Below are 72089 nucleotides of genomic sequence, written 5' to 3'. Positions count from 1 at the left end.
GAAAACTTTTTATTGGCGCATGCTTTTGATATATTTTTCATACATTTTATTATTATGTATCATGCTTATTTGTTTTTGTGCATGCTTGTTACCTGGAATATTTATAATATTCATAAATATTTGTTCGTTGAATTCCGTATTTCTAACTTCATGCAATTTCAGTGGTGGATCCTTAATAATGACCTAGTTACGAAATATGTCACATATCAATATTATTTAAACATTTTTATCTCATTTTTCTTTTTTCCGCAATGTTGTGGTAGAGAAATATGGGCCAATTTCTCTCAGCATATAATAAATGCGTTGATGCAAAAATACTTTAATATTCCATTATGACAAATAGTTGCTCTGTATTTAATTGTTCTTTTAATATGAATATATGTATATGACCTAATTAATAGGAATAAAAACCTTCGTGAACATTGCAAATAAAGTTAGTTTTTATTTGTTTCTGTTGGAGTTTTGAATTTACGCTCTTTTAAAACTCTTAAATGAAGAAATTCGAGGTCCTTCGTTTTCTGTTTTTGGTTGCCGTGCAGCGTTTTGTGTTTTGAGAACCGTTGGTGACTTCACGTTTTACAATGCCCGGCATCTTCTTGTAATAATTTATTTTGCGTATTTTAATAAAAATAACTGTGTTTATTATTAAAAATGCATCAGTTTCCTATGAAAATGTTGTGTCTAATATTAGCATATTATTTGAGTACCTATTTCATATTAGTTACACTTGATGCTTTCTTAACATTAAATTCTAATGTCAGAAATGAAAATTGTTCTTATATTGAGTGTAGATATATGAATATTGTAAATATATATAAATATCTTTAATTGTTGCGATTGATATTATATGAATAGTATTTGAAACATGAAATATTGCTCCATTTTTACTTATTTTCCTCTAATGTTCATTATCTATTGTCACATGTACAGGTAATCTATTCAGAACAAGAAAAACAAAATTATAATTTGTCTTCGTTTCGAATGCAGCGTTGTGTAATACGTTGTCGTTTTTATGGAAATATATTTTCATCGGCTTTTTATTTACGAATTAATGATTAATGAAAGTAGTTAGTGCGTTGAAAATACTTCTCAATTTATCCATTTCACGAGAAGCATGCATATATTAAGAAGTTCAAATAAGTTTTTATTAAGAACCACCGGGAGGCAAAGGATAATTGAAGCACAAGAAAAATAATTAAAAACTTATTATGTACATATAATGAGGTGTTTATATGACAAGAAATATATCTCTTTTTTCAATGCAAATACGGCATAAATTTACTATTTACGTGACAAGAACTAGGTGCATTTTCAATAAAGTTATATAGATTAGATAATTTGATTAATAGTTTTATTGTAAAATAGATTTATTAGCTACACATGCACTTATAAGTACCGAAATAAAAATAGTCCTAGTATAATTCTTCAATAGTTATACAATTGTTCGATATACTCTAATACCGATATTCCTATATGATTTCTTTATTTAACCAGTTAACTGTGGCGATCTTTTTGCAAAGCGCGCACCAATGTGTGGTGCGATAATCAAGCGATGACGAGTTAGCTCTCAAGAATTTATGAATCCGTCTCAAATCATTTAAACTTTTTATTTGTTTATTTTATTTCGTGTTGACCTCTAAACATTTTAAACATATTACAATTTACGAATATAATTTAGTTTTCGCCAAAATTACAATTTAAATATCAAATTATAACAAAATTTTAGGCATGACGGATATAGTCGTCATGACACAAAATTCTGCCACATCTCCATAACGGATATAGTCGTCAAACACACTTAACTGGTTAATGAGGATGTTATGATTTGAACTGGGGATTTTGCAGCTTGTAATTTTTACGGTTTGATTGGCTGAGTGGAAGGGCTAAGAAAAATGAAGGAGAGGGGAGAGAGCGTTTCGTCTGGGACTTGCTAGTGGACTTGCTAGTAAGACGTCCTAGCAAACCCTTGCCTTAGACGCAGGGATGTGTGGAAGGGATGGACAGGAAATATTTATATGAACAGGAAGGCTTACTGGATACTGACGAGGATGTCAAGTCTCGGTCTTATGCGCTGACTAGTGGCAATGAGCGTAGGAATGAAACCGCCAGACAATCAACTATTTAATTTCGAAACTAGCCATCAATATGTGTTAGTCATGTACTTTATAATGTAATTATCATGTACTTTAATGTAAGTTAATTAATTTTAATTATTAGTGCTTTCTAAATTATTAACTCATGCTTCCAAAATGAGTTCAGCCAAATGGATTCTACAAAGTGTCAAAATTTTATTAATAAATGATCTGGAAGAGTTATTTTTGGAAGATCGAAACATAGCATTTCTTCGTTTGCACAGGTGAAAAGAATTATAAGTTCAAATCACTTCAACCAATGTAACAGTGAATATCGGTGACATCGGACAAAATTACTTTTGTCAATTAACGATGTGCTTCTAGTTACCCGGTTTAAAAACCAATTGAACCTATGAACTGTTGAACGAATAGTCTACAAATTCAAGCCACTTGTACTTTAAATTTAGCTTCACTTTTAGCCACATTATGTTCTCAAAATATGAATAAATACCTTCTTTCAAAACACCTGAAATTTTACTATTTCTTCCTCAAACTATTATATCTCAAATAATGTGTAGCTTTTTTGTAAAGAATAGATTTTTTAATGGTTAAGGTCTTAAACGTCCCAGTGTATGTTATTCTCATGTAGTGTGATTGTTAAGGGTATGAATATAAGAAAATAAATTTTATGGTGCATTAAAAAATTATACATATAGGACTTAAACTTTGTGTGAAAATTGAACAGAATATGTAAATATATAACAGTGATGCTGAGTTGACACAACTTTAAAGTTACAGTTGAATATTATAAATATAAATATTAAAACAAGTTAAAAACGTTACCTTTCTGTGACTAAAAATTTTTATGCTCCTGAATGTTTTGTGATATTTTATTCTTGCTGTTCCTAATATCATTACAGTCCCTGGTCATCGAGTTAGGACCACGTGAGAAAATATCACTTTTATGGCTATAACATGTCATATATGACATATATGGAAAATTGTCTTAGGTCATGCAGATTACTACTAAATACGTTGATAACGATACACATATGCATAGCAATTTGTTATTGCCCTGATAATAAGTTAAGTTGCGATGAGCGATTAAGAGCCGTGCAAGCATTTATGTTAGGCTCGAGTATCGATAGCGTGTAAGGTGAAATTTGCTGAATGCAACAGAAAATGTCTGAAGTCTACTCAAAAGACTAGTTTATAATTTTCCAACCATATTATCAGAGTTGAAAGGAATTGCAGATATTTGGGAAAATAATGAAGATATAAAGTATATGATGCATACGCACAGAGCACATTGGATACAAGCTATAAATAAAGCAAAAGGTAAATATAAAAGATATTAACATGTGTTAATAATATTATGTACAGTAGTAGTGTGTCATGTTTGTAGCTAATAAATTATATAATTATAATTTGAATAGGCCTTTTAATTTTACGGAAAATGTGAAAAATGTTAAAAATTTGTAGTGGTCCTTATTCGATGGCCAGGGACTATACTTTCGCAGTAGCGGAAATGGCCAATTTTTCTTTAGTATTCATTACGGTACTACCGTCTGATAATGATGGGCTATCTGATATTCACTGTTTCTATGACTAAAATCCATAGAACTGTCTTGGAATAAAACTTGAGTGCGTCTGACCGAAGAAAAATCGTGTCAAATTGAATTATGATTTATAGCCATGAAATAAAATGAACTTCCTCAAGATAAAAATATTAATGATGTATTTATTAACATGAAGATATTATTCTTGTGGTATCATTCATTTCATTTTAACCCAAATTGTATTATTTCCATTATATGAATCAATGAAAATGTAAAACATGCAAAAGAATTGCAAGATAAACTGGACGTGTAAACGCAACAGAAAATTGCATCGCTGATAAGATAAATATTGCAGTGACCATATGATTAAGCAATTAAGATAGTTACAATCTGTTTGTACCTAGATAATCTAAAATTATAATTAAATACGTTTAATCGTAAGGGTAACAGTTCAAATAAAATAATAAGAATAATTTGTGAAAGAAAAAGTTTTAAATTATTTAATATCGGAAAATGATATTATGACTCAGTAATTACACAATATTTATGGCATGAACTAGTCATTAATTATTATTATATCAAATATTAAATTTGTATTGATTTCACTATTTTCATTATGTAATAAAGAATTAACATGGTAATATTTTGAGTAATAAAAATATTTTATATGTCATAAATTCTTTTGTTGTCTATTATTACTATCTTAAACATTAAATAATTCGTTGAATTCTATTCATCGTTCAATAAAAGAAAATTTTGTTTAATTTAAGCATTGAATTATAGGAATTTATAATTATAACAATGCAAGCTAATTGTATATTTTGCTACTGTATTTCATTACTTTAGGCGTTCAAAGTGCACAGAAATGTTTTTATTGAGAAAATTCCCACTCAACTGTTAATTAACAGGACTACATTGAACATTAGGATATGTATCGTAAACTTGATATGTACAAACCGTTCATCTGTACCCAGCCTTAAGATATTTATTTGCAATTATTTTCTACAACGTTTTATAGCAACAAAGTAAAATAGATAATAGAAAGAAATCTAAATGAAACACTTGCAATTATACAATGATACAAAATAAATTAATAGTACAAATATGTTAATAATTGTAAACGGTGGAATAGAAAAACCGCGATTATTAACTAAACCCTCCTCTTCCTTTTGCATACATTACACGTTTTTGCGAACCTAAAATATCGTTTAAATTGTTCTCCATTAAACTCAAATGAGTATTGTCCATCATAAGTATAATGTTTTCGAACGTGTGCTGTAATCTCTTCGTCATTATTATTATTTTCGTTCCTACTTAAATGCAATGAATTATCAAAATCAGTAATATAGTTCACATGAAAATTGTATAATTTACAAAATGTTCATAGACAAATAAAGGTATTAATTATTGTTCATATAAAATTTTATTAATTTAATTTTAAATTAATTGTAGCTTTTCATCCTAAGTCAACAATCAAACTGACTTGATTAAACTCATTTTGTACACAATTCTTTTGTATAATTAAGACCACATTTATTACGTATCAAATTGTTATTTTTATGTTAGAATTTATTGAAAATAAAGTAGGTTTATGAACTGTAAATGACAAAGGAACAGCGATTTCCTAAAAATTTCGTACAATTATTATGGAATTCATTAGAAGTAATAATTTTGCAAAACCATAGAAGAAATTTATGTTTACAATTTATTAAAGATACACCGCAGCCTGATAAAAAAGTGCTAGATTTATTAAATTTGAATTCGAAACTTATGGAATTTATATATTTGTGTATCCCTTTTAATTTCCTTTGCTAACATTAATTATAAAATAAATATTTTCAAGCTTTATCAGAAAAAAATTGAACGGAGGTGTATCTGCTGAAATATTCTATAAAATAAAAGAAAAATACTTACTCTTCTGTTTTATTGTTATTAAGAAAATAAGAAGGAAATGAAAAATTATACTCATTCATTTTTTTTATTTTCTTTAAAGTGCAATTAAGATGTTTTCATTTAATTCCTTGTTATCTTTACTATTCTCGGACAGTTGAATATAAATTGCCAGCATTTTAAGCGTAAATTGCTCTCTTGCTTTGGGGAGTCACGTGCTGTAGTTTTGCAAAATTATTACTTTTGTTGCACTTCATAATTGCACGAAGTCTGAATAAAATTTGGGTTGCAAAGGTCATGAGTTTTACTTGTGTGTAAATCTTTTAAAATCTTCTCATCTAATATTTAGCTCTAAAATGCTTCTCAAAATTATTGCATGAACTATCGAGATGACTTGAGATCTCATATAAGTCGACCTTAAAAATAATGTCTTGGCTTTAAATACCAAAATAAAATTATGGAAGCTTATTTCCAACAAATCTATGTGTTTATTTCGCAACATGGTTTTTTGGAATAATTAATTTTTAAACAAAGTAAACTTTGCAGATTATTAATACGTGTAAAGAAATATTTCTACTTGCAAATTTACGTTCGGTTTTTGATGATTTGTAAATTGAGTTCAGTGCTTTAGTTCAAATACGCGTACGCACATACAGGATGGTATACCATCGACCAGAATTGTGCTTTTAGCTTTTAGCATTGTTTTTTATAAAAAAATACTACGACGAAGGCAGAATATAGTCAGGAAAATTGATTAAAAGCCATGGAGGTAGTTAATGAAAAATAATATCTATTTATAAGGCAGCTAATTGTTTGGAATACTACATTTTACCCTTGGAAAATAAATTAAAAAGGATAGTCCCTATTTACATTACATTCACGATAATAAATATAAAACGATATTTAATAAATGTGGACGATATTTTCTTCTTTTATGAAGAATTTGGAAGGAACGATGGAAGGTGGTTGCATTTCACAATACGTGATCAGCTTATAAAAAATGTTCACCATGAAGTATGCCTGAAGAATACATTTGATTTATGTTGTAGCTAATTTTGAAACACACAGTCACAAAATTTGTTAGTATTTTAACGATTTTTTAAAATAGTTTATAAAGAAAATCATATCTAGAATTATGCTAGTTGTACTTTGAATCAAATAACCTTTTTATTTAAATTTTCTAATTTTGATTTAAATTTAAATTTATGTTTTTTTGGTCATAGTAATACAAAGTAAACGCGTTCTTGTATTAGTTAACATCAAGAAAGTAACTAATGTATAGCTTATTTAAATTTTATTACATTTCTTGCTGAAATGAGTCGTTTATTTTGGAAAAGGGACAAGTGTTCATTATTGCAAAATATTTCAAGAAATTTAAAGGCGTTGGTAAGTACTAATAAATAAATTGTTTGTATTTTGTAATGATAGATAATGTATGTTTAATAGGACTTAAAACGTTGCCTAAAAGAAAAATTTTCATTAAGCACAAATGGGCTCATTTTCAATATTAACGAATTACTGTAATTATTGCTTAAACGGATACTATTTTAATTGTTGCATATTTTCTTTTAATAAACTAGACCATAATTTGTAATTAATTTTTAAATAACAATGAATTTGTTAAAGGGTTTTGTGCACCAATTCTAAAAGAAGTGTGTCGACTTTTTTGTGTATTTATTAGAAATTGAACTGAAACTTATTAGCAACCCGATAATAGAAATCAGCAATGATACATAGCAGATCCACAGTCATATCGAGGTTACCTATACCATCAATATTGTTCGGCCGCGAACCGAAACCTATGCCGCGGCTAAGCAATTTATTGCAGGGTTCAAGTGGTTCGGCGCGCGGACCGCCGTGAACCGTTCATACCTCGAAATACGGGTCACCGAGGACCCTTTTGTCTCTCAAATCCTAGCCGAACTAGTCTTACTGTAAACACGTGCGTGTCATAAATCAGCTAACAGCTGTACCTCTCTTTTTAAACAATTTTAACGAACGAAAGCATAGAGTTCTTCCTAACCGTTACCTTCGGAAACGCGAGGGTATTTAGGCGATCTTTCGTACAACGAAAAAGACAGTCGAACGTTGAAGCTTGCACGGTTCGGATCGAGAGTCGAAAAAGTCAATCGTGAGTTCGAAAGTTCCGCATAACGCAACGTAGCATAACCAATGCAGGGTGGTTCGGAAATCATTCACAACACCATTCGAGCGAGACCCTGCACTCCTCGAATGGGCCACGGTAGGGTGGTTAAATCGTACATTACACACTGTTCGGGTGAGTCCTACACTCCTCGAACAGGCCACGGTAGGGTGGTTAAATCATACATGATTCGAGTGAGTCCTACACTCCTCGAATCGATCATCGTGAATAATCTCACGCAACGTGAATTATCACGCGAATCGAACAACGCTGAGCGAGACCCTGTTCTCCTCAAATCCAACCACATTGAGTGAGATCCTGTTCTCCTCCAATCGAACAACATTGAGCGAGACCTTGTTCTCCTCATTCAATACGCAATCAACACAACGTACACATACTCGTACACATTTTCACTATAGAATCATTAACGAACACATATTTTTGTAAGGGGTTTTTTATGCCGCAAGGCTTTTTCCCCTAATTCGAATCGCTAGAGCCAATAAACGATCACGATTTTTCAGGCTCAATTGTGTCTAAACAATTTTTATTTACCCTCTTCCTCAATCGAATTCATATATTCCTTGAAACACGAAATTTCTCCATGTTGGACAGATTTCGACGATACAAATATTATACAATTTCTAATTTTTAGCAATATTGTCAGTACTACTAAAAGGGTTGATTTTTGCAGTTGTGTTCCACCATTCCAAAAATTTGAAAATATTACAGATGAATAATTATGATAAAGTACGTCTACTGTAAAAATATGTACGTGGTTACTTGATAATTTCTATTAAGCAAAATTATTTTTAAGTTTTTAGAATTTTTTAAAAATCATTTTGCATTTAAAAATTCTGGAAAAATTCATAAATACACTATAGAGCAGAATGTCCCTGATTTTTTCAAATTTTTCCGGACGATACAACAAAAGATATAGAGCTTAAATTATAAATAGCATTTCGTCCAGTATCTACTCTTCAAGTAGGGGTAGCGACTTAATATTTGGCAAAAATGATTTTCTTTGAACGTTTTATTAGCTGATATGAATTTGGTCTAAAAATAATTTCAATCTAATTGTAAGGTTGCACTTCTTTCAAAATAATTTTTACAATACCGCTTATCTGCTAAATTTCTTGGATCCAAATATTAAAGAGTTCCAATTATTTTCACTGTAGGTTACTTGCAGATAAACGTATCATATTAAATTATATCTTTTGTTATTATTGTGTTCAATCAAAGATTCATCAGGAGGTATGTTTTTGTAAAAAAATATAATGCGTCTAAACTTTCGATACGCAATGTATTAATAGTATAAGATGGATCAATTTAAACAGTACTAATATTTGCAATATTGATTATTACGAATGGATAAGCTATCAGTTTCATAGCAATTAAATATATTGTCAAATGCCTATTTATTTTTTTTTTAGTACATTTTAGAATGTTTCTTAAAGTTATTTTTCATCTGTTAATAAAATATAAGTATATTTAAAAAAAAAAATTTGTACTTTAAGAGGTTTGTACAAATAAATACAAACCTGTGATCCAAATTGGAGAATCAGTTTGCTAAATTAGACCAATAACGCTATTTTGAAAATATTTTTTATAGAGTCAGATACTATTTGAGTTCATTTTATTAGATTTATATATTAATTGCAATGTTAAAATTGTTCTGAAATTTTTATGCTCAAATGTAAAAACATGTTTTGATTTATGACGGTATTTTCTTGTATATAACAGTACGGTTAGTTTTATAAATTGGATCACTTAGCAGTTCTTAAGTTGCACCGGCTCAAATGATTACTTTTTTTTTAAAGATAGAAACGTTATAGCATGAAAAGTACGAGAAATGAGACGAAGAAAGTATGAGAACATACATATTTGAGAAGAAAAAATAAGGTAAAAGACTTTAACAAATTATTTTATTCGTTTATTGAAATATTTAATGAAATACTTCTTCGCAAACGTGTAATATATTTAGAAAAACAGTTGTTTCCTTCAATTAATTAATTCATCCTTTTTAAATATTGCTGTTGTTTCATTTACTAAAAACCATCAACATTTTGCTTAGTGAATATTATTAACAGTATTTACTATTTTCATATAATTGAGGCATTTTTATAAAAATGATACAACGTAGTATCGTATTACCGAATTCAATATTAAAATTAAAATTTGTTTTATTATATTTACCCGTTTATGTATGGGTATAGTGAAATAACAAAACGTCACAAACCTTGAGCAATTATATAATGAATGTCATTCATTGTTTGATTGAATAACAAAAATAAAGTAACTAAGTGATAATTAAATGATCAGTATTATTTATTCTGTTAAAAATATTCTTCACCCTTCTCATTTTGTTTTAGTATTTTCTTATTTTCATTAACAATTATCTGTTAGCAAATTGACGATTGAACTTGTATATCACAATTGTTTTATTTTTTTTAATTATATTCCATGTATTTTCCATTGATTAATGTCAAGAATTTTCCTGCTTCCTTATAAATTTTGTTTGTAAGTATTTTTAGAGAAATGATACACCGTAGTATCGGTTTATTGAATGTAAGATTAAATTTACAGCTGATTTCATTATATTTAAGCGTTTCTGTATGGGCATAGTGAAATAACAAAACGTCATAAAACTTGACCATCTACAACAGGGGTCGACAACCTGCGGCCCTTTACAACTTTTTGTACGGCCCGCCAAAGCACCAATATAACTTTAGGAAAAATCAACAAACTTATGTAATTGAATTGAAAAATTCTGTAATATTCTTTTTATAGATTAAAGCTACAAATATTGTTTATTTTACCTTATATTCTCATTACATAAAGTAATCTGCTTGTTTTGAAATAATCTTGTATTCACTGCCTCTTTTGCAAGATACGGATTCATTTCAGTTGTACTCAATCATTGTAATATCGATGATTTACAGATGAATAAAATACCAATTTGACGACTGTTTATTTCATTAAAGGCACATTTAGTTCTGTTCAGCATACTGTACAATGCTTTTCAGAGTTATTTGTTATCTTTTATAGAATGTATATTTTTAAATAAAAGTCCTTACCTGAAGTAATAAAAAACAGACATGATCCAATTTGAATCAAGACCATGAATCAATTTAGGAAACTAATTTTCTGATTTGTAACAATGGTCTTACTTTAAAGATATTTTTTTACAACGACACACATAATAGCGTTTTATCAGGTTTATGCATTAATTGGAATTATAAAATTACCAATTTTTTCGTTCCAATGTATGAATATATTTTCCATTCTTTAAGATATTTTCGGAAGTGGACCAATAGAAGAAATTTTTCTCTAGAAAAATGGATGAACAAAATTGCCAGAGGAAATTGTCATGGCGACGAAAATACATGTATTATCACATTAAGAAAAATGTAAAGGCCTTAAAATCACGAAAAAATTGATTTTAAGAAAAATTTCTTAACCACCGTAATATTTGTCCGTTTGAACAAGACTATGTTTTTCTTTGACACTTTTTTCTATCACAAAAAATAATAACTATTTTTTTTAGTTCAATATTGAACTTATATCAAAATTTTTTTAAATATCTAGTTCATATTTCATGTTTATGTCAAAAATATTTTTTCTATTAAAATGACAATGTTATTTTCTTCTGTAAAGTTTTTCACGACATTAAGGAACATTACAGTATATGCTCGAAATTGTTGCTGTCAATTTCTAGACACTTATTAATTCGTTTAATAAATGACTTATGAACAGATAATAAAATTCTTCTAGTGATTCTATGACACGCAGTTATTATTCGCTCTTTCACGTTTTCTGATGTACAGTAGATCGGAGTATACCCTTTCCTTAAGATAACCCTATAGGAAGTAATCGGGTGATATTACATCAAGTGATCTCGCTAGCTAGGAAATTGGACCACCACAACCTATGGAACGATCAGTAAAATCCTGATGTACATGTAGTACTTGCAATACGGGAATAATGAGATGGGAAATCGTCATGTAGGAACCACACATCTTGCCTGTCTGCTAGGTTTAGATCTTCAAGTAATGCAGGTAATTCGTGATTCGAGAAGTCTCTATATTTGTTTTCACCTAACGTGTCATCAATAATTCTTAAGGTACCAATGATGCTTGAAGATGTACACCTACCAAGTGTAATATTGAACATACAACAAAATGTATCAAATAAAAGTCATGCATTTTTTCATGTATTATAGAATATGATTCTGGAATAAATAAAATAATTTTAAGAAAAAAAATACGCCGACTTCGAAATGCACTAAAAAGTATAAAATAATTTCTATTTCATTCAATCATACAATTACGTAACAGATATGAATGAAACCTATTTACTCGTTAGGTAGTTTATTAAATACATTTCAACCTTTTCAAAGCTTGTATAGCTATTTTTTTTTCTATACATATAACTCGATAGCATGCCGCGAAGTAGGTGTTAGTGCGTATAGAATGTAACTATGGTCTATCTAGATTCATAGAGTATGCGACGGAAAGACTCGATCGCCGCATATATTATAAAGATAGAGCCCATCTGCCGCAAATTTGGTAATTCCCGCGTCGTGGGCTCCATTTATAGGTTTTTAGATCCATGGCTTCCACATGCGAACGAAGTCGATTCAATTTCATTTCTATCAGAAACGTTGCGAAATGAAGATGCAGTCATTACATTTACGTATATTACCAGATATATCTATAATGGTTCGTATTCTTTCTCAGGATTTATTAATTTCCAATATGCCATACCACAATCAACTGGTTATTGGGAGCAACGTTTACTGAGGTATTTTTAATTTTGCGCCGCCTCCGAAAAGGTTGAAATGTATTTAATAAACTACCTAACGAGTAAATAGGTTTCATTCATATCTGTTACGTAATTGTATGATTGAATGAAATAGAAATTACGTCATTAGGAAATAGAAATTATTTTATACTTTTTAGTGCATTTCGAAGTCGGCGTATTTTTTTTCTTAAAATTATTTTATTTCACGCTTTTTAGTGGAATAAGGAGAATTGTATAGGATACTGTGAGATAGTTCTTCCGGTTTTTTTTTGTCTGCGTAAATGCCACGAACATAATTAAGTAAAAGACAACATGGATATTCGTTTTTCAATTTTTTTTTTTCGCTAATATCTAGAAAACTAAAGCTTTCCGTCAGTTATGCATATGGAAAAGGTTGTCCAGAACCATGCCCCTGACAACATATTAAAAGAACCCATATTAAAAGAACATTAAAATCGTTCGAAGTTGATTTCAAAAGATAATAACAATTTTTCGTTAATATCTCGAAAACAAAAGCTTTCCGCGAAATTTGTATATGAACAAAATTATTCAGAATCATGTCCGTGATAAGATAGTAAAAGCGCACCAAAATCGAGAAAAGTTTATTTCAAAAGTTGCCGGTTTTTTTTGCAATAACAACACTTTGCAATTAAAAAATGAAAAATTTTTTGATAATGGTACCAATGGGGAGTCAGAACCTACCAGATGCAAGAAGTTTCGTTCCGATCGGTCCACCCAGCTAGGCGTAATCGGTGAATATACATAGGGGGAAAAAAAAAAATACTGATCGAATTGAGTAACCTCCTCCTTTTTCGAAGTCGGTTAAAAATATGAGTTTATGACAAGAAAAGATAAGATGACTCTGAAATAACCTCGAAGACGCCTATTATAGTAACGCCATTTGACTCTTCACACGAAATACTGAAGGCCACGTGACAGTTTGTTTTTCTTAAACCACACGTCTTCGAGATTTTTTACTATGTCCACTTAAATGGAACATCCTGTATAATTTGTATTATATTTATTTCTACTCCCGTTTACTAGGTTTCTACAAATTCTATATAACAAACAGTTGTGCTGCGACATCGTTATAAACAATTATATTAGATTCTATAGTAATGTTCTTGAGAAATGCTGTGACTTGAATAATATCAGATAAAGAAATGTTAAGTTTGAATTATAAGGAAAAGCGAAATGTACGCAGTTTATGATAATAATATTATTCGAGTTTTCCCTGCTATTTTATTTTGTCGTTTCGTATCTTTACTTAGAACTGACGACTTCAATAAATAGTACTGATGTAAAAGTGCCTGATATACGTACATGCATTTTTTCACTTTCATGTACGTAACAGTATTAAATTCTTTCATAAGTATCACTGCATATAGATTAGATTGAAATGTATTTCAAAGTAAGGACCTTGAGGAAATTAAGTATAAATATTATTTACTTAAACTAGTAGCGTCATGCGTTGCAATATCGAGTTTTCTGCTTATTAATATTTATGATGGCAGTTTTCAGAAGTTTACTTGATCATATACGAATAACCATATTTTGTAAAAAGTATTTACGAATATTATAATATTATGAATTCTTTCGTTCAAATGTATTTAACATATGTTTATTTACTTAATGTATTCTAAAACAAAGAAGTTTGAAAATTTAGTTAATTGAAGAATTTGTAGAATCAGATATTAATAAATATTAAAATTTAGTTTATAAATATAAAAATATACATTGTAATTAAATAAATGTATAAATTTAGGAATCTAGTATTATGGCAATTTAAAAATCAAGAAATGTAGAATTTTAGAATTTTAGAAACTTAGGAACACCTCCATCTCTACATCGTAACGTGTTTGATTATGAGTTCAGATAAAATTTAACTGCGCCCGTGAAATAAAAGAGCCATTTCCACGTAACTGAGCGATTCGTATCTTGTTTTAAATAGGGACTTATGGGTCCCTGCAGTTATAGTAATATAATAGTAATAGTACGTTTAAAGAATAAAATCCGAGGATTAAGAGTTACTATCAACGGGTTTTATTAAATAAATTGAAAACTGATGTCGAATATACATACAGTAATAAAAAATTTATAATGTGATATAATGAGACTGCGTCTAACGTTTACATCGCATAATAGTTTTAATGGAACGAATCGCACTACTTGCGAATCAGCAATAAATCGTGTAAGATCAATACGAAGTTGCTATGATTATTGTGCTGCGCATCAACTTAATGAGAACGCGAGCTAGTGTAGTTGTGGATCAGTAACACTATTCCGATAAAAAGAATGAACAACTGATTTAAGAGGTATAAGGTGAAGTGGGGTAGGTTCGTAAACGGGGCAAATGCATGTGCAGGCTATTTTTATTACAATATGAGCGAAATTTCTCCATTTAGTATGTTTGTTTCCTTCTTTTGTTTCACTATATCCCCTTTTATATTTCAGCTAAGAGTACTTGTTTGCAGTATAGAGTACTTGCATAATGCAGTAAAAAGCATTTTATAGCAGATTTGTTAATAATTCTGCTCTTGCCCCATTGCACATGAAATAAAGTTTCAAAGTATTTAACTTCAAGTTACGCTCTTACTCCATTTTCGGGGAAAGTGCAGAGTAGTTGACATTTTAAACAATTTTCTATTAAAATCAAAATGTACAAGGAAAATTAAGGTCCTAGTCAATATTAATGAAATAGTAGCAATTGTGCAAAGCGTTCGATATGGACAGCGTTAAGTATTTACATAGCAGACTGAAAATATTTACGTTTAAGTACCAACTTTACAAAAACCAGTTTGCACTTACCCGACTTCATCTTATGTTGAACTTTAGTAAAATAACAAATATTTGATTTGTAATACTTCAAAAATTGACACAACGTAGTTACAGACTTTTAAGAGTGTTTACTTGACGAGAGCTGACTAGGAGAATTTCCATCTAAAAAGAATGCTTTCCAGGAAAATTAAAAATGATGGGTGGGGTCGGCATGTTGTTGGGGGTAGATCAGCGACTTGTTAAAATTGACTATTAGATTGGTCGAAAAAATGTTAAGAAAAGGGGACAAGAACCGCTCTTACAAGATGTTTGTGCTGAGGTCAACTTTGACCTGAAGTGACGACTACGCCGTCGCTCGTCACCTGACGGTTGGACCTTAATAAACCATAAAATATGCTGGGTCGTACCAACACGTGCAAAAACATAAAAATTTTGTAATTTGAAGTTAAATACTTTGAAATTTTATTTCATGGGCAATGGGACCAGAGCAGAATTATTAACAAATCTGCTATAAAATACTTTTTGCTGCATTATACAAGTACTCTATACTGCAAACAAGTACTCTTAGCTGAAATATAAAAGGGGATATGGTGAAACAAAACAAGGAAACAAACATATTAAATGGAAGAATTTTGCTCATATTGTAATAAAAATAGTCTGCATACGCATTTGCCCCGTTTACGAACTTACCCCACTTCACCTTATAACACTATGCCATATATGTAAAAATGTCTTAGATCATGCAAATTATTATTAAATACGTTGATAACGATATATACATAGCAACTTGTTACTACCGTGATAACAAATTGTGTGAGTGATGAGCTGTATAGTATCGATAGCACGTCAGGTGAAATGATGAATACCGTAGAAAGTGTCTGGAGTCTACTAAACAGACTAGTTTACAACTCTCCAACCACATTATCTGAGTTGAGAAGAATTACAGATATTTGGGAAAATATCGAGGATAGAAAGCATATGATTAATGTATACGAAGCGTGTCCGATACAAGCTCTGACCAAAGCAAAGGGTGAAAGTACAAAATAGTAACACGTGTTAATAATGTTATGTACAATAATAGTGTATTATGTTAGTAGCTAATAAATTACGTCATTACAATTTGCATAGGCCTTTTATTTTACGAAGAACGTGAAAATTTGTTGTGGGCCTAATTCGATTGCCTGGAACTGAATATGTCAGGAGAACCAGCTGCATAAACATACTAGATACGTTATTCAATTTGATACGGAAATAGAGATTAGTAACAATGACGCGATTAGATTTTTCTTGTAAGCAGATTATGTTTACCAAAGAAACTTAAATACGTCAAACTGACTGACGTAGGGGAAGTATTTTATCTTGGAAAGTTTTCATGTCATAGATATCTATGACATGAATTCTTTTCTTACTACAGTACTGATTCGTAACAAGCAACAGTTTTGTGATTCGTAACAAGCAAATTTCTATCCCCTCTTCTTTGTTTGAAGTCGGCCGCTGAGTGAGAGATCCGAGAAAGAATGAGAGGTCCGCGAAACCGAAGAAGTCGGAAGAAGTCATAAATTTTCACGGTCGACCGAACAGTTTAGTGGAAAGAGGACAGAACATATATATTGTTTTCTCACTCTGATGCATAGCGATTCTGTCGTTCATTCATTTAATCTTACATTGATTCGTAATAAACCACTCGCTCGGATCTGGCGAGTTGCTTATTACGAATCAGTACTGTATTCTGCAAACGTTTTATCATACAATGTTCCAGGATTTAACGAATAAATGTTGCTAGTATATTCCATGTGATGAAATTATAAAGAAACGTTATATAAATATTTTAAAGATGTATAAAAAAGTTATGGCAATAATACGATAAGCCAACCAGTTATTGCGACATAATAGAGAAACAGATAAGCAATATTTATGTTTATTTATGCAAGTTACAATTAATAGTCGGTTTCAAAATGTCCACCGTATTGGCAATACAAGATTGATATCGGTCAAAATTAAAATTTATTACTTTTCAAGTTCGTAAATAATTGTATTATTTCAGTATGAAATGTATGCATTTGCTAATCGTACTAGTATACATCAACTTCAGAAAGCAAACATAACTAATATAAACAGAGTAAACATACACTTACTCTAATTAATATTCGGATACAGAATTATTCATGCGTTTGTTGTTTCGCACAAAGGAGTTCATTTAGATATTATATTACCTATTTTCCAGAGATATTAACTGTTCATTGTAGCTTAAAGCCACACCAATAACTCCTTTTTACTATAATACTTACAAGGGACATTACCCAATCGCCAATCGCCGATTTTGATGCGCTTTGAGTATGATATAGAACGCAAAAAAATATTTGACACGTATTTTTTTTTATCGGCCATCATCCATGCTGAAGGGGTGAAAATGGCCCCTAAAGTTGGGGTTGCAAAACATATTTTCTCGAATATCTCAGGAACTATTAGGCCTAAACAAAAAATTAAAAGTGCAAATTTTTCTGTTTTAGAAGGCCAATAATATGGCCTAAGTGGATTTTTGAAAAATTTATTTGTTTGAAAAATATGTTAAAAATTAACATTATTTTGCAAATTTTTTTAATAAAACTTTGTACTATTTTCACATATGAAATTACACATATGTAAACTATAGGTCAAAAGACAAAATTTGGGGGCTATTTTCACCCCTTCAGCATGGATGATGGCCGATAAAAAAAAAATACGTGTCAAATATTTTTTTGCGTTCTATGTCATACTCAAAGCGCATCAAAACCGGCGATTGGCGATTGGGTAATGTCCCTTGTAGGTATCACCTAACCGTCAAAATCATATACCAAGTTCAAGATTTATGTTGCGTGAACAGCGCGGATTCGGGCACCCGACACTATTCTGACCCAGTCACGATTTAACGAGCTCTGAGCCTGGTTTTAAGTGATAGTTCGTGATGTGATGATTCGTTTGAAATTCGTTGTTCGAGATATTATCGTGTTCTTTTCGTGTTTTAGATACGTGTTGTTCGTTGTATTACTGAGTTCTTTTCGTGATTTCGATATGTGATGTTTGAGATATTATCGTGTTCTGTCGTTTTCCGTAAAAGTGACTGTCGATGTTAACTCGGAATCGGTAATTCGGGAGGGGGTGTGTTTTCTTATTGGTTGTGATTTTTGAAAGGTGACCGCCCTCGTAAGAAATGGTCACCTCCCTCATACAAGAAATGGTCACCCCTGGAAGTAGCCGCGACCAAAGGGTGACGCACGAGGGGTTCAGCGATTTGGGAAAAACCCGTAGCAGGTAATAAGGTGAAAAAGCACTCTGACCCTGACAACGATGATTGAAAATAACGGAATAAAAATTAAACATGCTGGTCCCAAGCAGTAAACTTGGGTACCGACGCGAAGGTATTTTTTGCTAACGAAAAATGGTCAATGGCTTCATAAACTTATTGCCTGTACGGTCAGTTCGAGATCCTCGGTCTATTGCCTTGTAAAATTATGAAAAGATAGCTGCATCGCACTCTAAGGCGATGCAACAATTTATTTAAATTAACTATTATGACAATATCGGTTATTTTGTTCCTTTATTTAGATTTCCACTATTGCTAACTTATAAATAAAGTAGAATGAAATGGCTAAAATATTATTTTTTCTTATTTACTTAAGAAAAATTGTAATCCTCTGGCACAAAGGGACCTTCTCCAGGGAGATAAAATCCAATATTGTAACATTATCGGCAAGAAAAAATAGAATAAGTATTACAATAATCCGAGGTGTAAATCGAGTCATGGTATAAAACCACCTCGGAAAATAGTAGATAGTATAAAACGTTACAAAAGAGAAACAGCAATCGGAAGTTATTGTCATGCCTCTTATTTACATAGAACAGAGTTTTATAAAAAAAACAATTAAAAGGAATTAAAAATTTTCTTTTTCATGTAAGGGTTTATTTTCCGTTTGTATCTTTACAGCTTCTCGTTCATACATGTACATTTATAAATTCAAGTTGAATTTTGAATATAGCATTATTTATGTATGATAAATAAAATAAATAAATTTACTATGTACAATAAATAAAATAACAAAATTTCACATAATAATTCAGTTTATTATTACATAACGTAATAATAAATCTACATCCATCCATCTGCTCCCCAATCTCGCTGCTACCACACTGTTTTGTGAAGACGTTTTTTGCTCAATTCTGACGTGAAATCATCTTGCATATATTTCAAAGCTTATACTTTGCTTTTATATATTATCCTCACCACTTCATATAAGGTTTGCTGTATGATGAATCGATATTTGCATAAAAAATGAACGCAAAGAGGCTTCTTCGTTTATTGGAAGCCGAAATTCTAAGAAAGATTCCCAACGATTCTGAAGAAGATGGTAACAATAAGTTCACTCAAAAAGAGAGTAAATATTTACAACAAAGGAACCACCTCCCATTTCGATCGCCTTGAAATATGTTGTCAAGGTCATCATTCTGAACAACTTGTTTCTACATGTATGAAAAATTTTAAATAACTTTATAAAGAAAAAATATAAAATAATAATCTCCAAAAGTTAATAAATCACAACTAGAATCTGATGTATTGTTTTGGATAGCTAATAACCCCAAAACTCTTTGGGACGGACTTTTTTAGATACTTCGAAAATACATGTAGGGATTAATGAGTGGATAGTACACAGGGTGGCTCACCACATTTTGCCATCTAGATTTGCGTCATTATTATTACTCATAGCAAACAATGTTTCAGATGAAGTTGAATGGTTTTGAGAGGGGCATATGCTGGTGGTATATATCTTTTTCTAGGTGGACGTGTAAAGGCTAGATGAAGGTCATTAAGGGGGGAAATACCTTTAGAATCTTAAAAAATTGAAAAATTTTTTTTTCCATAAAATGTTAGTGTAACATATTAAGAATATTGTCTCAAAATTTTAAAGTGAAATACGAAGCCCTTTTGAAGTTATGGCCGATTCGCGCCGCGGGTATACACGCGTTCAGCGCGGAGAACTGAAACTTTAAACGCGTTTTTCTCAAAACTACATTTTTACAATTGGTGTGGCTGATAACTCAAAAACTAGTTTATCAATCGCGCTCAAATTTTTTGCACATATCCATGACAAGAGTATCTAACATATGAACCTAAATGTATGAAATAAATTGAACATTAAAGTCCTTTTTATTGCAAAATAGTGCAAAAATTTTCAATAAAATTTAAAGTTTTTCTTTAAAAGCGCGCCATTTCTTTAATTTTACACATTTTGCACATTTCTGAGGTTCATCTACTAACTGTGAATGTTAGTTTTCGAAACATTGTCTGCAAACTTGTTTCAGACCAATGGATCTAAGGCTAGAACCCACACCGATTCACGAGACGCGCCAAACACTTCCAGGAAGGACTGTTATAATTCCGCCATTTTTAAATGTATTTAAAAACAAAAAATATTGTGTAATAGGCAATAGTTATAATAAATTATACCTGAAATTTCAAAAACGCAAAACAAAGATATCCTATACAAAAAAATTCACAAAAATCAGCCTATTTTCATCGGTCTAAAGGTATTTCCCCCCTTAATGTTATTTTAAATGGAATCATATTTTTTATTGCATCAGCTGATACTCCTTCATATTCTTTACAAAAAAGTATTAATCTATTTATGTGAAAAAATCATTAGTTTAGGAATAACATTAACACGTTGAGTGCCACGTCAGTCATCGGTGACTGACACTGAACTTTCCGTTCAGGCCGCGTCAGTCACCGGTGAGTGACAGTGTAAAATATGACATAAAACTAAAAAATGTATACTGTTTTAAGTTGTTACCTAAAATTTATTTAAAGTCCACTTAATTTTTATTTAATACGGGATTCTATTATTAATGATGCAAATCTAGATGGACTCGGAAATTTTGGGGGTTGGGAATAATTCTTGTGGTGTGGGGGGCTTCTCCCCCCATACGAGTGGTGCGCGGGACCGCGCAAATCGGCTGGCGGGTGGTGGCGCCGTTTAGGCGTCGGGTCCCATCACCCATCAAAGCCGTAGAGGATGGGCATCACCGAAGGGTTTTAGTGAGTAAGAATCTCACACTCTCCCCGCTCCTCCCCCGGGGCGTGGGGGGGTCTATGAAGATTTCCCCTCGTAGAAAAAAAAAAGGTTACTGTTATACATATAGAGCGCGTTACTATAATCGGTTAAACTGCAGAGGATTCGGATTTGATATCTGACATTAGTAGAGTGTACCTTCATACCTCTACTATACATCAATTTGGCATCATGTAAAAGACAGAATAGCAACAAAAAAGCAATAGATGTTATTTGGTTATAAAAGTTGATTGAATGCTGAATTGTGAAGAAATATTTGCTTGAATGGAAATAGGGGTGGCATTCACAGCCTTTTTTGGCAAATTACGTCAGATTGACGTCACGTTACCTGTCACAACGTAAGAAGGTCAAAACATCTTATACTTCATTAAGACAACGACTAAAGAAAGCAGTCGAGAAGAATGGTAAAAAAAATTAAAAGGTTATATAAAAAATTAGCAAAGCATATTTACTAAAAGAAGTAAAGAAGAAAAATGTATTGAATATAAAATATTAAGTTGAAGATTGCAAAACAGTATGCGGACAGGCAGCGAACGAAAAAAACGTCTGAACAACCGAATGTAAAACAATAGCGTAGTGGTGGAATAATCCTAATGCAAGAATAAAACTTTTATTTTTCATTTTTTTTAAACATCTACGAGCATGTTTCTGATGTTTTCTAACTAAAATGAGAAACACAACAGAATTCGTAATATAACTTGTAATACAAGAGTTTCGGTTATGTCGGGGCTTGGCTCTAATAAGATGTTATAAGTAAATATGTCGCGAACCAGGTCATACTAATAAAAAAGGTATCACAAATATGCCGAAAAGAAAAACTTAGGAACACATTGGCGCTATAAAAAATATAATAGACTTATAATTTTTATTGACTCTCCAATCTTTTTGTTCTTCAATCTTTATCCTTTTCTTCGTCCGAAATTCATTGTCTGTTAAACCAATAAGTGTAAAACGAGATGAAACTATATCGTATTCGATTTCATTCCAATCAGAAAAATGTCAAAAATTAAATGGTAAATAAATCATAACGAAAAAAATAAAAATTAGAAAATTTTATAGAGAAGCGAGCTAATTTCTTGACGTCACGATGAGATTTCCTGAAATGATAGATACAATTTTTTCTTTTATATGTAAGTACATCATTTTTGCTTTTTTATAATGGCTTTACTCATTACATATCTTACGTATGTACCAGTACCATCTTGTGATTAGTGAAAGAACCTTTTTGACGCGTTATTTGAAATTATCCCTTTGCATGTATTTAATGAGACGATTTAATGATAGTATTTTTCTATTTAGTAACATTTGTCTACTTGAACTTCTTTTATGTAGAAATATAAGTAATCTGGCATAATTATTTTTAAAATATTGATAGGCAGGTGTGTGTATTCATGATACGTACTGCGGGTATATCTTGTAACAGAACGCAGCGTGATATCAATTTCATTCAATTCTAAAGAGATGGCGCGATGTGTCTACGACGCGTAGTTCTTTTCTGCACTTCACAGAACCCTACTCTATCAATATGAAAAGAGAAAACTAAATTAAATTCTACACTTGAATTTACAAAGAACGTTTTTTAAATTTATTACTGACAGCGTCTTTGATATGGCGCGAATTTAATAATTAATACAAAACGTAATCGCGTACTTATTGAATTGATACAAGTAAAACCTTCAGTACTTTTTCCTGCTGATTTGATAGGTGTCGCCACAGACGTTCGAATGTAAGTTATATTTTTCTAATTTGTATTGCTATTTTATTTCATTTTTAATGTTTGAAATGCATTATTATTGAAATGCATATATATAGTCAGATATAACATTGTTTAACCTTAAGGTTCAAAGCGCTGCAAATAAAAAAAGAATATAGAAGTTATCTTCCATTAGAAAAACGTGCCATTAATCAAAAAAGTTTTCGTGCGACTGCAGAAACTTCAAAAAAAAAAGTCTTCGAAAATTTTTCCATCGCGATTCTTCATTTGTTTGATTAATAAAAAACTAGTGGTTTCAAGTTTCTAAATGACTATTCTAGTTGATTTCTACGATGACTTTTAACGAAGGTGGAGGAATTTGAATACGGAATAAAAATTTCAGGAATTTTTCTGTTCCCTTAATTCTTTTGAGTAGTGTATTATGGTTTTACCAATGTAAGTGTTAAGAGCCAAAGGTCACAACGGATAACCATGGGAATTCATTTTTAAATTGACCGGCAAATACTTCCTGGACCATGTTTGCATCGATCCCACATACATTTCAAAAAGAGCGCTAGTCAAGCTCAATGTGATAAGCTTAAAATATTCTGAACAACTTTATGTTTAAACAATAAAACTAATTTATGCTATTTAAAATAACATTTACTGATATCGTTAACAATTTTAATAATATCTAATTTTCACATATTATATGTATTATTTGCTGTGCACAATGACAAGCATAGTATTCTTTAAGGAAAATGGTAATGTAGAGGAAAACTTAAACGGCAAATAGACAAGATTTCAAATAATAACATTCTGTTAACTAAGCAAGGTTTAAGTTAAACAATTATGTTCTAAATAATTGTAATTTCTGTAAGACGTTGATATTTTTTTGCAAAATAAATTCCTTATTACAGGAATTGCTTACATATGTATATTATTTGCACGTGAGTGCATACATGTAGTATAAAAGGCGTGAACAGGCGATAGGGACCAAAAACTACTTGTGATCCTTAAATAATACCTCCTGTAGCAAAAAATGTAACATATTTTCATGAAAAATAACAGGCGAATTAAAATAAAGAAATTAAAGAAATAGAAAAATAATCATTAACTTGTTTAAGTATGACTTGGGTATGACACCCATGCGAAAATAAATATAATTTTTTTTATTTTGTATTCAAAGAAATAACATTTTACTATAACATTTTGATATGTTGTAGCAATAGAATTATATGTAAGTGTATAATATTAGTATTATTAGAATTATTTATGTAAGAAAAAATAATTTTATAATTATTTTTTTTATCAAATGAAAAATTGATCATTGAAAATGATTATTGACTGAAATAGCGACCATAGCATAGACTATAACAGTTTAATTCAAATATACTAACTATAAAATAAAATGTATTGTTTCTTCTTGCAACAATTGTATGTAATATTGTAACATGTTGAGGATTTAAAGTAACGCAGAAACATATGGACTATCAATAAATAATTTAACGAATATTGACGAAATACAATTTTACGTGCTGAAATTTATTACGAAAAATCTTTGAGCCTGGTTTTCCGTTTGTTTAGATACATAATTTATTTGAGTAGAGAAAAATACGAGTAGCATTGGTTCGGTTATATACGCAGTCACATTGGGAATGATTCATAAATCAATTCATATTTGTACACAGTTTTAAAGATAAACTTGGTAAAATTAACTTGGTCAAAGGGAAAAAGTAATACACCCGTAGTAGAAAAGTAGACGGACATTAAGTGTTGGGGATGGTCAACACTCAAACACGCGATTATTGCATGCTTGTAATCGATAATAATCGTCATTGCTCACTATACTAGTTAAATAACACATCCGTATGGCTAGTGAATTGTAAACAACAAACAATTACAATTTTTAAGCAATGAATTTCAAACGATCGCTCTTTTTTGACCGTCGATAGGAAAAGCTCTCACTGCCGGTAGCCGATAACCTTATGATATCTGTTACATGTATCCCACATGTTTCAGCCATATTCACTTATATTAACGTTTTAAACGCACATTTTGTCGTTTCTTGCGTTTGCTATCTAATTATAGTATAATAAATATAAAAAAAGGAAACATTCCCGACATTTCATCTACACTGTAGTTAGGTTGACCAGGGGTCAGGAGATAACATATTTGCTGAAGATAACATAGAAATTACTGTTATCAAAGGTCAGTATGTTTAACCACTTGCGTTATATTGAATTATATACATATGTATATATTGGAGCATTTGTAACGTCCCCGGGAAGAATTTTTTTTGGTTCAACATCACGACAATCTTGGACCCACTGACTAGAATAATCAATTATCGACTGTAGTTGCCAATTACCGACAGTATGTCAGATATCGATTATCGATCTATCAAATTCGACAGTCGGTAATCATAATATATATATATTATCATTTACATTAATTATCTTATAATTTTGATTTGGAGTAGGTAATATTTTCCGCGAAAATAATTGAACATTAAGTTTGAATCATTAAAACAAAATTATGTATTATTTTATTTTATTTTCTAATAAATAGTTTGTACGAGAAAATTCCGTTACGCTATGATGTGCCTACGTGCCGCGATACTCGCCCGAAATCCTTGAGATCAGCGCTAATCCTAGAAAAGGATAGCGATACTATTTCTATTTTCGGCATTTTTGGACATTAAATTAATTAATTAATTAAATCAATCTATATACGTAAAATCAACCAGTGTTAAACTACTCATGGCCGGAACCAAAATTATTTCCTTGAACTAGAAAGCTGTAAATCGAAATAGACTCGCCTCTGATAGAGAAGAACAGAAAATGTATTTTTCGTTAAAACACCATTAGAGTACCATCTTAATATCAAATTGTTAGCCAGAAATTAAAGAGCGACATTTAAAATATAATTAAACCGTTCAATTTTATAATTAATGTATAATAACGAAATTATATGAAAATTTAGTTATTCTGACGTCACAGAAATTAGGGAAATTCGGCGAACTTGCGAGTATAAAAGGGCGAGCGAAACCCGTCTAAAATCAGAACAGTTTTCGAAATCGAGCTATTCACACGTCTCAGTAATAAGTATACTCGGAACAATTTTCGCTGTACGAACCAAATAGATTCTAAGTTCTCGATTGGCAAGCGGGCATATGCCATTTGGATACTTGATCGCTGGGTTGTTTTAGCAGCTAGCGAACAGCGGGCTCCCCGTTCAAGCGGTCTTGTATCCGAAACTCCGTTAGGAGAGTGCTATGCTTAGCCCCAAGAAAGGCTAAGACATCAAAACGAGTGTTCTCAGCTACTCATACTTAATTTTCTGTCGAGTCACTAACTTGCCTTCAGATTCTCGAAGCTCGCTCTGGGTAGTATCGTAGCTAGCTAACGCAGGCTCCCCATTTGAGCGGCTTGGTCTTTGAAGCCCGTGTTTTTTGGGTGGCAGTTAAGTAATCACGACTTACAAGTAGAGTCACTTTAATTTGCTACCCTGTTGGACGTATATTGCTCACCTGACTCTGGATCGTTGGGTTGTTTAGCAGCTAGTGAACAACGGGCTCCCCAATTAAGCGATCTGGTTTTAGGTGTCAGTATGCGCTCTGACAAAAAGGGTCATGAACAATTAGTTGTCGAGTCAAATCATAAGAGTAATTGTTCCGAATAAAATTCAATTAGATTCAGATAAATTTTGGTCATTTGAATTAATACAAGAATACTGTTCTCACTTAGCGTCATTTCCGTAATCGATTACACCGCGTTAGATAATAGATAAATCTGTCTAATTTTTGCGAAAGCGTATTTAGGTGCGTTTAGAGAATCTCACTTAGGTCGAATTCCTCGCAGCGGTAGATTATAAAGCGCTAATATTAATTAATTTCGTCAAAGAATATTTATACAAATTAATCGTACAAATTGAGATAAACTTTGTCACTGCGATACCTTCGAACACGAAAATCAGATATATATAAGGAATATCAAACCTAGTTAATATTACAAATACGAAGTTAAATTAGATACGGTCCAACATAAAGTACTGACCAGCGAGTCTCATATTACATACTGTTTAATTTATCAATTTCTATTATTTCTATCATTATTATTATTTCAAGATCTATTTAGTTCTTTATACTAATCAATCATTTATAATTTATATACTTTCTTTATTTTGTTGTTATTGTTGTTTGTTAGTTTCATTTCTTATCGTTTATTGAATAAATCTAATTGTTGAAAGATTTTGACCTGTGGATTTCAATCCTTAACCGCACACCACACGAATCCCACAATCTATATTCGCGAAATCGAGTCGTTTAGAGGTAAAACCGCTCTTTACCTTTTAGCGCTTGTAACTAACTAAACTTAGGTTCTAGGGACGTTACACATTTGCATCCAAGCGTGTCATCATTTTCTTACATGATGAAAAATAAATTTTGTCGTGAACCCGAAGGGTGGCAATTTTCCAAATTAAATAGAGTTTTCTTTAAAAAACATTCTCTTTATTGATTTTTGAAGCGAAGTCGACTGGTTGAAGTGCGAACTAATTCTGATCGTCGCTGAGGGTGAGAGCTCGAAGGAAAAATTTAAACAGGAAGAAAACTGTGTAGGGTGAGGGGGTGCTGGGATTTAGGTTGGTTACTGTGAGGGTGGTGGAAGTGTAAAACAAAAGGAGAAAGTTTGGGACTTAGGAAGGAGGTAATTTATGGTAGGGAGGACCCTGAGATCGAAAGGTTGCCTGGTTTATGTTACGATGAGGGAAAGTTTGGAAAAAGACTGGATCATATATATGTAGATGTTTTATTTTTAAGGACGAAGTGTGTTGGAATGTGTTAAAGTTTTGTAGAAATATCTGACAATTTAAAGAATGAAACTTGAAGTTTTAAGCTAAAGTCTAATTATAACTAGCATATTCATTATAATTGGCAAGATCGTTGAATACAAATATGCATGATATTTTATCTTTCTCCATTCATTTTAAGATCGTAGCAATAAATAGTTATGTCTGATGCATTTACCGAACAAATCGTAGTTCAAGGGCTTAATGTTCGGTACTGTTACTTTAATTTAATTGAACATAATGATTTTAAATTAATTTAAAATAATTAGAAATCTATTTAACGCAAATTTTTTTCGAAACAATTATTACAAATAACGTATAAAGAAATGATGAACTATTTATTACAAGAAAATAACGCAATGCAACGCTGGGGTCCCGATTTTGTTGCAGTTATCGAGTGGAGGTGTCGATTCTTTGTTTACATTTGGCTCGCGCCGAACGCTAAACGTAGGAGAGAACAGAGAGCGAACGAGAGAGGTTATTTAAAACTAAATTTTTAGTAAAGTCCGACGAGTAATGCTCTTTTGGTTCCATACAAAATCGCACCTCAATACACTCCGAAAAGCAAACAATATTACTACATAAACAAATGTTGTTCATATTATGCCGTGTTTGGTTTTATTTTGATCAGGAGAATCTCGCAATTACATTGGTAAAAGGAATATTTAGCAAAACCAAAAAATAAAAAAGTTTTACTGTTGCATTAGTGTTGTCACATCGATTCGTCGCGTCGCGTCGGTTCGGATTACATTGCATACGTTGCTCTCTCGTCAAGTGTCAAGATTCAAGGAAGAACCCCCTAAGTGGTGGGGATAGTAATGTTGCAGTTCTGCAGTCCATCGTTTGTCGTAGTTATCCAGTCTTTACTGTATAACGTATCGCTGAAATCATCCTCAGTTTCTCTTGGTATGAGTATTTAAATTAGCTGTATGTATAATACCATCTATTTCTACAAATAGTTTCTTTGTCAGTGCGTCACCCCTTGTTATATCCACTCTTTGACGAAGCGTTTTTCTGTTTAGTGGTTAGCCATCGTTGTGAAGAAGATACATAATACGCATTACAACGTATTTGAAAGAAAGCGGCAATAAGAAAGTAAGCCAAGTAGTCACTTATCTCTTTATTTATAACTATCATATCGTGAGGACGTAAATTTAAGTCCGATCTTTACGACATCTCAAATCGTCAGCTTGTCTCAGAAATAATTTAAGTGTGAATGAAAACAATAATGACGCGAAGAGGATACAGCACATGTTCGAAAGTGTTATATTTGTGATGGATAAATTTCTTTTGACTTTCATGCAGAACAATTTAATCGTGTTAAATTCATAAAAAAGAGTGAATGATTTATTACAAAAAATACAGGAATACTTGAGAAAAATTTATGATTACTCGATCAGTTATACGGAAAATAATATATTTGTTTCTAATTAATTTTGTATCGTTGTATTAGAAATTTTACTTAATTTTTTTTTTATTATTCATTTTTTATTAATATGAAGCGTTACGGCATATAATTACTAATGATTACTAATTTTATTAACGCTGCGTTATTTTGACGCATTTATACGTCCATTTTTTCTTGCGTTTTAAATACAGGTTTTGAGTTTCCATTGATTCATATAAGAAAAATACAAAAATAGCTGAATATGTAATAAGTGCTATCTTACAAAAATATTTAATAAATACGACTTCAGGTTAACGCATATATCATTAATATTTTTATCTTGATAAAGGTTATATTACTTTCTTAATATCATTTCCATCAGACTCAATCAAAGTTTTATTTCGAGATTGAACGATTAACTCCAACCACAGTGATAAATATATTCTTAAAAGTTTCTTGGAAATCAAAAGAGATCAGAATTATGATATTGGTAACACAGGTTAAGATTATTGAAATAGAATTTGGCTCACTTATTTTGTACAATTTGTATAATCACATAATTATCTTCATTATACTTTGCTTCGTCTTAAAGTCTGATAAAATTCGTCTTCCCTTTTAGGTGCAAAAAAAAACTATGATGGGGAATAAATATACCGTAATAACAATGCAGTAATTATAACCTAATAACGTAACATAAAATTACAATACCAGTATAATATTGCTTTCTGTTGGATGATATATGCCAATATAAAGCTTCATGGCACCATATTAATTACGTATACGGCTATCAACATTTATCTAGATTTGGTAATACTTTAATTCAATTATATAATAAACTGGTTAAAACGTTCAGTGACACGTGTACCATCGGTGGCACACTCAAACATATTTATTTAATGCACTGAAAATATATGTTTATAACAAATTTAATTCTGTAACAAAATATTATTACTAAAAGATTGAGGCATTGCACAAAATGCAGTATAGAACAAAGCACATAAGTTTGTTTAATTGTTATATTTGCAACAATTTATAACTACATGTGATGGTTGATTTTGATTTTTCATTCATTAGTCGAAATATGAAATAACCTGAACGATAAATCAGATATGAAGAGCTTGGCAGCGAACGTGTTAATGATGCGTTCAATGATAACGATAAGATTTCTTATGTCAAGTGAATAAAAGCCCATATGAATAACAAATATGTTCACGGTATTTGTTCAATTTCAGATTATCACGCAACTAATTATAAGTGAATATTTCGTTGACAGATACCGTTATCTCAGTTGTAATGCCTACTCATCACTCATTAAGCGATAAAACACTGTACATAGAAAATACAAACATAAAGTCATTCTTCGAGCAATCATAATTAGAATTCTATTTACAAACTTCATAAAAATGAAACTCATGAAGTAAAAAAGAAAACAAAAGAAAGTCTGTTACTTTCTGAATAAAATATGCGAAAGGTTAAGGGCATAATAAGCTCCTTTCTCTGCTATCATTGAACTTTGAACTCTCGCGAGTACGATAGATATGGATGAGTAATTACATGTAACTTTGTCAAGTACTTACTTAGAGATCTATTTTTAAAAATCAAATTTAAAAATCTTTAATTACGGTAAATGTCCCGAGTCCACACAAATATTTTGTTAATAACAAAGTCTTAATGCTTAAATTAAAAATGCATGACCTCTACACACACATAATTATAAGTTAGTACAACTCAATATTTCTGCTACGCAGAAAAATTATTACACAAAACTTGAAGATTCAACGCGAACTCGTTTCATTAATAATTAACCAAGCGAGAGAGAGCGTTTGTTACAGTTCCAATTGATTACTGTTACATGATTTTTCAAATAGTAGTGTTGTAGCAGACTTATTAAATAACAGTGAATCTAAATTATTCTTACTTCTTGTTAATTTTGTTCAAATATTGAAATTATGTACTGTATTCTACAAATATGTGATACATAACACTATTTACATAAGAATGGACATAAACGCGGTTTCGCGAAATTCAATTATTAAACGAATCAACCTTATTAAATTAATTGTATTATAAATATTTATTGAGTTGAAGTAGGTTCTATACTGTATGCATTTATGTTAATAATAACTATACAGAAATACAATTCTGTTTGTTCTTTAACTTGACATAATATCAACATAACCTTCAATTTTCTAGTATGCTTTTAATCACTTCCTTTGTATTATACCAGAATTTTTTAGAATATCGAAGAAAAAGAAAAAGCAAAAAGATTGCTTGCAAAAGGATAATTGTGGAAAAATAAGAAGATTTAAAACAGACTCGTGCAAGTTGTCAGTGAAAAATCACATGTGTCAAAATCAATTCAGCAGATGATATCCGTTGTAATTGGTCAAATGAATTCGTTAGAAATAAAATATTTCCATTACACAAAGTATTGCGATGTTAATTCTTTTATTAAATGGTAAAAATAAAAAAATCAACACATATTTAATATGTGAAACAATAATAAAAAACCACTACAACCACGAATATTACTTAATTACAGGGATACAAGATTTTAATTAGTATAATTAGTTTATTTGATTAATTCAGCTTTTTCACTTTTTCTTTCATACATGTAAATTCTTATTATTTTATCTGAAAAGTAGAAATTTTATCTTTTCCCATACATGTATTTAATTACAATTTTACGTTGTATAACGAAAAATACAAATACTTGCTTTTTAGTCGTTCGATTTCTGCGACATTTGCTTTAGCTTTGGAAAAATTTGCCAAATTTAAATAGACTAACTAGTATAAAATATATTAACACCTTTAAACAATATTGCATACTAAATTGAGAATCATATATGTAGGATCGGAAATAATCGAGGTTGACGGATTACTAGTTTTTTTCGGGACTAATAATAACAGAATAATAATTTTAATAATTTAACAAGAGTATAATAATCAACAAAATATAAGAATCAAATACGGACACTCATACAACTTTTCGGACGACTTCCTACTTTCAACGTTACAACGAGACTGACCCCGACGTTACGCGGTTTTCCGCGTTCTCCCTGGGTTCCCGCGTAAAAGAAAACAAATGCAGTCTAATTCTTCGTTCCCTCACTAATTTTCGCGCCAACATGCAATACCGCCGAATTATCTTGGCGCCAATCGTCCACGTTTCCCGCTCACCCGTTCGCGCCCGATCGTATTCGACGAACACCGAATAAACCAATCCCACATATATTTTTAAAGTCGATTAATGGTACTGAATATCTAAATTAATGATTGGTATATTGATACACAGTAAAACGAATTCAGTCAACATCGAAAAACTCATTTAAAGCAATAAAATAGAGATCCTATACTCTCCTTACTAAAAATATCAAAATTATGAGTAATTAGTTTACAAGCATGTTAGTGTCAATGCATTTTGGAGAATCGTTGGAGTCAATCAGCTGTCGCTATTTTGTCTTTGAACGATTTATAAATGGGTACGATGTTCATTATGAATCTGGCCACGTAGTGGGGAAGGCGATGATGCTGAAAGAGTGAATGAAGTTCGGTATAGTTGTTATGAATCGGGCCTATAAGAAAAGAATGATGCCAATGGTGTGATGTTGACGTTTACGTGCAGGAAGTCGTAAATGGTTCGATCATTGATAAAAATGAGACAGTTCCAGACATCCGACGCCTTCTTGTAAGAGAACCAAAACTAACCATTTGATGCTTACGTCAGAACCTCGTTATTATTTAGTAATAATAATTAACAAGCAAATCTTCACAGAAATTCCTACCCTTTCAGAAGGTAGATTTCTTAATCAGTAACTAAATGTATTTTCTTCTTTTGTAGCATTACAACCGCGAAGATGACACTCACGACAACAGTAATAATTCTTTCATCGCTAATCGCGTATGGTGCAGCATATATCGAGTATTCAGCAATCTGTAACAACGAGACCTTCACAATGAGGATTTCCGGTAACATACTGACACGAAAATTCATTACATCTGGCAGTATTAGATGCATAAACATTACATCTGGCAATATCAGATATATGGAAAACGGTGCATTTGACGGAGTGCCAAATTTGACTTATTTGAATCTTGAAGGGAATTACATTTCCCTTTCTAATTTATTCTCTTTCGGCAGCATTGCGAACCTCAAAGCATTGATTCTCAGTAATCAGAGAGAAAATTATTACGATTTAGTAGTGCCAATAAACTTGACATATCCAGAGCTTCGATACTTGAATTTAAGGAACAATGAGATCATCAGCATAACGAACTACGATGAGAATTCTTTTCCAAAGTTAAAACATCTGGATATTTCATACAACAGATTCTCATCGTTTACGTTCACAGGAACATGGGCGAACACACTTAAGTATTTACAACTTGATAATAATGAAATTTCCGACATCTCCCTCAGTACATTGAAGAATCTAGAGACGCTGGCAATGAATAATAACAACATTCGAAATATAGCATATGATTTTCATCGGGAAAATAATCTTGACCTTACGGGTCTGAACAATCTGAAACATCTTTCTGTAGCGAACAATAGTATTACCTGGATTGACAAACTAGTATTTAATGAGACGGTTAAACTTCGATATCTGGACCTCTCCTATAATCAGTTGTCATCAACTGTCTTGGACTCTGAAACATTTGCGCTCTTGACCTCTTTAAAAGTTCTTGTATTGAATGGCAATGAACTTGAAACGATTCCGTTCACGACACCGTTGAATATAACAGCTCTTTGGTTGAATTGCAACAATTTAGCGAATTTAACGGCAAGCTCATTCTCCAATGTGCCATATTTAAAAACGCTTTCATTAGCTAGAAATAAAATTTCGCGTATCGACACGGATGTATTTTACTCTCTACGAATGTTAGAAAAACTGTACCTGAACGATAATGATTTAAGTTATTTGCCCCATTTGGAGCGTGAACGCACGCGAGATCTTCGATACTTGGACTTATCCAGAAATAAGTTTACAACTTTGGATGACGTGTTCGATTCTAATTACGTTCGTTTACAAAAGCTTCATTTGGGTGGCAATCCTCTTGAAAACATTAAGAAGGACTCGTTGGCAATGTTACCAAAAGATCTGACGATTTATTTGAATTTTGGCGGGAATAATCCAGACAATGTCTGCATATATTCAAACCATAATCATTGGTTAATTGAATACGATTAAAAGACTAAACTTCGACGCTACTATTAGTTAGGGGAGATGTAGGATAGCTGATCGAAACGGATAAACTGTATTATTATTCAACATGTTAGCATATATCACAAAGGCATTACTATTAATATGTCGACTATAGTTCCCCATTTTCAGATTATTACAGCAATGTTTGGAATGTAGCGACGCAGTAACTATAATCACATATATTGTATAATCATTTATTAACAATAAATAAAAATGCAACAACTTCACATAAAAACCGCAGTGATACTCATTGCTGACTTTTTTCTGCAAATGTTTATCAGATTTGTGTATATTTTTTTATATATTGTATTATGTATATTTTTTTATTAATTAGCGTTATATTAAAGAATTTAAAACTTCCTATAATTCACGAATATTGAAATTATTAAATCTACGATTTGACGAATTAAATTATAAATGAATAATTAACAATAAATCAAAGTATATTTTCTGTCCTATTAAGTATGCTTTAATAATCTAAAATCGTATTAATTTTTGTTACAGCTTATTATTTCTCGAATATTGCATGTATACAAGTATTAAATACCAAATTATTCTCACTATTTTGCGGTATAGTAGCGAACCGTACTAAACCTAGCATTTTTCAACTCAGCGTTCTAATATAGCGAGAGACGTCTTAGTATAATATTATTTTCTTGCATACAGAAATTCTTTTATTACCCGGAGATTTAATTAAAGAATCGCGATTTGCATTTTAAACGAACAACTTGAATTCTCCTATCATACCTTAGTCCTTAGACGTTAGTCAACTATTATTCACAGTATTTGTAATGTCTAAATATATATTTTTAATTTTCTCGTTAATAATTATTAATTGTAATCTTAACCATACGTACATTTAATTCAATAAACGTACTTATTGCAAGCTATTATTAGGCAGATTTTACTTTTTAACCACACGTCACATGATCCCACATATCCCTTAAAATATGTATATGTAGGTAAATACGAGTCGTTTCAAGAGGTAAAAAGCACTCTTTTGTTTCACGAGCGATGCTAATGCCTGTGTTTAGATATAGAGGCATTACATAAGGGTCAACAGTTATAGCTTACGTGATTTCTTTTTAAATTGTAGCGATAGCGATCATAACGACCATGAGTGCAGAAACTTATTCTTTGATCCGATATTAATCTATTCTTGTGGGTTGAAGTAAGTTGATGATGAAAAGAGAATTATACAATAGCAAGCTTGGGCGTATAATGAAACATTTTTATATCATATTTTTTATTATATTTTATGCTATAATTAATATTTTAATTATATTAAAAGTAAAAGTGTACGTAGTTAATTACAGCCCTGTTATTATCAACGAAACTTGAAAAATCGCGTTTGGATTTGTTAATCTGAATATTTGAGATGGAAAAACTTTTGTATTTTTGATTTTTCAGATGTCCAGATTTCATCACGAAATTCAGTCGTGGTAAAAATATGTCCCAGATTTGTCGCATTTCAACAGTTATTTGCGTTAGTTCTATCGATAATTTTACTTTTTTTTAACCGAAAGCCATTTTATTGTATTTGTGAGACTTTTCTGATTAACATGATATTAGACATGATATAAATCGGGTAATATTTACTTATTTAATATTTAGCGTATAATTTACTTACATAAATAGTAAAATGTAGACAGTTGGTTATATTGTCATACGTTTTTACTTTTATGACTTTCAGTTTAAAAGTCACATACTTATCTACTAATTAATTTAAAATGATTAGCGGTCTGACATGAGTTGTACGCTCATAAAGTATTAATAAGAACGAGTGGTCCAAATTTATGTTTGATATCATTTTCGTCATAATAACGTCACTATGTTAAAAACATTTTCAGTCAGAAATGTTAGGTACAAAAATGTTTAAATATTGTTTTTAGTATAACATCTGATACCCTGTGATTTTAATCTTTCGACTCCGTTTCCGCTTGCCTTCTTTACTCTCTGTCTTTTTCAGTAAACAATGAAAACAGCTGCGGGATTTGAATTACGATTCTGGTACTTCTGGTATTTTCCCAGACAATGGTATTGTCCCATTTCAATTCTAACCTAAAGGATTATATGAGCGATATTACTGTATAGTCCAAACTGTATAATGTTTGATCTCGTTTTAATGAGAAAAATGCGCAAAATCTATTGCTAAAATTAAAAAGAAAAAATCAAAACTAAAAGCGTTTTATACTTATGCATATAAGTATTGTTTCATGTATATATCCGAACTATGATTACGTTTCATTTCTCGGTGTGCGATGTACATGATATCTCGAGGCCCAGTTGTCCCCACTCATTAATATCTTAATAAATATTTTTCATGGCAACTTGCTAAAATATACGTTTACAATCATATCACCACGAAATCAGTATCTCGAATTTATTAGTATCTAGTTCTATTTATCGCTACTCGAGAGATATAAATTCGTATATAACCAGAAATACAAATAGCCCGTCGATAATTTTAATCAGCGTTCTAAGGAAAATTAGTCCATTAGTGTATCTGGACAGAATGAGATCGATGAGGTAAGCTAATAAAATGTAATAGTTTAATTTCGTTAATACTCTTATTATAATATAGTTTTAAACCCACATTTGTATTTGTAATATACCGAAGTAAATGTAACTGTATCTGTAACATCAAAATTCATATGCTACACATGAAGAATAACACATCCCAACAACTTCAAATAACTGATATACTTCAATCAAATATTACTTCACATGCAAAAAATTATAGAATATTATGTAGAAATTTTGAGGTAAGGGTCAGCAGCATTTTTCTTAAAATCATAATTTACACGTAATAAAACAAAACACAAGAAGGCTGATGTAAATATCTTACTGCTAAAATGAGTCTCAGTGATGATCGATTGAGTGGGAATTTCGTTAGTAACAACATTTATGCGTATTTTAAACGTTTAAATTAATTAAAATATAATAGTAAAATGTGTTACTTTTAGATAGATATAATTACACATTACCATAAAAGTACATCGCATCTTTAAACACGTTTCACAGTGACACAATCGAATGTGGAAATACATTTGTTAAAGTTCTAATTAATTAATGATACATAATTTTGTTATATAATTCTGTTCGTTCATAAGCTCGCCATACTATCAATATAATCAAAGATTTTATGATATATTTTTAATCATTTTTTTTGCATCATAAATTTGTGAAGTTTAAGGAAATTTTACAAATTCATAGCCATAGAAAGTGTAAAGTTTAAAGAAATTGTATAAATTTATCGATTTAAAGCTTTTAGTATTACATATATCTATAACTTCTACATGTATATAAAAGAAAGTTCTACAAATGTGGATTCTATCTGCAGTGTCGCGAAACCTGCCAAATTAATAGAATTATGTGAACCTAGACAGATTGGACTTGGAAGTATTTTCGCTACTATACACCGCTATCAACCGCATAGTATAGAAAAACGGGGTGTTTTGCATCCGTGGGTACCGAGTTTTACTGCACTCAATTTCTTAGTTTCCTATAAATTGTTATAATTCGTTCAAGAGCGTTAGAATGTCGATATGTCATGCGTGTCAGAAGTAAAACGATAATATAAGTACAGAGAAAGATTACGATTAAAAATAAGTGGTACATCATTCATAGTAGAAAATGTATTTAAGCAAAAGTTACATGACTATCAGAAGCTCATAGAGTGCTAACATTAGTTTGTTTCTTTATCGTTAGACCGTCACCTCCATTTCTTAAACAGTGTATCTAATATTACTTTTTTAATTTGGATAAAGCATAAAACTTTCGATAAAAAAGTGTGAATAGTGATAATAGTTAAAATTAATACCTATCGAAATGTTATCAAAATGAATGTCAAAAGACACTTTCTTAATCTGATTATGAGTAAAGGTCGAATTAGAAAAAAGTTAATTAAGTACGTAAGTAGTATATCTGGCATATCTTCAATTGCCGTCGATAATGTTCGATAAATTTCATTTTTTGATATACCTAGCAGGAATTCAACTACTGATACTTTGAAAAATTGCACTGCTATTTTTATACAGCTTTGGTATGAATTGATAAATATCAAATTCTTATTTGCATTTATTATTTAATATTTTTAATCGATGAACAATTTTTGTAACTTGTTACTTACACGTGTAGCAATTGTATTTAACGGTACTTAAAACGTTATATACTTATTTTAGCGTTTCTTCTTATTATTTCTCCTAATAAAAGTCTTACGCTGCATCAGAAAACGTATTTTTACTTCATTCTCTACGAAATTTTTAACGTTACTTTCGTGATGGGCGTGGACGAAAGTAAGAATGATAGTTGCTGAGGAAAAATGTGACTCTTTGACTTAATACTTATCACGGAGAAGCTCGATTTGAGTTAAATGATAGGCCCAATGATATAGATATGCTTTTATATTTAAGAACAAGTAAACAATTAATAGTGACGATGGCCAGAGTCGCTTTAGAGCCATCGTAAATGAGGGACTTTCGGTGATGATTGGGACCGAATGTGTGCAGGACTTGGTCACTTTCACCTCCTCGTCACATGATGTTTTTCAGGACGCGTTCCCAATAAATCCTTCGGGAAAACCTGAGGACGGGGCATTATGTTAGAGACTTTTTGAGAGAACGCGAAGAGAGAAATCGGACGATAATATTATTTGTTAAACCGTTTCATATGAACTATAGCCATCCCTACATTTATCACATAATTTTGGTTTTTATACCTTTAAAAGATGATTGACAAGTAGACCAAGTGTAAAACATGATATTCTTGTCTCGGTTATCTCTTACTCTTATTTATTTACAAATAAATAAGCTATATTGATTTCTTTTCACGGACTATGTATTATATTTTTATTATATTTTCATTATACTATAATATTATATCACATCTTTGTTATCGTACGTTTGTTTTATATTTTAGTTTTATCATTCTCAATTTGTAAATTAAATTTCCTATTTGAATCGAAAAATAAGAATTATATTCCAAACCGCAAGTCGCAGTTATCGAAAAAAAAATATAAGCCCAATCATAAACTTACAAAGTAGCTAAAATTTTTAAATATAGAATTCGACAATTTGTTTGAAATAGAATTAAAGCACCCCCTGCACGATTTATGTTAGATGATCAATCTTCATAAAAAGATTTTTCAAATTACTCCGAAAGTGAAAATATTGTCAAAACTTTGGACTTAATAAATAAACTGGACGTAATTAATGATGAAAAATATTGATGAAGGGTTCTAGGATACAGAAAAGGCTTTAACAAGAAACTAACATTTGTGGACAAACAAAAGCGAAAATAAAAAGTATACATAATAACCGATATGCTTCTCACTCGAACCTTTATTGTACGTAATATCTCTTTTTACGATAGCTTACAGAAATTTTTGGACTTTTCAAAAAGTCTTCGATTAATACTTTTAAAGTAATCGGTTCGTGAATATAAAGTATATATTTGATTAGTGAAAGCTTCGTCCACTATGAGAAAAAATAATAATCAAAGCAATCTTTAATTTTTAACCCTTTCGCGCCGAGCGCCGCATATATGCAGCATCCACTCGACGACATGTGGGTACGAGCGCCGCATATACGCGGCATCCGCGCCACGACTTTTGGGTATGAGTGTTCTATTCCATGACGGTACTTCGGCGGACGGGCCTGCCGTAGCGAAAGGGTTAAAGTATAGAAAAATTAACAAAAACACTACCTAGGTGATTTTGCATTTATCTTTTTTTTTCTTAATCGTTTGTCGTACAAAAAAAGAGTAGCAAAACACAAAGGATACATCGTACTCAAATCTGCGATTCTTGATAAAATCAATCGTTCAGAAATTAATCGAAGAACTGAATTTAAGAGTATTTATTTAATTATATTAATGTTTAAAGTTCCGTGGGCATATTTTCTCGTTATTCGATCGAATTCTTTGCACACATGATTTTTTGTATACTGCAACCTTTTTAGCCACAAAAATAATTTGAAAATCGAAAATAAGAATCACCCTGGGTACACGTATTTCGGTTTATACAATTTGACTGTGTCGTTTACGAAATCAAAGTCTCCAAACAGTATTTTCTGCGTCTAAAGCAGAGAAATGCTATTTTAATAGCTGATCGTGTCAACAAATAATTACAAATACTTTTTTCAGGAATACTGCAGTTTCAACGATGTTACTCGTCGCAACGATTCTTTCATCGCTATTGGTGCACGGAATTGCACAAGAAGACTTTCCGGACTTTTGCTTAAACCGGACATTAGTCATGAAATACGTACTTGCTAGCCAACTACAGCCAAATTTCATTTATTCCCCTGAACTGAGATGTCTAAGCATTCCATACAGTGACGTCGCTAATATGACGGTTGGTGCTTTCGATGGTGTACCAAATTTGGTATATCTGAATCTCGAAGGAAACAGGATTCCTCCAGAAGCTATGTTCTCTTTTGGTAACGTGTCGAACATCAGACAGCTAATTCTCCGCGATCAATATGCACGATTTAACTATAGTGAAATACACGTACATGAAGTGTACCCGACACTTGAATATTTGGATTTAAGCAATCGACACAAATCTGGTACCATTAAGCAAATATGGAGCGAAAAAAAATATCCGTTTCCAAACTTAAAGTATCTAGACATTTCCGGAAATAGATTTGATCGCTTTATCCCTTTCGAGAAATGGGACGATACATTGATACGTTTGAATGCTAACAACAATAGGCTCTCAAACGTTTATCTTAAGCAATCAAGCAATCTAGTAGAATTACTGTTGGATGGTAATGAGCTTTACAGTATTGGCAGTAATTATGATTTGGACTTATCGGGTTTAGACAGTTTGGAATACCTTTCTGTAATAGAAAATAAACTTAATTTTATTAGTAAGGAAGCATTCAACGGAACGCTTAATCTTCGATACTTGGACTTCTCCATGAATAATTTGTCAACCTTGCATCCTGAAACATTCACGAACTTGACCTCGCTGGACACTGTTATTTTGGATTATAATCATTTCGATATTGTCCCTATAAAGGAATCTCTAAACGTAACCATCTTGTCGATGATTTGCAACAACTTAACGTATTTATCAGTCAACTCGTTGCAAAATTTGACACAACTGAAAAGGTTATCTTTAGGTGGAAACAGGATCCAGCTGATCGACTCGGATACATTCAAGTCTCAAGAATGGTTGGAAGAATTACATTTGAACGATAATAAGTTGAAATACTTGCCGGAGTATTGGTTCCAATACCTAAAGAACCTTCGATACTTAGACCTATCGGGAAACGGTATTACTTCCATTGAATATATGTTCAATACAGATAATTTTCCTCTGGAACGGCTTTACCTTGAAGGTAATCCTCTATTGTCCATCGGGCCTAACGTGCTGACGGCGATACCGAAAAATGTAACCATTTATCTAGAGATCGGTGAAGCACGTAATAATGATATCTGTAGACGTTAACCTGAACATTACGATATACGCTTTCTAATCGTGAGTCGTTGTTCAAATTAGTTATAGTGCATATCGCGATAGTCAAGATAAAAAAATAAGACGTTAAAATTCGTCAAATGAGATAATCGTGGATAATTTTGAATATAGAATCTTTTACAACTTTGTAGTATTTTGCGAGAATTTAAAATAGTGTGCCGATGTCTTTTTCTATATCATACACGTGAAGTGCTGTAATTTTGACGAAAGGTTATCTTTGTTTTGGTTAGGTTAATCTTTTAGAAACATCAATAATGACGCAACCATTTTAGTTACTGAAGTGATCATATAAATTATAGATTATTATTATTAATTTTGTATTCTTCAACTATCGAACGCTCAAACATCCCTAAACGTTCCAAATCTTCAAATTTTCAAATTCTCAGATTTATACATTTTCAAACTTGTAACTTTCTCTTTCTTGAATTATTCAATCATAAAATTTTCGAATCTTCAAATTTTAATGTTTGTAAATTTTCATAAACTCAAATTCTTAAATTTAGATCTTAATAAATTTCTGAATTTTAAAATTCTTCCATTTGTGAAACTCCCAAACTACTAATTTCCCAAATTTCCAAAATTTGCAATTTCAGAACCTCTGCAACTTGAAACTCCTTTTTCAAATGCCCAAATTGTATAGTTAAAAGAGACTTGAGGCTTTCACGGCCCGGCGTCATACAGGTATTACGGTTGAGGCTTTCGAGTGTAAGCCGTGTCCTAAAGGAAGCGAGTTCCCAACGTTTCGCCAGCATTGCAGCTAGCTTCATCAGGGGATACACTGATACTGGTGCGACAGGAGTTTTGTCGCCCCTTATATTGTGGCGCGATGCTCACGTTCCGGATCGTTGACTGTTCCGGTTGATTGCGCCCAATCAGAAATTGTATAGTTTATTATTTCACGGATCCCTTAGTTTTTTTGTTTCCTACTTCTCTAATTTTCCAATTTCAGAACATCCAAATTTCTATATTTTCGATATCTTATCTTTTCTTATGCCCAAATTGCCAAAATTTTAAATAAAAAAATTTGAGATAGAAAATTTGTCTATTACCAAAAGCAACGATGAAGTTTATATTTTTATTTTCCTAGAAAACCACTATCGTTTTCTCCGGAACATATATGTAGCATTTATGCGATAGCTACTTATAATTAAAATGTGTAATTAAATATGTAAACATATGTAAATATTACACATGAATGATTTTATATGATGTAATTTAAATTGTCAAATTCTTTTCCAATAAAAATAATGTATGTGCGAAAAGTCGCAAGTTTGGACGATGATGCATAAGTCCCATTATGCGGACTAATTTGAAATATGAAATGATGTACTATCAATTACCTCTCACTCACCTATCATTGTTCCTTCTAACGCAAATTGAAAGCGAATGTGTAATAAAAATAGTTGTTTATTTCATTTCACCTTCCGATTTACAAACAATTAATTAACTTCATTTCACATAATAAACTGACCATAAACATATAAAATGATTCGTAGACATATATGACGATTTACGTAACATATGTGCTTACCTGATGGAATTTAATTTTTGCACATTTGATCTGGCAAGTCAAAATTTTCCAAAATTATTGTTTTTTTCCCTAGTTTTGAATAGACTTTAAAGTCAAAATAAGACGAACATCTTTAATTTTAAAATGCATTATTAAGAACTACACTGCATATCAAAAGTTTAGATGCGCCGTATTTTTTACAAAACACACCCTCTAATGAGTCTTCGGTTTATTTTTTTTATCGTACGTGTCGAAGACCTTGAAAAATTATGATTACCATAAAAAATATTCATATGCAGCAGTAGAGGGATATGTTTTATCCTAAATGCGAAAAACGGCCGTATCAAAAATTTAGACGCACTTAATAAAAATTTATTACTATAACAAAAAGGAAGCAAATATGCATAACTAATATTTTGTACATCCACCGGAACTCTATATAGTTGGCAAAATTCTATTTGGCATATTCGCAATTAAATTATGCATGGTTTCGAACTTTATTCTCGTCCATGCTGTCATAATGCCATTTTTTAGTATTGCAATCGTATTGTATCGACGATAATCACTGTAGATATCTCGAACAAGAATTCCCCATAAATTCTCTATTGAATTTAGATCTGGGAAACGAGATGACCAGATATGCAAGTACTCCTACTTGCATGTGCGGTAGCATTATCTTGTTAGAAGGTAAATTTAACGTTTGGAAAGCGGCGAATATACGACAGCATTTTTGGTGGAACGAATGCAAATTCTGTGGTGCCGAACGCACTAAACCTAGCCCATATCATACATGTATATGAACCGACCCCCAAATTTCGTTTGGAAAAATAGTATGGTTCCTTACTTAAATCCCACCAACATGAACTGAATCCATCTACGTAGTCCATCGAGATTAAATTTCTTTTCATCACTTCAAATTACAAAATATGCGCTGGCAAATACTGAAATCCGTTTTGTAGCCATCTTATACGCAGGATAGGATATTCGGACAGTAGGAAATCGTAAGGAAATCAGGAATTCTGGAAAATAGGAATATTTATTCGAGGATATTAGGAGAGGCATACAAGAATTAACGGAGTTACAAATTTTCTTTCGCAATTCACGTAAAGAACCTACGATTACATAACTCTCTCTCTCTCTCTCTCTCTCTCTCTCTTTCCTTCCCTATATTTTACTCTCTATCTAATCTTTTCCTTTCGTCAACCAGGCGTCCAGGAGTAACTCTGTTCTCTCCCGTTCGAATGGCGTCCAGGTATTCTCTCCGAACTCTCCATTCCGAACGGGCGACCAGTAGTTTTCTCCCGAACTCTCCTGTACTTTACCTGGGGCGTCCAGGAGATGCTCTGTCCTCTCTCAGTCGACAGGCGTCCAGGAATATTCGTCGAACTCTCCATGTCGACCGAGTGTCCAGGAACAAACTCCCGTACTCTCCCCCTATTCACCAGGCAGGCGTCCAGGAGGGTTTCGCCGTACTCTCCTGCCTGGGTATCAACAGTTATCTCCGGGTGGGCGTCCAGGAATTATCGCTGAACTCTCCCACCGGAGTCTCTTAAACTTTACTCCACGGCAGGCGTCCAGGAGGGGTTCGCCGTACTCTCCTGTCGGGGTCTTAAACCTTTACCTCCGGTCGGGCGTCCAGGTATTATCGCCGAACTCTCCCGCCGGAGTCTCTCTTTACTTTGCTCCAAGCAGGCGTCCAGGAGTGTTTCGCCGAACTCTCCTGCTGGAGCTTCCTCTACTTCTACTCTCCGGGCAGGCGTCCAGGTATTATCGCCGAACTCTCCTGCCGGAGTTTCCTACTAGCTACTCTCCGAGCAGGCGTCCAGGTATTGGTCGCCGAACTCTCCTGCCGGAGTCCCTAACAGCTATTCTCCGAGCAGGCGTCCAGGTATTGGTCGCCGAACTCTCCTGCCGGAGTTCCCTAACAGCTATTCTCCGAGCAGGCGTCCAGGTATTGGTCGCCGAACTCTCCTGCCGGAGTTCCCTACTAGCTATTCTCCGAGCAGGCGTCCAGGTATTGGTCGCCGAACTCTCCTGCCGGAGTTCCCTACTAGCTATTCTCCGAGCAGGCGTCCAGGTATTGGTCGCCGAACTCTCCTGCCGGAGCCCCTAACAGCTAAGTTCTTTCTCCAGCAGGCGACCAGGTATTTTCGCCGGTCTCTCCTGCCGGAGTCCCTAGGCTAGTCCGAGAGCGGCCGATGGTACTTACCTCGTCCTCTCTCCCGGACTGCCAAATAGGCCCGTTCCGGGCGCGCGACTCTATTTTATATAGGCCGGTTGCTATCCTGCGGCCGAGCTATCAACAACGCGTCGCCAAGTTCCGCGATCGCTGCTCGCGGCTCGCGGGTCGCGCCTTGCCTCTCGCTCCGCGCTGAGCGGCCGACGAACTCTCGCATCGCGACAGAATTTTCGATTAGTCTGAAGTATTCGCTTTTCTCGAATGTTCTCGACGCTAAATATTATTTCCATCTATTCTATTATATTTCGCAAGGGAATTCTAAGGATTTTCTTGTCTGATTTCTCTTTGAATACAATTAATTTATTTGTCGCACTTTACAATTATTCCTGTACGCTACAGTTTCAATTTTATTATACATAACCTCATTACATTTTTTACATTCACTACTATTTTTAATACACTGCTCAAAAGAAATATGGCATAGAAAAATTTTAGACAGAAATTAACGAAATTTGACTGACGATTACTCCGTGAAAAATCATCGTAAAATTTTTTTTTTATCAGTCAAATTTGGCCAATTTCTGCCTAAAGTTTTTCTATGCCATGTTTCTTTTGAACAGCGTAGTTTAGAGGATCGATTCAAAATAAAAATTACTGTTCTCGAAATTATAAAAAACTTAAATATTTTCAAAGCCGCTATATTTTTTACAAATATGGTACACTACTCAATGAATAGATACAATGATTTAATTGCATAATCTAAATTAACCATAAAATCATTACACTTTATGCACGTACAATTTTCGGGTTTAGATCTCTCGTGTGTCGAATACTCTGATATATGCTATTCCTTCCGTCGTTACTAATGTTATTATTATAATTATTATTATTGTCATTATTATCATCATCATTACTATTATTATTATGAGTACTAGTATTATTATTACTGTAATCGTCTCATTATAAGCATAAGTGTAACTTTATAATAAGAATGTGCAAGAATAGCACAATCCTATTCTCACAGTCCGACTGTCCGTCCTTCCCCGCTTACCTACCAGGAATCTCCCGCCCCTTCAGGCCAAAACTCCTAACCCTGATGTTTTCCTTATCAAGACTGAACGAAGAGGCGACACTCTTGTTAAGCACTCCACTGCAGTCAGTTCGCTGAATATACATTTTTTAACCGACTTCGAAAAAGGAGGAGGTTACTCAATTCGATCAGTATATATTTTTTTTTTTTCTATGTATGTTCGCCGATTACGCCTAGCTGGATGGACCGATCGGAACGAAACCTTTGGCATCTGGTAGGTTCTGACTCCCCATTGGTACCATTATCAAAAAATTTTTCATTTTTTAATTGCAAAGTGTTGTTATTGCAAAAAAACCGGCAACTTTTGAAATAAACTTTTCTCGATTTTAGTGCGCTTTTAATATCTTATCACGGACATGATTCTGAACAATTTTGTTCATATAAAAATTTCGCGAAAAGCTTTAGTTTTCGAGATATTAGCGAAAAATTGTTGAAAAGTTTTGAAATCAACTTTGGACGATTTTAATGTCCTTTTAATATGTTATCAGGGGCACGATTCTGAACAACTTTTTCCTTATCCGCAATTAAGGGGAAGCTTTAGTTTTCGAGTTATTAGCGAAAAGCTATTGTTACTAAATATTGAATTCTACGTATGCCTCCGTGTCTCTGGTGGTGTATGAGTCAACATGCAGTCGCCGATTTTCTACAGTTTCTACAAACACGTCTTGTCGGCCGATAAAACGCGTGAAATAAAATAATTTTAAGAAAAAAAATACGTCGACTTCGAAATGCACTAAAAAGTATAAAATAATTTCTATTTCCTAATGAAGTAATTTGTATTTCATTCAATCATACAATTACGTAACAGATATGAATGAAACCTATTTACTCGTTAGGTAGTATATTAAATACATTTCAACCTTTTCGGAGGCGGCGCAAAATTAAACGTTTACTGAAGTATTTTTAATTATGTGCCGCCTCCGAAAAGGTTGAAATGTATTTAATATACTACCTAACGAGTAAATAGGTTTCATTCATATCTGTTACGTAATTGTATGATTGAATGAAATAGAAATTATTTTATACTTTTTAGTGCATTCCGAAGTCGGTGTATTTTTTTTCTGAAAATTATTTTATTATACGTATTGAATCTGCACAAATCAAGTTAATTTCCTTCGCACCTCCTTTAATCGGGACTAGGACTCAATTTTTTTCTTGCGGTTGTTTTTCCACATGCTATACGCGGAACAAACAAGATACCTGACTCGAGCGCCTTCATAGAGGCACCTATGGACCTTCAAGTTCTTTTTCTAAATAAATTAGTATAAAAAATGTAATATAATACTATTTCCAGAATATTATATACAGAAATCCGTCGTGCACCGAACGGAAGATGTAAAATGTACGTATAACCCGAACCATAGTAATATTTTTTGCATGAGAGAAATTAAAAATTCCAATTTATCTATATTTTTTCATTGGATCCACAGTTTATGTTAAATTCGTTTGTACTGTTGTACGGAATTTTAAATAATGTAGCAAATGCGAACTTTGCCTTTCTACTACTGATTTATTTTATTTAATGTGTTTCTCTGAGATGTTACAAAAATTCTGTCTAAAAACTAACGAGTTGGTCTTTTTATCAATTTTCGGATGTGGGCGTGTGTGCGAAGGTGAGGACTAAAACTCAGGTGGGGAAAAGTCGTTGTCCAATCGTCTGTTTTTGGTAATGTCGGGGGTTGTTCTTCCCTTTCCTCGGGGTACGTGTTTTGGAAAAACAAGTTGGCGTGCAGGTAGTGAGAATATTTTGCTTAGGGTTTATGGTGTGTTTTATTGCCGAAGATTATGAGACCGTAATTTAGGTTTTTTTCCTTGACAGTAAACGTGGATATAAAAATTAGAAATTGGGAAAAAGACCCTTCTTAGTTATAACATAACGGCGCTCTTAACAGTTTACGTATATAAAATTTGATTAAAATAGTTCAACGTTTTATTTAAAAAATTTACAAAATAATGTTAATTTTTAACATATTTTTTAAGCAAATAAATTTGTCAAAAATCTACTTACGCCGTATTATTGACCTTCGAAAACAGAACAATTTACATTCTGAATTTTTTATCTAGGCCTAATAGTTCCCGAGATATTTGGGAAAATAGTTTTTTCAACTCCAACTTTAAGGGTTATTTTCACCACATCAAAGTGGATATTCGTTGATAAAAAAATACGTGTCAAATATTTTTTCAAGTTCTATAACATATTAAAATTTCATTAAAATCGGCGAGTATCAATTGAATGGTGTCCCTCGTAACATCTTTTTCCTTTTTAATAAACTATTCTTTAAGTAACTAATAATACGTGTAACTCTGTCGGGAGATTCCGGAATAATTTTTTTAATCGAAACTCGAATTCCTATTCGTTTGTTATTTAATATTACGGTGTGACGTATGAATTCTTTTTTTTTTTAATTGAACGCTTAAGGTCACATGAATTCTTTATCTCGCAAACTATTTACCGAATAAAATTCACTTGTATTTTGTTTTGCAGCAGATTATCGTAATATATCTGTTCATTGAAAAATTAAATTTTGTGGAGATTCAGCCAAAAGAAAGAAACACCTGGTACAGACAAAGTACGAAACGCAAAAATTTAACTACCTACTTGTACGTAATACTGGTACGACTTACTGGCATAGTGTAAACGCGGCCTTAGGTGAAAAAGTCAAGCAAAGTGGTTGCAGTATGGCTGAAGTTGAGATTTACTCGTCTCACAAAGCGTACTCACGCATATAAAAAAAACGTAAATCCGTTCATGGAACTTCTATGCGGTATACTTTAGGTAATTCTAAAGCTGATAGTGGATGGCAAAAAATTTTGTTACATTTTTCCCCAAAACAAAATTTTAAAAAAATTCAGCAGTAGTAGCAGTGAATGTAGATGAACAAATTTTTTTACCCAACAGACGGATTAGTCATGATTAGAAATAATAACGACATTTCTTTAACTTTTTCACACAAATTTCAAAGTTTGATCATTTGGACGATACGGAACAAAGAAATCAGAGCGATTTAAAACTTTGCATACTTCTTGTGGTCACTATAAGCATAAAAATTCCTAGACTAAATCTTTGTGATGGCTATTTACAAGGATATAATAACTTTTGCAATTTAAGGAAAAAACACTATTTTTTGACGTTCCTTTACATCGATATCACACATTAAAGAAAAACATTCAATCAAAAACTGATTTACCTATCTTGGGGGTATACTCTTAGGTTTCCAGAATCGCCCTTACAATTTCTGTTCGATGGTGGGTTCATGAGATAGAGACAATCAAAGAAAAAAGTGTCATTTTGACTGCAGTAGCTCGTAACAATGCAACGATGGAAAAAGTTATATAAAAAAATGGATGAAAAATAAAAAAATTAGCAATGCTCAAGTATTGCAAACAATCGAACAGACTTTTGATCTTTGCCGACTGCCACGACCGCAGTGTCTCTGTCTTTTTCACTTGCTATCCTCCTTTTTGTTAGAAACTTTTATTGTCAATTAAACACAGTAGTTTATTGTCAATTAAACAGTGTTTGGTCTCATTTTAATCAGGAAAATGCGAAAAATCTATTCGTAAAAGTTTGATAACGAGAAAATAAAAAATAAAAAAGTTTTTTTATTTGCATTGGTATTGTCTCACGGATATACTACTAAGGCCCGGATCACGTTACATTTCCCGGCGAGCGAACCTCGGGCGTCTCGAGGGGTCTTCCCCCCAGTGGTGGGGATAACATTTTTGCTTATATCGTAAAGGACACTTTTGCGTATATAGAATGAACACTGTATTAGAACTCGTAACAAAGATATGACGGTATACCTCGAGCGGCTAAGATATAGCGACTGGTGGGTTGTTAGGATTTTAATTATAATTGACTAAGGCAAAATTTTATTTAAAAAATAAATAATTAAAGATATCTTATTCCTAAAACCGAAAGTACAAATGTTGTAGTGTATTTGTCGGTTAAGGTGATACTACAAGAGTTGAACTTGATTTGACTTTTACTTGAATTTAAATAGTTTCGATTTCGATAAAGCGCGAATCTAGTTCTACCTAGTTTTGACGAAAAACGAACGAAACGGGGACCCTAAAGTATTTCAGAAAATGCCTAACAGTAGAATATACGTACTGTATGGTGATTATGCTCGAAAGGGACTCTAACCTGATCTTGCTCAAAGTGACTTCTTTAATTCAACGCGATGACTCTAACTGTTCTCGGACAGAGGTTCCTCGTTAGACAGCGTTCGAGAATTAACTGGGTCCGATGCGTCTTCTCCACAACCCTTTTTATACCCAAAAAATGAGTAGAAAACGAGTAGTGGTGGAAACGGATCAACGCGACGTTTTTGGTCTAACGAATTTTCATCGCGTTGGTCTGAAGATGTTAGATATTCTCGAGCGAAACCTAATAAGGAAACCCTGGTAGCTGGGAATGTTAGGCAAGATTGAATTCCCTCTTTGCGGTGGTCTGCGACTATTCTCGAACAGCCAACTTCAAAATAATATTTTGGAGCTGTTCAATAATATTACAAGTTAAACCTTAATCTAGTTCTCTAGTTTTAAAAGTTGTACTTTACACGGTGAAGTTCGGATAAAATCTGATGAGAACCGGTGTTGAGAAAAAGAATGTAAACTATTGGAAGGAAACTATTGGTTGATATTTTGGATAAGGGTGTGGGAACAGAAAAAGTCATTGGCTAGGTTATTTGCGAAGGAGGTGGCTTAAAAAAAAGAGTGATTTATTAGGAAATGTGGAAGTGCTTTAACGGGACCTTGGAAAAATCTTGAAGCTATAGGAAATTCTAAAGAGGCATGTTTTGGTGATATAAGACAGACAAGAAAGCGCAGAAATTGGACAATAGCGTAAAGGAAATAAAGGAAGAGCCAGATGTTGAAGAGAAAGTCGGACGATTCGTTAGGATTTCCAACAAAATATTTTCTTTCGCGCCTGGCGGCGCAGGTGTACTTTTAATAATGTTGATTGACTTATTGTCCGTGGTGTGGCGCGTATGTTTTTTACTTTCATTGTTCGAGTATAACTTTAACTACGTGTGTGTGTGTGTGTCTTTACAATAAATCTTTTTCTTGTTTCCTATCGCAACGATCGACATGGTGCGTTTATTCATCCCAGATCAAAATCCTTTTACGAAATCAAAATCAACCAACGAGCAACGTTATAAAAAATTCTAACATTTAATTTATGTCTTAGGTTATAAGTTTATGTTATTATTTTTGTCTTACCTTTAGTGTGAATATTTCCTTAATATAATGTAGACAGCTTGCATATTATGTTTCTTCCCAAAGCAAAATTTTGATAAATCTGTTTGATATATTTCATTCTATTTCGAAACATCGTATTCGATTTCTCCATTATTATAATAGATTTTGAAGCAAATATAAATTTGAATGAAAACTACGTAAATATTAGGATTCCTACGTTTGTAATTTAGCATAAGAGGTGTTGATGTAGATATTATATTACTTATTTTACAGAAGGATGAACAATTCAACGACTTCTTTTATAATTTTCACGAAACATCATAGAGGCTATTACATTGTGTATTAATTTTTTGTCCCGATTGTTGATGTGATATAAAACTAGTATTAATAGTAGTAAATTACTATTTAATGATTAAAGTTATCAAGTATTAGTTAACTACAGATCACAGCATATTATTACCGAACGTTTTCATACATTTTTTTCATTAATTAAAGTGGAATGAAAAAATTTACATCTAAATTACTGTTTAAAATGCGCGTTTTTCTCGATTTTTTGAAAAATTTGACGTACGACCAACCGAAAGTGTATAAAACCGTCTACAGACGTCGCGTCGCTGGAAATTAATCAGAAAAAATTGTTCAGATCGGTGAAGCCGTTTGGCCATTGTGAGGGAACCTACAAAAATGAGCACAGACAGACATAACAAACTGATATGCTTCGTGCGAATTCAATAATGTAACTGAATGTATCTGCTCTAAGAAAGTAAAAGAGTGTATAAACATGTACAATAAGTACAGTTTGATAGAAATAGATGATTAGATTTTTGTAAGAAGTAAGATTAGATTTCTTTTAGAACTTGCAAAAACGCTTACAATGATATCAGTATGACATCAATACTCTCATTTATCGCTACCCGAGTGATATAAACTTGTATATAAAGAAGAGTGTAATTAATTGTTCACTAATTTTAATCAGAATCATAAGAAAAGTACAACGCGCTTCAGCGCACCTGAAGAAAATGATACTGACAAGGTAAGTTAATAAAAATTCTAACGGACAAAAACGAGTTTAATAATGTAAGCTAAAAGAATATTTTCGTTACGTTATTATTTTACATCTCAAAAGTAGTGGAATATTCTATAGAAATTTTTAAATTAGAACCAGCAGCATTTTTCTTAGACTCATGAATTGCACTTAATAAAACAAAACACGAAACGGTGAGGATGTAATGATGTAATGATGAATCACGGTAATTAGCAACTGTGTTGAAATTGTTAATAATACCATTTTTGCTTATTTTTAACGTTTAAAGTAATGAAACTATAATAGCAAAATTTGTTATTTTCTCGTAGATATAGTTATGAGTTTCCGTAAATCAATATTTATATCGTGTAAAAATATTATATTATTTTACTCCAAGATTTAACATTTTCGAAGCCGTTTTACTTTAGCGAAGTGCTCTTCACTTTAGAAAAGTATATGTTGATTAATGTTTTATAAAACATTAACAAATTTTTTTAACATTAATAAATTCTGAATAATTCAGAATTCAAATCAATCTTATTTCTTATTGTTGAAGTTAAAGCATTGACCATGTTTATACCATTTTTGGAAAACTCCACATCCTTCGAAGTTATTGTTTAATTAGGGTCTGGGGTCTGCGAGTACTCCAGATATAGATGCATGTGTAACGTCCCTGGAACCTAAGTTCAGCTAGTTACAAACGCTAAAAGGTAAAGAGCGGTTTTTACCCCTAAACGACTCGATTTTACGAATAAAGATTGTGGGATTCGTGTGGTGTGCGGTTAAGGAGTGAAATCCACAGGTCAATATCTTTCAACAATTAGATTTATTCAATAAAACGATAAGAAATAGAACTAACAAATAACAATAACAACAAATAAAGAAAAATATATAGATTATAATTGATTAATTAGAATAGAGAAACTAAATAGATCTTGAAATAATAATAGTAATAGAATTTGATAAATTAAACAATATGTAATTGATAATTGTGAATTTAACGATATGAAACTCGCAATTTAATACTTTATATTGGACCGTATCTAAATCGGGTCTCTGATAAAGCAAACTTCGCATTCGTAATATTAACTAAATTTGATATTCGATTTTTGTGCTCGACGCTATAATCTAAGAGCAATTCGGTATCTAGATTTATATAAATGAAATTTTATAGAATTTATAATGTTAGCGCTTTGTAATCTACCGCTGCGAGGAATTCAACCTAAGTGAGATTCTCTAAACGCACCTAAATACGCTTTCGCAAAATTAGACAGATTTATTATACTATCTAACGCGGTGTAGTCGACTACGTAAATTACGCTAACGTGAGAACAGTATTCCTTTAATAACTCGAATTATCGAAATTTATCTGAATCTAAATGAATTACTTTTCGGAACAGTTACTCTTTTATTATCTGATTCGACAACTAATGGTCCATGACCCTTTTAGCCAAAACGAATACTGACAACCAAAACCAGATCGCTTAATTGGGGAGCCTGCGTTAGCTAGCTGCTAAACAACCCAACGATCCAGAGTCAGATGAAAAGTATAAGCCTGACAGGGTAGCAAATCAATTGATTCTAACGTAAAGTCGTGATTGCTGAACTGCCACCCAAAAAACACGGGCTTCAGAGACCAAGCCGCTCAAATGGGGAGCCTGTGTTAGCTAGCTACGAAACAACCCAGAGCGAGCTCCGAGAATCTGAAGGCTCGTTAGCAATCCGACGAAAGATCAAATATGAGTAGCTGAGAGCAATCGTTTCGATATCTTAGCCTTTCTTGGCGCTAAATATAGCTCTCTCCGGACGGAGTTTCAGACACGAGATCGTTTGAACGGGGAGCCTGCGTTAGCTAGCTGCTGAAACAACCCACGACCAAGTGTCCAAATGGCATATATGTACCCGCTTGACCAATCAAGTATCAAGATTCGTTGCGGCTCTTGACAGCGAAAACTGTTCCTAATTATTCTTATCAAAGAGACTTCTATCGTGCTCGACTGCGAAAACTGTTCTGCTTTTAGACGGGTTTCGCTCGCCCTTTTATACTCGCAGGTTCGCCGAATTCCTGGAATTTCTGTGACGTCAGAATATCTAAATTTTCATATAACTTTGTTATTATACATTAATTATAAATTTGAACGGTTCAATTATATTTTAAATGTTGCTCTCTAATTTCTGGCTAACAATTTGATATTAAAATAGTAGTATAACGTTGTTTTAGCGAAAAATACATTTTCTGTCCTTTTCTAATTAACTGCGTACGAATTCTATGAGAGCTGAATCTATTCCGATTTACAGCTTTTTAATTGAAGAAAATAATTGTGGTTCCGGCCATGAGTAGTTTAGTAATGACTGATTTTACGTATATAAATTGATTTAGTTAATTAATTAATTTAATGTCTGAAAATGCCGTAAATAGAAATAGCATCGCTATCCTTTTCTAGGATTAGCGCTGATCTCAAGGATTTCGGGCGAGTATCGCGGCACGTAGGCACATCATAGCGTAGCGGAAATTTCTTATACAAAACTATTTATTAGAAAAATAAAGTAAAATAATACATAATCTTGTTTTAACGATTCAAACTTAATATTCAATTATTGGTATGAAAATATTACCTACTCTAAATCAAAATTATAAGATAATTAATGTAAATGAATATATATATATATTGTGATTACCGACTGTCGAATTTGATAGATATGGTAATAGATACCTAATGTACTGTCGATAATTGGCAACTACGGTCGATAATTGACTATTCTAATCGATGGATAGAAGATTGTCGCGATGATGCCGGTAGAAAGAAAAAAAAGGTTTCCCCAGGGACGTTACACATGTACTGTCGTAGCAGTTCTTTTTTAGTTCGTTCTAACTGTGCGCTCGTCTTGTTAGCACCGAATTCTTTAATAGTTTCTTCACCGTTTAGTTTTTTCCGTTATAAATATAATTATCGATCTGAGTTCTTCTACTAAGTTCTTTTACTAATACGTAATGATGACATTGATCAGTAATTAAACGCTATAGACACAAATATGATTTGACGTCAAAACGAATTTGTAAACGAATTAGCCTTAATAAATTTATTATAATCTTACTATTTATTGTATTAAAGCATGCGTTGACATACAATTTATGTTAAGAATACTTATATTTTATATTTTATTTTTAAACTTGTCATAGCTTCAACATAACCTAAAAGTTTGTAATACATTATTTATTATTTATCTAATGTTATAAACTCATGTACATTCTTCAAAACAGGCTATTCGTTAAAAGTTGTGAGTAAAAAGTTTTATATGCCAAATGAATTAAAGAGAAAAAATCTATTGTGATTGTTCAAATGAATTCATTACATATGAAATATTTCGATTGCGCAAAATAGTACCATGTATAATCGCCATTTAATTATAATTTTGCATAACAGAAATTGCAATTCTTTAACTTGCTTCTTTCATCAATTAGTCACTAGCATGTTTGTCTTTATCCCGAAGGAATCTGCGACTGAACATATATGTACTCACAAGTTGAAATTAAGTCCGTAAATTGAAATAAATACATAGACTATAATTAAGCAAATATCGTACACGTCCCTTGACAAAAAATATACTAATCATGGAAGGACAATTTACCAACGAATAGCTAGATGAGTCCTTATCACTTCGGAAGATAACTGTTTGATCAATAATTGAATGTACATTCTTTTTTTGTAGCATTTCAACCGCGAAGATGACGCTCACAACAACAGCGGTAATTCTTTCGTCGCTAATCGCGTATAGTGCCGCATACAAAGAGTATCCAGCAATCTGTAACAACGAGACCTTCACAATGAGCATTTCCAATAACATACTGACACGAAAATTCATTACATCAGGTAGTATTAGATGCATAAATATTACATCTGGCATCATCAGAAGCATGGAACGTGGTGCATTTGACGGAGTGCCAAATTTGACTTATTTGAATCTTGAAGGGAATTACATTTCCCTTTCTAATTTATTCTCTTTCGGCAGCATTGCGAACCTCAAAGCCTTGATTCTCAGTAATCAGAGAGAAAATTATTACGATCCAGTAGTTCCAATAAACTTTATATATCCAGAGCTTCGATACTTGAATTTAAGGAGCAATGAGATCACCAGCATAACGAACTACGATAAGAATACTTTTCCGAAGTTAAAACATCTGGATATTTCATACAACAGATTCTCTTCGTTCACGTTCACAGGAACATGGGCGAACACACTTAAGTATTTACAACTTGATAATAATGAAATTTCCGACATCTCCCTCAGTACATTGAAGAATCTAGAGACGCTGACGATGGATAATAACAAGATTCGAAGTATAGAATACGGTTTTTATGAGGGGAGTCTTGACCTTACGGGTCTGAATAATCTGAAACACCTTTCTATAGCAAACAATAGGATTACATGGATTGACAAACTAGCATTTAATGATATGGTTAAACTTCGATATTTGGACCTCTCTTATAACCAATTGTCACCAACTGACTTGGACTCTGAAACATTTGCGCTCTTGACCTCTTTAGAAGTCCTTGTATTGAATGGCAATAAACTTGAAACAATTCCGTTCTCGACACCGTTGAATATAACAGCTCTTTGGTTGAATTGCAACAACTTTGCGAATTTAACGGCAAGCTCATTCTCCAATGTGTCATATTTAAGAACGCTTTCATTAGCTGGAAATAAAATTTCAATTATCGACACGGATGTATTTTACCCTCTACGAATGTTAAAGAAACTGTACCTGAACGATAATGATTTAAGTTATTTGTCTCCTTTGTGGAGTAAATCCCTGCAAGATCTTCGATACTTGGACTTATCCAGAAACAAGTTTACATCTTTGGATTACGTGTTTAGTTCTAATTTCGTTCCTTTACAAGAGCTTTATTTGGATGGCAATCCTCTTGAAAACATTACGAAGGACTCGCTGGCAATGCTACCAGAAAATCTGACGATTTATTTGAATTTCGGCGTGAATAGGCCAACCGATGTCTGCACACGTTCGAACCATCATGATTGGTCATTTAAATACGATTAAAAGATTAAATTTCAACACTACTATTAGCTAACGGACATGTAGGATAGCTGATTGAAACGGATGAACTGTGTTATTATTCAGCATGTCAGTATATCACAAAGGCATTATTATTAATATGTCAATTATAATTCTCCACTTTCAGGTTTAAGACACTTTAAAGTTTAAAAACAGGGTGCGGAATGTAGCGACATAGTAACTATAATCATATATATTGTATAATCATTTATTAACATTAAATAAAAATGCAACAACTTCATATAGTAACAGCAGTGATACACATCGTTGATGATCGTCTTTTTTCTACGAACATTTATCAGATTTGTTGATTTAACTTCTTCTAACCGTTTTCCTTGCATACCTTTTTTAACCGACTTCGAAAAAGGAGGAGGTTACTCAATTCGATCAGTATATTTTTTTTTTTTATGTGTGCCGGCCGATTACGCCTAGCTGGATGGACCGATCGGAACGAAACCTTTTGCATCTGGTAAGTTCTGACTCCCCATTAGTACCATTATCAAAAAATTTTTCATTTTTTAATTGCAACGTGTTGTTATTGCAAAAAAACCGGCAACGTTTTTCTTTTTCTATGTATGTTCGCCGATTACTCCGAACTGGCTCGACCGATCGGAACGAAACCTTTTGCATGTGGTAGGTGCTAACTCCCCATTGGTACCTTTATCAAAAAATTTTTCATTTTTTAATTGCAAAGTGTTGTTATTGCAAAAAAACCGGCAACTTTTGAAATAAACTTTTCTCGATTTTAGTGCGCTTTTAATATCTTATCGCGGACATGATTCTGTACAATTTTGTTCGTATACAAATTTCGCGGAAATGTTTAGTTTTCGAGATATTAGCGAAAAAAATTGTTATTAACTTTTGAAATCAGCTTCCAACGATTTTAATGTCCTTTGAATATGTTGTTAGGGGCGTGGTTCTGGACAACTTTTTCCTCTTGCGAAATTGACGGAAAGCTTTTGTTTTAGAGATATTAGCGAAAAACTATTGTTACAAATATTAGTGCTACGCACGGGAAAGACAACAAAGGGCAATTACAATGCACTGTACCAAAACACTAACTAAGCTTTACCGCTCTGACACGCGACTTATACAGCAAGATGAGTTCACGTTGACCCTGGTGTATTATTCCCATTGCTTGGTACAGTCTCCCTACCGTTCTAACAAACATTTTTTTTATTTTTTAGTTGCAAAGGATTATTTTTTCTATGCATGTTCGGTGGTTTTTCCTAGGTGGGTGGTCCGATCGGAACAAAGCTTTTCGCATCTTGTGGAGTCTAACTCCCCATTGATACCATTATCAAAAATTTTTTCATTTTTTAGTTGCAAAGGATTATTGTTGCAAAAAAAGTTGAAAAACGAATATCCATGTTGTCTTTTACTTAATTATGCTCATGGCATTTACGCAGTCAAAAAAAGCCTGGAAGAACTGTCTCACAGTATCCTATACAATTCTCCCCATTCCACTAAAAAGCGTTAAATAAAATAATTTTCGGAAAAAAAATACACCGACTTCGAAATGCACTAAAAAGTATAAAATAATTTCTATTTCCTAATGAAGTAATTTCTATTTCTCTGAATCATACAATTACGTCACAGATATGAATTAAACCTATTTACTCGTTAGGTAGTATATTAAATACATTTCAACTTTTTCGGAGGCGGCGCAAAATTAAAAATACCTCAGTAAACGTTGCTGCCAATAACCAGTTAATTGTGGTATGGCGTATTGGAAATTAATAAATCCCGAGAAAGAATACGAACCATTATAGATATACCTGGTAATATACGTAAATGTAATGACTGCATCTTCATTTGATCAACGTTTCTGATATAAATGAAATTGAATCGACTTCGTTCGCGTGTAGAAGCCATGGATCTAAGAACCTATAAACCGAGCCCACGACGCGGGAATTACCAAATTTGCGACAAATGGGCTCTAGCTTTATAGTATATGCGGCGGTCGAGTCTTTCCGTCGCATACTCTATGAATATAGCCCTTTGCGGACTACCGCCGCATGTATGCGTTCTGCGTAAATCATCAAATTGGCCGAAGAACTCATACTTGCGTTTGGCGAAAACAGTTGATTGAGCCGAGAAACGCGTACATGTGTTCATGCACGTAAATCTGTGCATGTATATATAATATGTCCAGAATATGACTTGGAATGCTATGAACGAAAACCGCGTTTAGGCAGAAATATATGCCGGCAATTTTTAATGACTATCGCGGCAGGAGCTCGGCCCCACGGTTCACTTCGAACCGTCCCGTCCGCAAAGGGCTAGATAGACCATAGTTACATTCTATACGCACTAACACCTACTTCGCGGCGTGCTGTCGAATTATATGTATAGAAAAAAAAATAGCTATACAAGCTTTGTCTATGTTCGGCTGTCTAAAGGTTGACATGTTCAAAAAAATCTTTTAATTTTGCGCCGCCTCCGAAAAGGTTGAAATGTATTTAATATACTACCTAACGAGTAAATAGGTTTAATTCATATCTGTGACGTAATTGTATGATTCAGAGAAATAGAAATTACTTCATTAGGAAATAGAAATTATTTTATACTTTTTAGTGCATTTCGAAGTCGGTGTATTTTTTTTCCGAAAATTATTTTATCCAATATACGAGGCGTGACACAAAAGTAACGAGACCAATCCAATAAATCATTGTACCTGCAGAATCAGTTCTTCGTGACATTATCACCTTCAAAGTAGTCCCCTTCAGCATTTACACATTTTTGCATTCGGTACTACCATTGCTGGTAACACTTCTGGAACAAGGTTTTTGGAAGTCTCTTCAGGAGATTCTCTGTTTTTGCCTGAACCTCTTTAACTGAGGTGAAATGGGTTCCCATTAAGCAAAATTTAACTTTAGGAATTAAAAAAAAGTCGCATGGTACCAAATCAGGTGAATAAGGAGGATGCCCCATCACAGAAATATTTTTACTAGTCAGAGACTGCTTGACAGATAGTGCCGTGTGAGCAGGTGCATTGTCCTGGCGTCAACAGCCATCCATCACTTTACAACTGTGGCCTTTTTTTCCTAATTTTTTCACGAAGTCTTTTTTAGTATTTCAATGTAATAGTGTTAGTTAACAGTCTAACCACTGGGAAACCACTCAATCATTACAATTCCATTATTGTCGAATTTTGATTTTGACATGCGTTCTTTTTTGGATTTTGGGGATCCTGAAGACTTCCATTGCATCGATTGGCGCTTACTTTGTGAGTCATAGGTAAAAATACATGTCTCATAACATGTTACAACAGATTTCAACAAATTTTACAAGAAACTTGATGTTTATTCGCTGTTCGGTTTTTACGTTAGACATTTTTCCGGCAGAATGCAGTTGCACGTGTTCACTAAATAACGCAATATTTCCAAATGGTATGACCGATTCAATCGAAATTGGCAACATGGATAGAGGAGGTATGTGGAATGATGCCACAAAAATAATTGCTGCTAATTCCATTGTTTTTTCAAGTTACAGACCTAGTCTCGTTACTTTTGTGTCACACCTCGTATATAAAAGCGCGACAGCGTCGAAAGCGGGAGAGTCTTGACGGAACCGTGGAAACGTAAATCTTAATTTTGTATATTCCTTTCATACACTGCTCAAAAGAAATATGGCATAGAAAAATTTTAGGCAAAAATTGGGTTAAATTTGACTGATGATAACTCCGTGAAAAATCATCGCAAAGTTATGCCCTTTTTTTCAAATTAAAGCTTGAGATCTCTACTTTAAGACCCTGTAGTTTGATTTTAGATTTCATGTATCACTACTACAATAATACCGTAAATGTGAGGTCATGTTTGCTATATTGAAAATTACGAAGTTTGACGAAATGCATGGACTTGCCACATTTTTTTTTGGTGATACTGTTTACAGCAGCATAAAGTACAAACCTTCATCTTTAATTTCCAGTATGTGAAAAACCGCTACCATTTTTTCCCGCAAAGATACAGAACTTTAAAGAAACCCTTGCATTTATGGCATATACCGCCGGCATTAGCATTACCCGATATGCACCTCTAAGAGGTTGCTAGACAAATTTTGCACATCATATGGCTCTGACAAGAGCCTTTTTTTGTGTGTATTTATGTGTGAGTGTTTGTGTGTGTGTATGAATTATCGTCGAGAAATCTCGTTGAGAATCATTTTCGAATTTTGTAGTCCCAATTCAATTCGATTGCTTCCACATCCTGCAGTAAGTCCAGATTTGAACCCTACAGAAATTTAACAAGACAACCTGCCAATCTGTAAGACTTGTCGCAAGTCTTAACTCAATTTTGGAATGTCATTCCACAAAAAGAAATTAGGGCTTGCATTAACATGAATAATAGTCTGCAAGGGATAATTCAACAACGCGGAGGAAACACGCGTTATTAGAATTCAAACATACATACACACAGATACTCACACACAAATACATGAAAAAATAGGTTCTTGTTACAGTCATATGATGTGCAAAATCTGTCCAGCAACCTCTCCGAGATGCATATCGGGTAATGCTAATGCCGGTGGTATATACCATAAATGCAAGGGTTTCTTTAAAGTTCTGTATCTTTGCGGGAAAAAATGGTAGCGGTTTTTCACATACTGGAAATTAAAGATGAAGGTTTGTACTTTATGCTGCTGTAAACAGTATCACCAAAAAAAAATGTGGCAAGTCCATGCATTTCGTCAAACTTCGTAATTTTCAATATAGCAAACATGACCTCACATTTACGGTATTATTGTAGTAGTGATGCATGAAATCTAAAATCAAACTACAGGGTCTTAAAGTAGAGATCTCAAGCTTTAATTTGAAAAAAAGAGCATAACTTTGCGATGATTTTTCACGGAGTTATCATCAGTCAAATTTGGCCAATTTTTACCTAAAATTTTTCTATGCCATATTTCTTTTGAGCAATGTATTATTAAATTTCTACTATTACTTTAATCCGTTGTCTAATCTTCTTGCTCCCATCCTACATATATATGTTACCGTGAAAGACCGAAATCTGGAGAATGTCGACTTTCGCCGGTGAATGTCAACATTCACATAGTCGCTTGGTGTATGTCCGAAATATTTGCTGAATACCCTTATTTCTGATTTACACCGGTAAATGTCGACATTCACCATGCGCTGATAGTGAATGTTGAACATTTCGGAGATTTATATTTTCTTTTCCGTAATTCAGTCGCTATAAAACGTCATAAGGGTGACGTAACTTTTGCGCCTCTTTTTCTGAGAGGAGTAACCAAAAATTTAAAACACATAGTACATTCTAAACGTACCTGTTCTTCCTCCGTGGTCTATTCTGGTGTGAGTTTCATATAGTATACTGAATAATTCTTCATTGGTAACATAATACCGTATATTCGTTTTCCCTGATTTTAATGGCACAATTAATCCCCTTTCATCATTCATTTTTAAAACGTTAAGACGTTTTAATCGTCTGTAATCCAAAGGTGTGTTGCACTTAGTTTTAGCAGAAACCACTTCAGAAAGTATTTTAGAGTACTTTTCTTGAGAAAAATAAAAACAATTGTCTTCTCGTTTACCCGCAATTAATGCATTTAACTTTTCAAGAAAGAGATCACGATTTACTGCAGTATCCATTCAGTATAAATTACGGTATCGGAAAAAAAAAATTAAGAAAACGTTGCTCGCATCATCAAAGCTTGACTAACACTGACAAAGCTGACTGACTCCCAGCAAAACAAAGGATTTGGCGGGAGAGAGCCAGTCGCCTCTTTGTCGGCTCTCTTTTGGACCTCCATCGGAGCATATCAGGTGTACCGGAAAGTCATTACCGGTTTTTTCGAGAAAATACTACGTAATTTTCAAGAAAACGGAAATATTTATTTATTCAAAGTATTGACCATTTGTTTCTATACATCTTGCCCATCTTTCAGGCAATTTATGAATGCCATCCCAAAAAAACTGTTTGTCCTTTGCGTGAAACCATTTATGCAGCCATTCTCTAACTTCTTCGAAATTGGCGAAGTGCTCCTCTGCAAGTGCGTATCCCATTGATGCAAAAAGTTGGTAGTCGGACGGGGCAAGGTCTGGAGAGGACGGCGGGTGTGATAATATTTTCCATCCAAGTGTTTTCAAAGCTTCCTTGACCGCTTTTGCTGTATAAAACGGCGCGTTATCGTGCTGTAAAATCATTTTACCGTGTCTACCCTCCCATTCTGGACGTTTTTCGATCAATGCGTGGTGTAAATTGATCATTTGTTGTCGATAACGATCATTGTTAACTGTTTCACCAGGCTTCAATAGTTCATAATATACCACGCCACTCTGGTCCCACCAAACACAGAGCATTGTTATGCGACCAAAACGATTTGGCCTTGGCGTGGGTGAGGCGGCTTCGCCAAGTGATAGCCATGATTTTTTACGCTTAGGGTTTTCAAAATGAGTCCACTTTTCATCACCCGTCACTATTCTATGCAGAAATGACTTCCTATTATACCTTTGAAGCAACATTTCACAGACGACTTTGCGATTTGTCTATCATTCAATTGATGTGGCACGCATCTTCCCATCTTTTGAATTTTTCCCATTGCTCGTAATCGGTCGCTAATCGTCTCTTGGGCTACATTTAACGCTTTTGTCAATTGTTTTTGAGTTTGGATTGGGTCTTCATCCAATAACTCCTGAAGTTTCGTATCTTCAAACTTTTTCGGTCTACCAGAACGTTCTTTATCTTGCACATCGAAATCACCGCTTCTGAATTTTCGAAACCACGTCTCACATGTTTTTATGGTTAGAGCATGCTCATCGTAAGTTTCTATCAGCAAACGATGACTTTCAGCGGCTTTTTTTTTTTGCACGTTTTCAGGCACGAAATTTGACATTTTCAAAGACGTATAAATTTATGACTGTTTTACTTTTGCAAAATATAATACGTATATTAATATTAATATATATGTTATATTTTGCAAAATAATATGTAGCGTCAGGCCTCTACCCCGTGGTGGTCGTCGTAGGACGGCCATGTACCCGTCGTCCCTGCTTTATTGGGGTGGGTCACTGGGAATTTTCTAACATATTTCAGATTTATTTAATTTCTCTACATTGTCTACGCGCGCTGTTTTTTTCTCGTAAGTTGAGTATAGCCTATTCTATGTGTTTACAATAATTAATAACTATTATACATGTAATCGTTAACTTTGATTTTTCATTGATTAGTCGAAATATGAAATAGCCTGAACGATAAATCAGGTAGAAGGGCTTGGCACGGGATGTGTTAACGATGCGTTCAATGATAATGATATGATTTCTTATGTCAACTGAATAAAAACCCATATGTATAACAAATATGTTTACGGTATTCGTTCAATTTCAGATTATCGCGAAAGTAATTGTAAGTGAATATTTCGTTAACAGATACCGCTATCTCATTTGTAATGCCTACTCATCACTCATTAAGTGATAAAACACTGTAGAAAATACAAACATAAAGTCATTCTTCGAGCAATCGTAATTAGAATTCTATTTACAAACTTCATAAAAATGAAACTCACGAAGTAGAAAAGGAAACAAAATAAAGTCTGTTACTTTCTAAATGAAATATGCGAAAGGTTAAGAGCATAATAAGTTCCTTTTTCTGCTATCATTGAACTTTGAACTCTCACGAGAACGATAGATAAGGATGAGTAATTACATGTAACTTTGTCAAGTAATTACTTAGATATCTATTTTTAAAAATCAAAATTAAAAATTTTTAATTACGGTAAATGTCCCGAATCCACTCAAATATTTTGTTAATAACAAAGTCTTAATGCTTAAATTAAAAATGCATGACATCTACACACACATAATTATAAGTTAGTACAACTCAATATTTCTACTATGCAGAAAAATTATTACACAAAACTTGAAGATTCAACGCGAACTCGTTTCATTATTACTTAACCAAGCGAGAGAAAGCGTTTGTTACGGTTCCAATTGATTACTGTTACATGATTTTTTAAATAGTAGTGTTGTAGCAGACTTATTAAATAACAGTGAATCTAAATTATTCTTACTTCTTGTTAATTTTGTTCAAATATTGAAATTATGTACTGTATTCTACAAATATGTGATACATAACACTATTTACATGAGAATGGACATAAACGCGGTTTCGCGAAATTCAATTATTAAACGAATCAACCTTATTAAATTAATTGTATTATAAATATTTATTGAGTTGAAGTAGGTTCTATACTGTATGCATTTATGTTAATAATAACTATACAGAAATACAATTCTGTTTGTTCTTTAACTTGACATAATATGAACATAACCTTCAATTTTATAGTATACTTTTAATCACTTCCTTTGCATTATACCAGAATTTTTCAGAATGTCGAAGAAAAAGAAAAAGCAAAAAGATTGCTTGCAAAAAGATAATTGTGAAAAAATAAGAAGATTTAAAACAGACTCGTGCAAGTTGTCAGTGAAAAATTACATGTGTTAAAATCAATTCAGCAGATGATGTCCGTTGTAATTGATCAAATGAATTCGTTAGAAATAAAATATTTCCATTACATAAAGTATTGCGATGTTAATTCTTTTATTGAATGGTGAAAATAAATAAATCAACATATATTTAATATTTGAAATAATAATAAAAAACCACTACAACCACGAATATTGCTTAATTACAGGGATACAAGATTTTAATTAGTATAATTAGTTCTTTTGATTAATTCAACTTTTTCACTTTTTCTTTCACAAATGTAGATTCTTATTATTTTATCTGAAAAGTAGAAATTTTACCTTTTTCCATAAATGTTTTTAGTTAAAATTTTACGTTGTATGACAGAAACTACAAATACTTGCTTTTTTAGTCGTTTGATCTCTGCGACATTTGCTTTAGCTTCGGAAAAATTTGCTAAATATAAATAGACTAATTAGTATAAAATATACTAACACCTTTAAACAATGTTGCATACTAAATTGAGAATCATTTATTTTTAAAGTCGGTTAATGGTATTAAATATCTAAATTAATGATTGGTAAATTGGTACACAGTAAAACGAATTCGGTCAACATCGAAAAACTCATTTAAAGCAATAAAGTAGAGATCCTATTATCCTTGCCAAAAATATCAAAATTATGAGTAATTAATTTACAAGCAAATCTTCACAGATATTCCTACCCTTCCAGAAGGTAGATTTCTTAATCAGTAACTAAATGTACTTTCTTTTTTTATAGCATTACAACCGCGAAGATGACACTCACGACACAGCGACAATTCTTTCGTCGCTAATCGCGTATGGTGCAGCATATATGGAGTATTCAGCAATCTGTAACAACGAGACCTTCACAATGAGGATTTCCGATAACATACTGACACGAAAATTCATTGCATCTGGCAGTATTAGATGCATATACATTATATATGGCGACATCAGAAACATGGAACGAGCTGCATTTGACGGAGTGCCAAATTTGACTTATTTGAATCTTGAAGGGAATTACATTTCTCTTTCTAATTTATTCTCTTTCGGCAGCATTGCGAACCTCGAAGTATGGATTCTCAGTAATCAGAGAGGGAATTATTACGATTATTACGATTATTGCATATCCCGAGCTTCGATACTTGAATTTAAGGAGCAATGAGATCACCAGCATAACGGACTACGATAATTATACTTTTCCGATGTTAGAACATCTAGATATTTCATACGACAAATTCCCTTCGTTCACGTTCACAGGAGCATGGGCGAACATACTTAAGTATTTACAACTTGATAATAATCATATTTACGACATCTCCCTCAGTACATTGAAGAATCTAGAGCCGCTGACAATGGATAATAACAACATTCGAAATATAGCACAGTATAGCACAGTATATGATTTTCATGAGGAGAGTCCTGATCTTACGGGTCTGAACAATCTGAAACACCTTTCTGTAGCAAACAATAGGATTACCTGGATTGACAAACTAGCATTTAATGAGACGGTTAAACTTCGATATTTGGACCTCTCCTATAACCACTTGTCACCAACTGTCTTGGACTCTGAAACATTTGCGCTCTTGACCTCTTTAAAAGTTCTTTTATTGAATGGTAATAAACTTGAAGCGATTCCGTTCACGACACCATTGAATATAACAGCTCTTTGGTTGAATTGCAACAATTTAGCGAATTTAACGGCAAGTTCATTCTCCAATGTGCCATATTTAAAAACGCTTTCATTAGCTAGAAATAAAATTTCGCGTATCGACCCGGATGGATTTTACTCTTTACGAGTGTTAGAAAAACTGTACCTGAACGATAATGATTTAAGTTATTTGCCCCGTTTGCAGAGTAAATTCATGCAAGATCTTCGATACTTGGACTTATCCAGAAATAAGTTTAAATCTTTGGATTACGTGTTTGATTCTAATTTGATTCTAATTGAGACGGCGCTCAAAACTATCAATGATACTTTCGAATTCTGACGAGTTCAGAGTTCAGGTCTGACATGAGTTGTACGCTCATAAAGTATTAATAAGAACGAGTGGTCGAAATTTATGTTTGATCTCATTTTCGTCATAATAACGTCACTATGTTAAAAACATTTTCAGTCAGAAATGTTAGGTACAAAAATGTTTAAATATTGTTTTTAGTATAACATCTGATACCCTGTGATTTTAATCTTTCGACTTCGTTTCCGTTTGCCTTCTTTACTCTCTGTCTTTTTCAGCAAACAATGAAAACAGCTGCGGGATTTGAATTACGATTCTGGTATTTCTGGTATTTTCCCAGACAATGGTATTGTCCCATTTCAATACTAACCTAAAAGACTATGTGAGCGATATTACTGTATAGTCCAAACTGTATAATGTTCGATCTCATTTTAATGAGAAAAATGCGAAAAATCAAAACTAAAAGCGTTTTATACTTATGCATGTAAGTATTGTTTCATGTATATATCCGAACTATGATTACGTTTCATTCCTTGGTGCGCGATGTACATGATATCTCGAGGGCCACTTGCCCCCACTCATTAATATCTTAATAACTATTTTTCATGGCAACTTGCTAAAAAATACGTTTACAATCATATCACCACGAAATCAGTATCTCAAATTTATTAGTATCTAGTTCTATTTATCGCTACTCGAGAGATATAAATTCGTATATAACCAGAAATACAAATAGCCCGTCGATAATTTTAATCAGCGTTCTAAGGAAAATTAGTCCATTAGTGTATCTGGACAGAATGAGATCGATGAGGTAAGCTAATAAAATGTAATAGTTTAATTTCGTTAATACTCTTATTATAATATAGTTTCAAACCCACATTTGTATTTGTAATATACCGAAGTAAATGTAACTGTATCTGTAACATCAAAATTCATATGCTACACATGAAGAATAACACATTCAAATAACAACTTCAAATAACTGATATACTTCAATCAAATATTACTTCACATGCAAAAAATTATAGAATATTATGTAGAAATTTTGAGGTAAGGATCAGTAGCATTTTTCTTAAAATCATAATTTACACGTAATAACACAAAACACAAGTAGGCTGATGTAAATATCTTACTGCTAAAATGAGTCTCAGTGATGATTGATTGAGCGGGAATTTCGATAGTAACAACATTTATGCGTATTTTAAACGTTTAAATTAATTAAAATATAATAGTAAAATGTGTTGCTTTTAGATAGATATAATTACACATTACCATAAAAGTACATCGCATCTTTAAACACGTTTCACAGTGACACAATCGAATGTGGAAATACATTTGTTAAAGTTCTAATTAATTAATGATACATAATTTTGTTATATAATTCTGTTCGTTCATAAGCTCGCCATACTATCAATATAATCAAAGATTTTATGATATATTTTTAATCATTTTTCTTGCATCATAAAATCTACGAAGTTTAAGGAAATATTACAAATTCATAGCTGCAGAACGTGTAAAGTTTAAAGAAATTGTATAAATTTATCGATTTAAAGCTTTTAGTGTTACATATATCTATAAATTACACATGTATATAAAGGAAGTTCTACAAACATAGATTCTATCTGCAGTCTCGCGAAACCTGTCAAATTAACAGAATTATGTGGACTTAGACAGATTGAGCTTGGAAGTATTTTCGCTATTATACCAAATTTTATTGCACTCAATTTCTTAGTTTCCTATAAATTATTATAACTCGTTCAAGAGCATTAGAATGTCGATATATTCTGCGTGGCAGAAGTAAAACAATAATATAAGTGCAGAGGAAGATTACGATTCAAAATAAGTGGAACATCATTCATAGTAGAAAATGTATTTAACCCTTTCGCTTCGAGCGCCGCTTATAAGCGGCGCGCACAATATGACCTGTGGGAACGAGCGCCGCTTATAAGCGGCGCACACAATATGACCTGTGGGTACGAGTATCGCTTAACAAAATTAAGCGTGCTTATACTATTAATCATTTCACATTAATATATTAACTTGTTCGCACATCATAATTAATTCATAATTAAAATATTGTAAATATAGTAAATATTGTAAAATACTGTAGCTTTGTAAGTTATAAATGTTTATAAGTTATAGAAGTTATAATTGTACGTTATAAATGTTTTTATATCAAAGATCTAAATTATACTCATTATATTGTAGCAAAGATTGCTTTATTCAGCAAAATAGTCATTTAAGACTCAGGAAAACGTATATGTATACAGCAACAACGCGTACTGCACGTATTCGCGGCACGCGCTTCCGTTCAGTTACAGTACTTCGGCGGACTGGACAGCCGAAGCGAAAGGGTTAAGCAAAAGTTACATGACTATCAGAAACCCATAGAGTGCTAATATTAGTTTGATTTTAGTTTGCTTCTTTATCGATAGACCGTCACCTCCATTTCTTAAACAGTGTATCTAATATTACTTTTTTAATTTGGATAAAGCATAAAACTTTCGATAAAAAAGTGTGAATAGTGATAATGGTTAATGTTAATACCTATCGAAATGTTATCAAAATAAATGTCAAAACACACTTTCTTAATCTGATTTTGATGGAAGATCGAACTCTTTCAGCTGTTAGATTAAGTTAATTAGTTAGATAAATAGTATATACTACATATCTTCGAATGCCGTCGGTAGTTTGCGATTTCATTTTTACGTACTCCCAAAGGTTCTTTAGGCAAATATGCTGACCGCGTTGTGCTACTGATTAACACTTTTATAGTCTCAACTGCTGATACTTTATGAAATAACATTGATATTATTGAATAGTTTTTGTAAGAATTGACCAATACTATTAATTTTTTATTGTATTTATTATTATTTAATATTCTTTATCGACAAAAGTTGTTGTGTAACGATGATACGACTGTAGAATCCTCGAGAAATGAATAGCTAGATCAGAAAACCAATACTGAGCAAGTTCGAGGATCAGCATCACGGCTCCTTTTTGGAATGAGAGTTCTCATAGGTTATTACGTTGCTCAGCAATTCAGCAAGTGTTACTACAGTGTCAAATCCTACACTATTCGGAAGTGGATGTGTATAAACACATTTCTTTTACGCAACAATAAAAGAGGAAAGAAGAGAAAAAGGTTATTGACGGAATAGAGAGAGCGTCTTCGATGGACGACTCTCGGTCGATATTTGCGTAGGTATCAAGCCCTTCAGTTCAACGTTCACGAAATCGTTGAGCGTGCTCCTCGACACAGTACCTTTTTTAACCGATTATAACTTACATGAATTATCGAAGTACGAAAACACCGTTTATTATTCTCCTATCAGCTTGACCGCGCAAAAGTTCCAAAAATCACGAAATGTTCTCAGCAACTGAAATATAAAAATAAATTCGAGCAATCGTGGCACAACGAAATCTCCTGACTTGTTTCTCAAAAAAATTCCATATATAACTACTACGCAAACCCTACCTTTGAACTGTTAGGATGGGGATCGGTAATGGGACGGGAATCGAAACGAAACAAGAATACAGTATCCAAACATTTTTATTATACATATGTATAATGATATAATGGCGACTGTTTCGTGGTTGCCCGTTCGACTTGCGTAAAAACAAAAATGCGTCAAGG

The 72089-nt window shown here is 32.6% G+C and overlaps 3 protein-coding genes across 10 annotated transcripts; all 3 read left to right on the top strand.

Moving 5' to 3' along the window:
* The first annotated feature begins 28630 nt into the window (after positions 1-28630).
* Positions 28631-43283, top strand: LOC105663802 (lumican-like). Of its 8 annotated transcripts, none has more exons than XM_076532335.1 (4): positions 28631-28817; positions 28913-28985; positions 40629-41830; positions 42561-43283. In XM_076532335.1, exons 3-4 carry the CDS (start codon positions 40648-40650, stop codon positions 42605-42607), a joined length of 1230 nt encoding a protein of 409 aa, XP_076388450.1. In that variant the 5' UTR covers positions 28631-28817; positions 28913-28985; positions 40629-40647; the 3' UTR covers positions 42608-43283. The 8 variants fall into 8 exon arrangements, 7 of the variants coding, with proteins under 7 accessions (XP_076388450.1, XP_076388449.1, XP_076388448.1 ...); XR_013038336.1 differs by lacking the exons at positions 40629-41830; positions 42561-43283 and adding exons at positions 29897-30084; positions 31505-33140 and having other exon boundaries at positions 28636-28817; XM_076532332.1 differs by lacking the exons at positions 40629-41830; positions 42561-43283 and adding exons at positions 29897-30084; positions 33119-35374 and having other exon boundaries at positions 28672-28796.
* Positions 43284-56695: 13412 nt separating this feature from the next.
* On the top strand, positions 56696-58275 carry LOC100876779 (lumican-like). Its single transcript, XM_012293244.2, has one exon. It carries the CDS (start codon positions 56703-56705, stop codon positions 58032-58034), a length of 1332 nt encoding a protein of 443 aa, XP_012148634.2. The 5' UTR covers positions 56696-56702; the 3' UTR covers positions 58035-58275.
* Positions 58276-67849: 9574 nt separating this feature from the next.
* Positions 67850-68485, top strand: LOC105663569 (keratocan-like). The gene has a single exon (XM_012293245.1). The coding sequence runs from the start codon at positions 67850-67852 to the stop codon at positions 68483-68485; it is 636 nt and encodes a 211-aa protein (XP_012148635.1).
* The last annotated feature ends 3604 nt before the right edge of the window (positions 68486-72089 follow it).

The sequence above is a fragment of the Megachile rotundata genome, chromosome 6, assembly GCF_050947335.1.
Source record: "Megachile rotundata isolate GNS110a chromosome 6, iyMegRotu1, whole genome shotgun sequence".
Lineage (NCBI taxonomy): Eukaryota > Metazoa > Arthropoda > Insecta > Hymenoptera > Megachilidae > Megachile > Megachile rotundata.
The sequence above is the reverse complement of the archived record's forward strand: the minus strand, read 5'-3'. Positions and strand labels throughout refer to the sequence as shown.

Bases quoted from the DNA above. Each gene is read 5' to 3' on its own strand.
- LOC105663802 (XM_076532332.1), top strand. From the start codon at position 33,135: ATGACACTCACGACAACAGTAATAATTCTTTCATCGCTAATCGCGTAT.
- LOC100876779 (XM_012293244.2), top strand. From the start codon at position 56,703: ATGACGCTCACAACAACAGCGGTAATTCTTTCGTCGCTAATCGCGTAT.
- LOC105663569 (XM_012293245.1), top strand. From the start codon at position 67,850: ATGGATAATAACAACATTCGAAATATAGCACAGTATAGCACAGTATAT.